This window comes from Capra hircus, chromosome 5 (genome assembly GCF_001704415.2).
Source record: "Capra hircus breed San Clemente chromosome 5, ASM170441v1, whole genome shotgun sequence".
Taxonomy (NCBI): domain Eukaryota; kingdom Metazoa; phylum Chordata; class Mammalia; order Artiodactyla; family Bovidae; genus Capra; species Capra hircus.
Genome location: NC_030812.1, coordinates 98,596,727 through 98,668,815, shown reverse-complemented (window position 1 = coordinate 98,668,815; position 72,089 = coordinate 98,596,727). Strand labels below are relative to the sequence as shown.

The 72,089-nt window shown below is 39.8% G+C and overlaps 2 protein-coding genes and 1 pseudogene across 2 annotated transcripts; 2 read left to right on the top strand and 1 right to left on the bottom strand.

The window, feature by feature from the left end:
* Positions 1,257-11,502, top strand: KLRF1 (killer cell lectin like receptor F1). The gene is made up of 6 exons (XM_005680867.2): positions 1,257-1,448; positions 3,626-3,724; positions 5,014-5,169; positions 7,580-7,719; positions 8,501-8,613; positions 11,109-11,502. The coding sequence occupies exons 1-6, from the start codon at positions 1,364-1,366 to the stop codon at positions 11,215-11,217; spliced, it is 702 nt and encodes a 233-aa protein (XP_005680924.1). The 5' UTR covers positions 1,257-1,363; the 3' UTR covers positions 11,218-11,502.
* Positions 31,027-50,082, bottom strand: LOC102189932 (C-type lectin domain family 2 member H). Its single transcript, XM_013964213.2, has 6 exons — positions 49,994-50,082; positions 48,749-48,876; positions 39,508-39,636; positions 36,343-36,518; positions 35,644-35,750; positions 31,027-34,169 (listed from the first exon to the last, which is right to left on the bottom strand). Exons 2-6 carry the CDS (start codon positions 48,798-48,800, stop codon positions 34,037-34,039), a joined length of 597 nt encoding a protein of 198 aa, XP_013819667.1. The 5' UTR covers positions 48,801-48,876; positions 49,994-50,082; the 3' UTR covers positions 31,027-34,036.
* Positions 50,300-51,854, top strand: LOC102173537 (annotated as a pseudogene).

Below are 72,089 nucleotides of genomic sequence, written 5' to 3'. Positions count from 1 at the left end.
ATAAGTTTCTGGTTGACTGACTGTTATCAGAAAGAAAGGATCATAAAATGTTAGTAGACCCCCTGGCCAGAAGATGATGTAAAACCCCTAAGACCTTTTTGTATACATTTATATGAAGCACCTGATTTCCACGTGACTTTAAAATTTCCATTTGTCTCTATGTGTAACAAAAGGTATATAAGCAAACCTGAAAATAAAGAAAACGGATCAGTTTCTGGAAAGACTGATTCCCCCGTGTCATTCTTTCTTGTTCTCCGTTTTCCTGGCTGAAATCCCATCTGGAGTGTGGGTACTCGCCAAGCCTGCTAAGTTTGCCCTGGCTTCTAAGATCCACGCAAGAGGGAGCCCAAGGCAGGGCACCCTCCACTATTCAAGTGGGCACCTGTAGCCTAAGTAGGTGGTGCAAATCTCTCATCTTGAGATTTTATTAGTATCCCATGTAAACCAGGTTATTCAGCCTCTTTTTCATTTCACTAATTTTCCTACTACACTATTCTTTTCTAATTTCTCTTTATCTTCTAATTAAATAGGTTTTTCCTAGGATGACAACTCCGTCCCTGCTTCAAATTACCATGGATCCACCGGGGCTGGACCCCAGCAGCCAGTGTTTTTTTTTTTTCTTTATATTATGCTATTAAATTACTGGTATAATTTATAATCAATGTTGTTTTAGGATCAGGAAAGAATTTAACTGTTGAGTAATTGCAAGCTATTATAATAAATCAAACATCCATCTACTTGGGAATATAATTGAAAATTCACCCTTTTAAGCTAATGTAAAAGACCAACTAGCTATTATTATTTTTTTAAATTATTACTAGTAGTAGTACTTTACAATATTGTATTGGTTTTGCCATACCTCAGCATGAATCTGCCACAGGTGTACATGTGTTCCCAATCCTGAACCCCCTCCCACCTCCTTCCCAATACCATCCCTCTGGGTTATCCCAGTGCACCAGCCCCAAGCATCGTGTATCCTGCATCCAGCACTGTTTATAACAGCCAGAACATGGAAGCAACCAACTAGCTATTATTAACTCGGCTCTAAGAAGGGTACAATTTTCATTTCCCTGACCTTACAAATTTATCAGGAGGAAGTTTTAAAAGAAAAAAGAAACATTATATTAAGTTCAATGTGTGGTGGACGGTTGAGAAATTATGTGTTATCTTTGCTCAGAAATTAAAAATAGCATTTCCTTTGAGGTTTTCACCAGTGGATGAAACTGTGAACCTGTTGTATGTTCCTTGAGTGGACCATTTGAGGACAGTCTCTGATTAGGAGTGGGTTTATTATTCTTCTCTTATTGCATATTTAAAAAAGCAAAACATACACTTTTACATACACATTCACCCACATTTGAAGATGCAAGATGAAGAAACATACATGACCTTGAATATACAGTCGAAGAAAAGGAGTTCTATCCGAACATTTCAATTTAAATGTCAAGGTATGGAATTCAAGTGTTTTTTTTTAATTGTTGTGGATTAATATGCATGAGGATTTACTATGAGTTGATATTCATATGCCCCTTCTTGGATCACTGCCTTGTCATGGTGAAGGGGTTTGAGAAACTTCATAAATCTATGACCCCTGCCATAGACATGAACTTTAGCAAATTCTGGAAGATGGTGTGAGACAGTGCATTCCATGGGGTTGCAATGAGTTGGACGTGCCTTGGAGATTGAACAATAATATTCATATGAATATTAATGTGGATAGAAGTTTCCATTATTCTGTTTTTTTTTTTTTCTATTCTTGGACTGTTTCATTTTTGCGATATTTCCCATTCTCTGTCTCTGCGTCTATCTTTTCTCTCTTTCTCTTTATCAATATGGGACTAACAGCTATTTGCTTTGAAGTAATATTTTGTCTCATATTATTAAGGATATACCTAGGAAATATACACATCTAGTTAAAATTAATAATTAAAAAGTGAATCTTTGGTGCTGGTCATTCACCTTTTTACCATTTATAAAATAATGACATTTTAAAATATCAACTTTCAATTCAGCATGTCAAAAATTTTAAAATATGTTTTTCATCAGGTAAAAAAACTTGTTTTGACAATAGAGATATTAACATAAAAGACCACAAAATGTAGGGGCTTTTCTGTGAAAACTTTTCTCACATTCAGTTTGTAGGTGTCATCTGTAAACCAAAATGTGTCTTAGCACAGAAAAAGAGGTCAGGAAAGTGTAAAATAATAAACTTGCAACTCCTAGTATTTTAAGTGGCACATGCTAATAATCATTATTTACTAATATGTTTTGCTGGTATTTAGTAAATTTTGCTAACATTTTGTAAAGTTGCGACTTAGACATATGACATTTTAATCTAATCAACAATTTTATATTTCCATCTTTTTCAGTGTTTACCCAAGTATTCTTACTTGTTTATTCTTCTGAATAATTTTATAATACATTTTGCAGACACTTTCATTAGAAACAACAAAATAAAAAACAAAGAGATGTAGTTTTATGGTATATTAAATGCTTCCTAATTTATCAATCAACTTAAGGAACATTTATCTCTGACATTTAGCCTTCAAAGCACTCATGGCTGAATTTCCACTTGTTCAAGTCTGTATTCCTGATATACTGATTTTTTGTTTGTTTGCTTTTTATTTTGGTGATGTGTCTCTATTAAGTATGATATTAGCTTCCTTAGGCAAAGAACTGTTCTCTTGAAAAAGTGCCCATCGATTTCAGCTTTAATTTTTAGCATAAGTGATGGATATTATCATTTTTTTTTTACTTCTGTAAGATGATGACATATTTTCCCCAAGCTTTATGAATATGAGATGAACGGATCTCTTACTATTGAACAGCTCTTGTATTCCTAGAATAAATTCAACATGATCATGGTATGGTTTGACTACTACTAACATATTTAAGATTTTTGTGTGAACACTCTTAAAGGTCATTGGTTTTTGCTTGTTTAAAATACATTTATTTTTGATGGTAAAGTGCTTGTGTTCTAAGCTTCTAAGTTAAATTATACCACTTCTCAAGGTAATGAAAATGTTAGTTTCTTCATAATGCTGAATTTAACATGCCTCAAATTCATATTTTGAAAGTTATCCCATGATACATATGAGAAATAATTAAGTCTGAATTGAATTTGAATAGGCTTCCCCACTCTTTATCATAACATTTTCTGATAATCATTTGTTTGATTTTTAATATAATGGCATTTTTTTACATTGAAATTTATTGACTATCATTAGTACTATATCAAAATATCCAAAAGCAATCTGGAAAATGTAAAATATTCCTTAATTGAACTCTGATAAAACTTATTTTACTATTTTGGTTAGTATTACTATAAGAGAAAAAGTGTGCAGTAGTTCCCTGAGATACTGTTCTGTGGTTTATTACACTCGTTCTTGACTGGGATTGGCAACTTCAAAGGTAGCTTTTCTCTTCCCACCATTCTGATCATCCAGAGTAGTATCATTGCTAAATAACATAAATATGTATTTTTCTGTTTCCTCAGGTTTTATGTTTCTATTCCCTAACATTCTATGATATTCAAAATCTATATTGTGTACTACCTTGTTATTACAATTGCCATCACTTCACAAGAATATACTTTCCAAGCTAATTTATGTGATTAATCTGTTAGACTGTTCTGTGATGTCACACCGATATAAAATCTTATTGGGGATATCTGGAGGACTAAATGGTATTCTAGTTTTGGCTTTGATCACCCTGAGTCTGTTAGGTAAGTTAAAAGATCTTAATTAAAATATGAAAAATGTTTGCTTATTTCTTATTACTCTTTTCATATTCATTCATTCTTATTTACACTAACAAAGATTTAATGAGATTAAATTTAAAGATTTAATGATTTAACTATGTATAAAGCAATATATTATGCCAACAGTAACATATTGATGAAGTATTCGAATCAGGTACATATCTTGTATTCAACTGGCATACAGTTTATGAGGAGAAAAGTGTATGTAAGTGTGTGTGTATGTAATGTATTTGAAATCATACTTCAGGATTTCTTAGATATCTGTGAATAGATTGAATTACATTATTTTTCTTAAAAAATCATATATTATTATTTAAAGTTGAATTCAGTTTACTATTGATTTTGTCCAAATATTTGCTGAGCAATCTTTAGACTCCAAACATTGCTACAAATCCTTTAAAAAAAAAAAAAAAGGAATAGTCATGTTGAGAAATCTCATATTTTAGTGGAAAAAACATTAAAAAATTTAGGGTAGACTGGGCTAAATACAACATATAGAGTGAAGTAAGTCAGAAAAAGAAACACAAATTTTGTATATTAATATATATATGAATTCTAGAAAAATGGTACTGATGAACCTATTTGCAAAGCAGGAATAGAGATGCAGATGTAGAGAATGGACTTGTGGACACAGAGTGGGAAGAGAGGGTGTGACGCATTGAGAGAGTAGCGCTGGCATATGTACATGACCATGTGTGAAATAGACAGCTAGTGGAGACAGCACAGGGAGCTCAGCTCGGTGCTCTGGGATGACCTAGAAGGGTGAGATGGCTGTGGAGAGGCTCAAGAGAGAGAGGATATATGTATATATATAGCTAATTCACTATGCTGTACAACAGAAGCTAACACAACATTTGTAAAGCAACCATATTCCAATAATTAAATAAAAAAGGAATGAAAATGCACCTGTTGGTGCACTTTAAAAAATGCATGGAAGAAAAAAAAAAAAGGAAGCATGGAAAGAGCATGCATAACCCCTAGAACTAGAACTTTGCTTTATTTATTATTGTATGACAAGTTCTTAGGACAATGCCTGGCACAGAATAGATCCTAAGCAAATACACGTGCTATACTTGAATTCATTGTGTAATAATTTAATTCATTTTTCGTTAAACACAAACATGTTTTAGAAGAAAATTTATCATTATCCCTTATTTCTTGTTCCAACCACCTGAATTGTTCTGAAGAATTTGTCTCTGAGACATTGCCTAGAGAAGATGTTTTCCCAACCTTAAAATAATCCTATTTTCAAGTTTCTCAGGAAGTGCTGCCAAAATGCCTAAAAGAATATGATTCAAACATCACCCAGCATGATGATACTGGATACTCGGAAGTCAATAGTGACAGAAGAGGCAATATACATAAGAAAGATGCAGGCCACTGTGTTTCAAGAGCTACAGGTCATAAAGGTATCTCTCAAGGCTTTGGCCTCTATCACTTTTAATCATTTGGATTTTCTAAGTTTGAAAAAAAATCCCATTGAACAGGAATGTAGTAGACAAAATTAACGAAGATTTTATATAAATCTACTTTTTACTCAAAACTTGATTCACATATTTTTAATTTTTTGTCGTTGTGGGAGGAGGTCTGTAAAACAACATAAAAAGGCCCTTCCCTCTAGGAATTTAAAATTATATTGAGATATATAAACATGGAAAATTAATTTTGATCATAAGGAATGATGTAAATAACTTTTTTTGCCTCATTTATCCTTTTTTCAAATACAAAATGGATAAAAGTAATTATATCTAACAGGCTATCTGTTATGATTTTAAAGTTAGAACTTCCGACCGTCCAGAATTTTAGGAACCTGTTCTTCCTACTTTCAACTTTTCTTTTAGTTTAAATTTTTAACACTTATTCTTTGAATCTTTGACTTTTATTTCATAGCTTGATATATGAAAAAGGTACAGTTGATTTATTTTATAATTACTTGTCAAATAATTTTCTGAAATCCACTAGTTTACAGTTTCCTTATCTCATGTAAAAATGTCATATGTATTATATTTACTTATTAACACTCTTTTCTTTCAGATTACCTGTCTGTTTACATGTACAAGTCCTTATCCAATTGAAATATTATAATTTTACCACTTTTTTATATTCTGGCTATCTAATTTCTCATTATGTAATAAAAGTTTTTCAAAAATAAGAAAGCTTTGATGGGTAAACATAGGATCAAATAGACGCCATTAAGCATTCATTAAAGTCAGTCTAAATACTGCATAATTAACTATAAAAAATTAATTTCCTGTTAATTTTCTTACTGAGGTAATGTTAACAAATATAATTATTTAAAAGTAAACATCAATGGTGTTATGACATTCAAATGTGCAACTATCATATCTATCTACTTCCAAAATATTTCCATCACCCTAAAGAGAAATCCCACACTCCTCTTTTCATTTTGGGGTGAGAAAATTATTTTGGAGTTAGATAGGTGTGCATCATGTTTGCACACTTTTTGGATGTTCTAAAACCCATGGCTTTTGTACTTTAAAATGGCTAGCATTATGAACTTTATGCTACATAAATTTTGTCTCAGAAAATAAAGAGATTGTAAAGGCCAGAAGTTTGAATAGTTATGTTGATCTGTGCTTATATTTTTATATTATACTGCATTTTTCTTCATTGTTATTCTGAAAGTCTGTTTCGATTTGAGAATGCCTTAACTTAAACTTAAGAAAGTCAAAAGACCTGTAATTATAAAGAGGATAAAAAATTGTTATTCGTCTCAATATTACTTAATATCAGAAAGGAGATATTAAAAACAATTTACACACATAAAGCAATGAGAAAGATTTCTAAAACTTTGTGTGGGTAAATGCTAAGCAAATGGTATAGATAATAGCTAATCTCTCATAGCGTTGCTGCTGCTCCTAAGTCGCTTCAGTCCTATCCGATCTGTGTGACCCCATAGGCGGCAGCCCACCAGGCTCCCCCGTCCCTGGGATTCTCCAGGCAAGAACACTGGAGTGGGTTGCCGTTTCCTTCTCCAATGCATGGAAGTGAAAAGTGAAAGTGAAGTCGCTCAGTCGTGTCTGACTCTTAGCAACCCCATGGACTGCAGCCTATCAGGTTCCTCCCTCCATGGGACCTTCCAGGCAAGAGTGCTGGAGTCGGGTGTCATTGCCTTCTCCGTTAATGCTATGTATATCTTGACTGGTACATATTATTTTAGTAATCATATTAGATTATGACATGAAAAAAAAAATCCCTTTATATATGTCTAGGTTTTGCTTCAGACTTCCCACGTGGCAATAGTGGTAAAAATCTACCAACAATGCAGGAGGCATAAGAGATGCAGGTTCTATCCCTGGGTGGGGAAGATCTCCTGGAGGAGGGCATGACCACTCACTCCAGCGTTCTTGCCTGAAGAATCCCATGATGGCAAAGAGTCAGACACAACTGAAGTGACTTAGCACACACACACAGGTTTTGCTTCATCTCATGAAATTAATTTTCTTGGGACTTCCCCTGATGGTTCAGTGGTTAGGAATCTAAGTTCCAATGCAGGTGACCTGGTTTAGATCCTTGGTAGAGGAACTAGGACCCCAGATGCCCCAGGGCAACTAGCCCAGCATGCTGTAACTACTGAGCTTGCATGATACAACTAGAGAGAAGCTTGCATGCTGCAATGAAGAGCTAAGACAGACAAAAATATAAAAGACATATTTTAAAATAAATCAGTTTTCTTAATTTTCATGGACTCTCATTTGTATTTTGGATAACTTGTCTGAGTCTGAACACTGTTATGATTTTATCATAGCTCTACTCTTTTTCATACAATATGCAAGTATTTTCACTGTCAATTTGTAGGAATGTGCTCATCAGAATGGCTGAACTATCAAGAAAAGTGCTATTGGTTCTCTAATGAGATGAAAAGTTGGAGTGACAGTTATAGATATTGTTTGGGGGAAAAATCTCATCTACTAATTATTCAGAACCAACTTGAACTGGTAAGTGGTTTAGTATCAGGCTTATGATACTTGCTGCTTTGCATTAAAAATGGCTTATCTCAAATTTCTTCCCACCTTTTCATTAAATTATCTGTTATCTTGGCTACTGAACTTTTGGTGCCCTTTTAAATTCTGAGCTGGAATCCAGTGCTTCCCTTGACTTGGGGTAATTATGGTCTGAATATTGATGTTAAATTTGCAAGTAGTGGCAGCTCAGCTGATAAAGAATCTGCCTGCAATGCAGGAGACCTTGGTTCAATTGCTGGGTTGGGAAGATCCCCTGGAGAAGGGACAGGTACCCACTCCAGTATCTTTGCCTGGAAAATTCCATGGGCATAGGAGCCTGGTGGGCTACATGGGGTGGCAAAGGGTCAACCAGGACTGAGCCACTTTCACTTTCACTTCACAGTGTATGTCCTGGTAAATGATATACAGTGAAAGCTGCTCGGTTGTGTCCAACTTTTTGCAACTCCATGGACTATACAGCCCATGAAATTTTCTAGGCCAAAATACTGGAGTGGGTAGCCTGTTGCCTTCTCCAGGAGATCTTTCCAACCTAGGGATCAAACCCAGGTCTCCTACATTGCAGGAGGATTCTTTACCAGATGAGCCACCAGGGAAGTCCATATGATATATAATGTATGTGTAAATAAGATGATTGACTAGGATAAGAGTCTTCATGTACAGTGTGAGTTGTCCAGTAGAATTCTAAAATCTTACTTAGTATGTCTAAATCATTAAGCTATCCTGTTTATTTAATTACTCATCACCCACTTTTTAGGCTTTTATACAGAAAACTCTAAAACAATCAAACTATGTGTGGATTGGGCTTAACTTTACTTCCCTGAAAAGAACATGGACCTGGGTGGATGATTCTCCTTTGGATTCAAAGATGTGAGTCTTTCCCAAAAGGCAATATGATCTATTGTCTATCAGAAAATGTATCTCCTTAAAGCATCTATAAACAAATCAAAAAGAACTCAAATAGTTCTTGGTACTAAAGAATTTGAAAGGATGAAAATGAATGTTGGCTGGAGTAATGACAGATTTTGGCTTGGTTATTAAAGGAAAAGGACTTGAAAACAATAATGATTGTTCACTTACTGATTTTAAAAACTACTCACACTTTATCATGGAAAGGTACATTGAAACAATGTAGTTTTCTGCTTTCAAAGTTCTCAATATTTTTAAAATTTTTATTTTTAAAATTAATTTTATTGGGCTATATTTACTTTACAATAGTGTGTTAGTTCCTATTGTACACCTAAGTGAATCAGCTGTACATCCTTGTTTTTGGAGTTTCTTCCCATTTAAGTCACCTCAGAACTCTGAGTAGAGTTCCTGGAGCTATACAGTAGCTTCTCATTAGCTACCTATTTTATACATTTTATCCATGGTATCAATAGTATATGTATGTCAGTCCCAATCTCCCAATATCATGCTCTCCCTTTTACCCTTGGTTCCTTCCCTGGTATCAATGCTTCTTTTGGTTATTTTTAGTAATTAAAAAAAAATTACATGATTTTTTTGTATTGTAAGATCATCACAATGCTAAACAACAAATAAGAAATACAAGACAGAACAAAATAATCCTAAATGCTCTTAGCAGCTGCAGGAGATTATTGGGATTTTGAAATTTTTATGAATGCTTTTGTACACTTGTAGTAATTTATAAAATTATATTATACTATAGTAGGACCAGTAAGCTCATATATTATCCCTATGTTGGTAGGCAAAGTAATGGTGCCCCTAAATGTTCTAATCCCCAAATTTTGTGAATGTTACCTTAAGTCTAAAAGGGAGCTCATGAGTGTGATTCAATTAATAATCTTGAGATAGAAGTGTTATGCTGGATTATTCAGGTGGGCCCAGTGTAATCATAAGTCCTTATGAGAAGGAGAAAGTAGGGGCAGGCTCGGAGGAGATTTGAAGATAAATGCAGAGGTCCAAGTTGTCTGATAGCCAAGGAGTGCAGGCAACCCCTAGTACCTGCAAAAGGCAATGAACAAGTTTTTCCCCAGTGCCTGCAGCAGACAGCTCCAAAGACACCTGATTCTAGTTCTTTAAGACCAGCTTTGAGCTTCTGATATCTAGAACAGTAAGATAAAGAATTTGTGCTGCTTTAAGCCACCAAATTTTTGATAATTTATTACAGCAGTGATAAGAAACATTCACTATGGTAACCAATACTATTGGTTAATGAATACTATTGTGTTATTGTCCCTTCACTCCTGTTTCATTATTAAATATTACTTATTTTCTATCTCTGGAGAAGGGAAAAGCAGCCTACTCCAGTATTCTTGACTGGAGAATTCCATGGACAGAGGAGCCTGGTGAGATACAGTCCATGTGGTCGCAAAGAGTTGAACACGACTGAACGACACACACATTTTCTATCTCACTGCACTAAATTAATAAATCTAAGGAAGTCAACTGAAGACATTATTTAAAATGGAGAATAAAATTATGGGTGAGATCTAAGTTGTATCACTGGACATGACCTGACTGGCTAGTTATGAAGATGCTAACTTAGGTTTCTTCCTCATCTCAAATCTACTAAACACTACCTTTAGGATTGAGTTTTAACTCTGGACTATGCCTAGGGATTTTTGTTCAAAAACATTCAATACAAAATTCAAGCATAAACATATATAAATCCAAATGTAGGTGTATTTTCCAATATGAAAATCCAACACTTACTTTTCCACTATTATTCTGGAAGCTTTGAAAATCATGTATATCTTTTCTGTGACCCCTTCTTAAACCTTTTTTCTAAGTTTAAATAAATTCTTAACAGAATAAATCACTAACAGTACAATATTTTATATATAACTTCATTACTGTATTCAACACATCACTTTATGGATAAGTATTACAATAAGTGTATAATTTATTTCGGGCTTACATGGATCAGTTTGTGGCAGGTGAGAATTCTACCATTGAACCACCAATGCAAGTAGGTCAATTTGTGTACTAAGTTATTTACAAACATCTAGTCATTTAACCTCTGTAACAACATAATGAGGTAAATATTTATATCACTGTTGTACAAATGGATAAGAAAAACCAAGAAAGATTTAATGAGCTACCCATGTGACTTACTCCCAGTTTTTAATCTAAATGGATGACATGGAACAATGGAAAGAATACTAGGATAGAAATGTGAGCACAGACTTCTTAGCTCTGTCATTTACAAACAGACTTTGGAATTCTCTATCACAGACAGTAATACTAAATTACAGAGGTATTGAAATGTTTCATGACTCTAAGTATTTGAAAATGCCTTAAATATTTGAATTATCTTTTAATTAAGGGAGGTTTTTAACTGAGAACAGAATGGATGTCTTCAGCAATGATGATGAATAATATCTTTATCTTCTCCTTTTCAGATTTTTCATAAAAGGACCGGCTCAAGAAAATAGCTGTGCTGCCATCAAGGAAAACGGAATTTACTCTGAAACTTGCAACAGTGTTTTCAAATGGATTTGCCAATATTAAAATTTTAAAAGTGACAGTGAGTTATCAAGGATCAAAGTTTTGATCTAACATGAATCTTTAGGAATAAGAATTTAAAATTGCAATTAAACACCAACCTGGCTTCTCTATTTTCCCTCAGTCATGTTCATGGGTCCTAGTCACAGAGTAACTCATGTTAACAGTCTAAAATATACCCTCTGATTCTTTGTGTGATAATATAATCTAAAGTGAACCTGTACATTTATATTCATGATGTAATTCACCTTTTCTTTTACAACAAATGTGAACAAATTATATCTGCTTTTCTGTTATTTTGCTTTTTCTTATTGTTAACAGTATCCTATGAAAATTTCATATAGTTCTGAGTCATATCATAGTGTGACTTCCTATGGGGCTTCCCAGGTGGCACTAGTGGTAAAGAACGTGTGTGCCAATGTAAGAGAAGATGTAAGAGACACAGGTTCAATCTCTGGGTCTGGAAGATCCCCTAGTGCGGGGGCGCTCCGCAGAAAGAGAGAGGCATTGGAACTTCCCTCAGCAAAGCTGAGGGTTCCCGAGGAGAGGTGAGCCTGCTGTCCCCCAACCCAGCCCCTCGGCGAGCGAGAGACAATCAGACGCGACAGGGTTTCCATCTGAGCAGTTCCGCTTTATTGCCACAAACTCTTGGTTTATTTAGGCAAGCAAGGAGGATCTGCGAGGGACCTCCCATAGTTGCATCAATCACGTTAAAGGTCAAATTATAATATGCCATAGTTACACCAATCACGTTAAAGGTCAAATTATAATACGCCATAGTTGCACCAATCACGTTAAAGGTCAAATTATAATATGCATATAAGGTCAAGCCATCATGAGCTTAACAGGAGTCTATGGTAATCACACACTGTCCACGTGTATGGAACTCAAGAGAGCCAATCAAAAACTTTAACATTAGACCACGCCCCTATCTCTTTCTGCGGGACACCATCTTGGCTTCCAACTGCAAAAGCTAGCCCCCCTTTTTTTTTAAGGTTTCCTACGTAGGGCCCCCACACCCTAGAGGAGGGCATGGCAACCCACTTCAGTGTTTTTGTCTGGAGAATTCCACGGAAAGAGGAGCCTGGCAGTCTGTGGTCCATAGGGTCGCACAGAGTCAGATACAACTGAAGGGACTTAGCATGCATGCACATGGCTTTATATTTTACACTCCTTTATTGATGAACATTAACTTTTTTTTTCAGATTTTTGTTTCTATAAACTATGCTGCAGCATTCTGAGTATCTTTTTAAATGGTAGCATTTTTATTATATGATATAAACTTTAAAACTGGATATTCCAGGTAAAAACGTGTTAATTTTTTTGGTTTGCTGCTGACTTTATGCAATTTTAATCTAAATTTAGAAACTTTCACAAACTTATAAAAAGATTATATGTACAGGGGAAAAAACTTACTTTTTCCCCAAACCTTTGGAGAATTAGTTGCCAATTTGATGAATTTCATTATAAAATTTCAAGTATCATTGGATATTTCTATATGTATTTCCTACAAAAAACATAACCTACTTAATTAAAATACAATTATCAATCAACAAATTAATACTGGCACAGTACTACCATCTCTAAGTCTCTATAACATTTTCCAGTTGTCAAATAATGTTCTTTTGAGCTAAATATCCAGATCAGAAATATTTTCTGCATTTAGTTACTTTGTCTAATCTCCTAACATCTAGAAGACTTCCTTAACCTTTGACATTCATAAGCTGATGCTTTTAAATATTACAAGCTGGATATTCTGTAAAATGTTCTTCAATTTAAATTTGTTTGATTATTTCTCATAGTTATATTCAAGTTATGTCTCCTTGGCAGGAATAGCAGAGCAATAATGTAGTGAAGCTTTGTTCATTCTTTCAGAGGATGCAGTTTTTTGTTCCATTGTTATGATGCTTACTTTGTTCACATGGTTAATGTGGTGCCTATTAATGGCAACCCACTCAGGTACTCTTGCCTGGAGAATTCCATGGACAGAGGAGCCTGGCAGGTTACCCTCCATAAGATCACCAAATTCAGACATGACTGAGCGACTTTCACTTTCATTTTATCAGACTCCATTGTAAAGTTTCTCTTTTATCTTTGTAATCAATTAATATTTTGTTGTGTTCTACCATTCCGCCACTTCTTATTTATCCTAGCACCCATGGCCAGACCTCTAGAAATTCTGAGGGCCTGGATTATTACTAAAGCGCCTTTCCTTGTTGGAGATTGAACTTTTTCTCCTCAATGCTACATGACTCTCAAAACACTACTCTGCTTTTCACATTTTTCTTGTTAGCCTCTTTCCCTGTGAAGTTTAGTAATTTGGCAAGCAGCTTGAAGGAAAAATATTAAGCTAAATATCTTTGGCCCTCTTTTGACTTCAGGATTTTTTCAAGTGGATTGACAGAAATTTTTACCTCAACTAGGACAGTGTCTGCTGGCCATGGCCTTCTGCCCAGATTTTGAGCAGATGACTCTTCACCAAGATATGGCTAGGAGAAGAGTAACTCCCAAATTATTTTTTTATGTCTTGGAATCTTTCCTGTTTCTTCATTTACCTTGAAAACTTTCCAATGCTTTAAAAAAATTTTGTTTGTTTGGATCCTGCTCTTCTAATTTTTCTCAGCATCAGCTGGTCTCTATCAACCTGCATTATTACAGAAGGAAGTACATAAGAACTTTCAAGTTTATCCTTTTTACATCATTTCAAGATTTTGTTGTCAAAGAGAAAAGGAAGTAAACCTTAATAAATTTCATTTTACTGGAATTCTCAAACAGTTGACAGAGCTCATAATTATCATTATTATCATGGTGGGATAACAAAAAGCTAGTTTATTATCACTTGCCATGATCCAGAAACATTGATAAAAGATTTAAATGTGTCTCAATTAATTGGCCCAACTACATAATGAAGCTGTTATTATTACTTTTATTTTAAGATGAGCTTTTTGATTGAGAGACCAAGTAAATTTGTTCTCAAATTGGTGACAGAATGCATGATTAAATGATCTCATTTGAAAGTTAGTTTGAAATTAAGGCAGCAAATAAATGTTAGTGTTGACTCATGGCATTTCTGGGTTAGTCACAGAGTCTATGAATATAAAGTCCCTCAATTTCACATTGCTGTAACCACTCCTGATTCTTAGGAAAGTCATTAAAAAGTAATAGTCCATATCATCGATATGGTTATTCACTTGCCTATTAGAACATATTTTTGAAGTTTAATATCTTTGTGTTACTGGGCTTCATGGTGTGTTCTGAGTGTATAATAATGAAGAGATGTGATTCCTTCATTTGAGCAACTTAATAGAAAACTGAAACGTTTACTGGGTATATAAAATCACAAATTTTATATACAAATTACAAAAGGCAGTGGAGTAAGTTATTATGAGAGAACTTAGTGTGATATCTAACTCAAGGAGATTTTCCCAAGGAAATGTCAAATAAATGTGCAGACTGAAGACTTGAGTATACATTGGCTAAACAAAAAAGTAAGGCATTGAGTTTGAAGGGAGAAATGTTTCAGTTGAAGGGAACTGCAAAAGAGAAGAGAACATGTATAGCAGTTGAGTAATCCTTTGAAATTTAAGATGGCTTAAGCAAAAATTGCTTTCCTGGTGGCTCAGAGGGTAAAGAATCTACCTGCAATGCAGGAGACCCAGGTTCAATCTCTGAGTCGGGAAGATCCCCTGGAGAAGCGAATGGCTACCCACTTCAGTATTTTTTTTTTTTTTTTTACTTTATTTTACTTTGCCTGGAGAACTCCATGGACAGAGGAGCCTGGCAGGCTGCAGTCCATAAGGTCTCAAAGAGCTGGACATGACTGAGTGACTAACACTTTCACTTTTGAGCACAAATGATGAAAGAGGAAGTATGAGAAAATAACTCTCTTTAACACAAAAATCTCTTTTTTAAACTATGAATTTTGTAATTCCTAAACTTTATCGTCCTGTTTACTTTCTTATGAAACCCTATGTGAAGTGAAGTGAAAGTCGCTCAGTCATGTCTGACTCTTTGGAACCCTATGGGCTATAGCCTGCCACACTCCTCTGTCCGTGGAATTCTCCAGGCCAAAATACTGGAGTGGGTAGCCATTCCCCTCTTCAGGGTATCTTCCCAACCCAGGTCTCCCATACTGCAGGTGGATTCTATGCCATCTGAGCACCAGGAAAGCCTCAGTTAGTAAAGAATCTGCCAGCAATGCAGGAGACAGGGTTCAGTTCTTGAACTGGGAAGATCCTCTGGAGAAGGAAATGGCAACCCTCTCCAGTATTCTTACCTGGAGAATCCCATGGACAGAGGAGCCTCGTCAGCTACAGTCCATGGGGTCCTAAGAGTCAGACACGACATAGCGACTAAACCACCATGAAACCCTATACCTGATACCATACATAAGATACAGTGATGTTTTTTACATGGTTCCTGGGGAGCTGCAGTGTAAGGGGAGAAAGTACACAGTTGTTTTAATTTCACTGAGGAAAGAAGTTTTTCTGCAGGTACCAGACAAGGAGTTCAGGACAGCTAGTGCTCAAAAACTCTAACTCCTCAATGGGTTTCAAGAAAGCATTTGTAAAGGCATGCTGAGGGAGGGGAGTGAGGGTGTGTGATCCTCTCAGGGTGTGTGATCCTCTCATTTCTCTGATTGTCTGATGGTGACGAACCAGGGTGACATCACAGGGGTTGACATTATCATTCCTTGGGCTGCAGTGGCTCTGAGGGCCACTGTTTATGGGCATCATGCAGTTAACTTCTTCCATTTGGTAGAGGTTTAAGCATCTGTAAAACAACTCTGAAAATGTGTGTCAGATACTACTATCCTGGTAATTCAGAGAGGGGGTAAAGATTCTTTGACTGCCATATGGCTGATTACTGTAAAACTGTTATCAGTTCTCCTGGCCCCAGTTATTTTTGTCACTACATGTTTACAACTTTTCAATCATTAAGTCTTTTCTTTCTTTAAAAAAAAAAAAAGCTTTTTTTTATTTTGGGGTGGAGTGTAGAGAATTAACAATGTTGTGATGGTTTCTGGTAAACACTAAAGGGATTCAGGCATACATATATATGTATCCATCCTCCCCTAAACTCCCCTCCTATTCAGCCTGCCATGTAACATAGAGCAGAGTTCCCTGCGTTGTATAGTAAGTATTTGTTGTTTATTTATTTTAAGCATAGCAGTGTGTACATGTCCATCCCAACTCTCTATGTAACAGCCAGATGCTCCAGGAAGCAAACTCACTCAGAAGGACAATGTGGATAGTGGAGTGCAGTTTATTACACTGGCAGGTCCAAGGCAGAGTTTCCCCTTTAGTCAGGGACCCCGCCCAATTTCTGTGAAAGCCTTATATACCCTAATTGTACGGGAATAAGGCCACATCACCAAATTCCTCAGTCCTATTCTGGAAAATGTCAAAGGGAGATACAATCAGGTTACAGCCATGATTCATAATCAGAAGGGTCAGCTAGTTATACATTGTAGCCTACACCAATGGGTAGCATGAAGATTACAATGGTGACTGACTACATAGGGGATTATTACATTCTTTCTGGCAATGGGAAATCTTGGTATGGAATCGTGTTTATCAGTCCAGGAGGCCTGTTAGGCTGTAGGTACGTTATCTCCATGGCTATAACATAGTCCAAAGTTTCACTGAGAAGGTAAGATGAAGTTTCCTTCTTTTCCAAGTTGGAGTCAGCTCAGCATGTTCCTTTCCTCCTTCATTCCCCTCTCTTGATGCTCTCAGCTTCCAGTGTGAACATCACTCATCAGGATATACTGCATTTTAGGTTTCCTGGTATATATTTGGGTAAATGAAGTTAGCCTCTGTGATACAAAGTTAACAACACATTGGAGAATACAAGGTCCACATAATAGAATCAACAGAGCAACTATAACAATGGCTCATATAGTTTTCCACCAAACACCCTTCACCTGTGAGAGAACAGAAGTCCAAAAGGGAAGATTATCATCAGACATAGCTTTTACTTGACCTTCCATGTCATCTAGAGTGGCTGATATATTGTCAGATAAATCAGGAATATATACACAACATTCAGCTTTGATTATAGCACAGGGCCCTCCTTGAGCAGCTGTAAGTATGTCTAAAGCCATTCTACTTTGAATTACCGCTTTCCTCGTTTGTTTTTGTTCAGTATTTAGTGCTTGAATCACTCTCAGGTTGTCATTTAGGGCTCTTTGGGTGAAATTAGTTAGAATTTCAACTCTGATCATTATGTCCGTAGTGCCCAATTAAGGAACAAATATAGCAGACAAATAATCATACCAATGGAAAACTGATCATGATCATCTAGCCCACAGGAGGGTAGATTTAAAGGCTCTTGTATTGCTGACATGATGTTTCCATGGGCAAAGGCTAGACCCAAGGTACACCTCCCTATCCATCCTTGGGACAGCCAAGGCCATAAGTTAGTTCCACATAACCAGTGGGTGGTGATTACAGTTTCCATACTCGATTTTTATTGTTTTGCCTGATGCAAAAAATCACATAAGCTAGGCATATCACCCCTCTGTAGAGGTGATACCCACCATGGGAGTCCATCCATGACAGACATGGGCATGGCTCCACACACCCAGCAGTTAAATTTTTTTATGAAAGTCAGCATAGGAATGTGCCCATGAAATGAAAACATTGTCCTGTGCAGAAACTATGGCTAGTCTCAAGATGATACCAGAAAGTCCGGGTAGCAGGAGTTGGTTGTAGAGTTTCATCTCTTTTTCTTCCATCTCAAGATGATCTTGGTTTCACATGGCTCAGCGGGGTCCTTCTGTGCAGTCCACTCGGTGTTCTCCAGGTCTGTGTGGTATGCTCTCTTCACCCTCGTGCGGTGAATCCAGGGAGTGACACCTGCAACTTTAACTGCCATAGCGGTGGTTAGAACAACAGTATATGGACTCTTCCAACGTGGGGCCAAGGAGTCATGTTTCCAGTCCTTGACCCACACCTGATCACTGGGTACAAATTCGTGAATCTGTTCCCCATGAGGGAATGGCACCCTTTCTTGTACAAACTTAGTTATTTGATGTATTACCTTACCCAATTATTCTATCTGCTGTGAAATCCCATCCTCTTTTACCTGTAGCAAGTTTGTTGACACCTGTCTCACTATGGGAGGGGGTCTCCCATAGATAATTTCATAAGGAGGATAACTGTGAGAACACGGGGTCACCCTTAATTTGAGCAAGGCCACCAGAAGCAAGTCCATCCACAAACAGTCAGTCTCTATAATCCCTTTGGTGTTTCTTTAAGAGATCAGCTGGTTCTTTCTACCATTCCAGAACTCTGGGACCTGTATACTGTATGCAATTTCCATTTGAAATGTAGAGCTTTGCATACCTGTTGAATTAAGTCGGCTATGAAGGCAGAGCTGTTGTCTGATCCTGTGCTGGCTGGGAACCCAAATCTGGGGATTATTCCTTGAAGCAGACAGTGAGCCACTTTGTTTGCTTTTCAGTTCGGGTAGGGAAGGCCTCCATCTATCCTGAGAAGGTACATACCATGACCAGTAAATAGTGACCGTGTTGGCAGGGTTTCATTTCAGTAAAGTCCACTTCTAAATGTTCAAAAGGTAGAGTGCCTTTTAATTGTATCCCTGGGGACTTTTGTTTATGTCCAAGGGCAGCATTGACCTTCGAGCAAGCAGAACAGTTCTGGGATTCCATTCTACACAAGGAGGAAAGTCATGGAATTAGGAAATATTTTCGAATTAATTCTTCTATTTTGTCATGTCCTAAGTGAGTTATCTGGTGAACCTGAGATCCCAGTGTGGGGGCTAATGCCGCGGGTACCTGTAATCTGCCATCTGGCAGTTCCCACCAACCTTTTTCATTTTTGGTGGCCCTTTCTGTTTCAGCCAGCTGGTCTTGGGCTGGGGTATACTGTGGGAGAGTCAAAGTTAACAAAGATTCTGATAGATCCCCCACCAGCATCCCCAAATTCCTCAGCCACATGTTTTGTGACTTTATCTGCTAGTTGGTTCCCCCGTGCTTGTGGAGTGTCTTCCTTTTGGTGACCGCAACAATGCATCACCACTACCTTTTCAGGTTCCCATACAGCATTTAATAGAGTCAAGATTTCTTCCTTGTTTTTAATATCCTTTCAGTTGACAGTCAGAAGACCTCTCTCCTTAAATAAAGCCCCATGCACATGTAAGATAGCAAAAGCATACTTGCTGCTGCTGCTAAGTTGCTTCAGTCGTGTCCAACTCTGTGCGACCCCATAGAAGGTAGCCTGCCAGGCTCCCCCATCCCTGGGATTCTCCAGGCCAGAACACTGGAGTGGGTTGCCATTTCCTTCTCCAATGCATGAGGGCAAAAAGTGAAATTGAAGTTGCTCAGTCATGTCCGACTCTTCGCAACCCCATGGACTGTAGCATACCAATCTCCTCTGTCCATGGGATTTTCCAGGCAAGAGTACTGGAGTGGGGTGCCATAAAACCATACCTAGAGTCAGTGTAAATGTTTGTCTTCTTACCTTTTGACAGCTGGAGGGCCCGGATTAGAGGATGTAGTTTGGCCCGTTGAGCAGACCAGTGTAATGGCAGTGAGCCGGCCTCGACAATGATTTCTTCTGTGACTACTGCATATCCCAATGGTTGTCCTTGTTTCACCAGGCTGGTGCCATCAGTGTACAGGACTCAATCTGGTTCCAGGATTGGTAGTCTCTCATGTCAGGTCTGCTAGCATAAACTTCCTCTAGGATTTCTTTGCAGTCATGTGAGGGCCCACCTTCTGCTTGACAAGGCTCAATAGTGACATGGGGGTTCTCACATAAAAGTCCCTGGTATTGAGTAATCCAAGATGTTTACAGCCATTTGTGGGGTCCCCTTGTAGGAGAGTGTTGACCTCATGGGGGACTTTTATGGTTAAGTCCTGGCCCAATGTCAGCTTGGTTGCCTCTTGGACTAGTAAGACAAATGCAGCCATCACCTGGAAGCATCCTGGCCACCTGGTGGCAACATTGTGCAGTCGTTTCAAGAGATAAGCCATGGGTCTGTCCCATGTCCCCGTAGTCTGCGTCAACACTCCCATAGCCACCTTGTCTTTTCCAGTTATGTAAAGAGTAAACAGTTTGGTAAGGTCTGGGAGGCCCAAGGCGGTTGCTGATGTAATTGCCAGTTTTCATTCCTCAAAGGCCTGCTGCTGTCTCTTGGTCCAATTCAGTGACTTTCCTTCTGGTCCAGTTAAGAGTTCATATAATGGCTGGGCCATCTGGGAATAACCCAGAATCCAAATCCTACAAAACCCAGTAGCTCCCAAGAACTCTCGGAACTGTCGTCTGGTTTTTTGTTGTGCGATTCTCAAAATGACATCTTTTCTGGACTGGTCGAACAGGCTCGTGCCTCCTCTCAACAAACCCCAAATACCTTATCTCCTCCTTGCAGATCTGTGCCTTCTTCTTCAAAACTCAGTAGCCAGACTCCATCAACAGCTCCAGTAAAGCTTTGATCCCTTCCCAGCAGTCCTCTTTGTTCTTGGCAATCAAAAGCAAGTCGTCCACATATTGTAGCAATCTGCATCTGAACCTCTCTGGCTGGAATGAGTCCAGGTCAGAAGCCAAGGCTTCCCCAAAGACGGTTGGGGAATTTTTAAACCCTTGTGGGAGGCAAGTCCATGTGAGCTGTTGTTTGGTGCCCCCTGCTGAGTCTTCCCTTTCAAAAGCAAAAATGGTTTGAGACACCAGGCCAAGGCATATACAGAAGGCATCCTTGAGATCTAAACAAGTATAGATCTTAGCACTCAGTGGGAGGAGGCTAAGTAAAGTATAGGGGTTAGGAACGGTGGGATGTAGGGTCACAGTGGCTTGGTTGACCAGTCTAAGGTCCTGCACAGGCCTGCAGTCTAGTTCCCTCTTCTTAACAGGAAAGTTGGTGTGTTCCAGGCTGACTGGCATTCAATCAGGGTGCTCACCTTTGGTAACCTATTTATATGTGGCAAAATGCCAACCCGCTTCAGTGGTAGCAGGTGCTGACGTTTCCTGACTGTTATGGCACTGGGTTTGAGTTCTATTACCACCGGAGCTTGATATTTGGCAAGCCAGAAGAAGGGAGGTTATCTTCCACCCAAACCTCAGGGAACTGTTGGATCAGCTCTCTTTCTCGATTATTTAACTCATCTGACTTCTCTCCTGGAGGGTCATATAACCTCCGTGTCTCTATTCCTGAATACCTTATCAGTGATTTCAATCAACTGTGAGTTAGTCATGGCCAATAGACCTACCTTTTGAGGCTTGAGTCTGATATCGGGGTAGGCTTGAGACACAAAGCCTGTGTTTACCATCATCTGAAATCCAGCACCCTCCAGATCTATAGGCGTATAGAGACTATACTCCTCGCACAGTCTTTTTTTTTTAATATAAATTTATTTATTTCAATTGGAGGTTAATTACAATATTGTATTGGTTTTGCCATACATCAACATGAATCTGCCACAGGTATACACGTGTTCCCCATCCTGAACCCCCCTCCCTCCTCCCTCCCCGTACCATCCCTCTGGGTTGTCCCAGTGCACCAGCCCCAAGCATCCAGTATCATGCATCGAACCTGGACTGGCTATTCATTTCATATATGATATTATGCATGTTTCAATGCCATTCTCCCAAATCATGCCACGCTCGCCCTCTCCCACCATCTTGTAGAACTCAGAGGGTGATTCAGTTTCTTTTTTAATTATTTCGATGGGCGTTGCCATACTCATGGGCTTTTGGGCTCCGCTCTTGAGTCCTTGTAAAATAGCCAGCCGATATCTCTCCAGGTGGCCCCTCCCTTCCTCTGTGTTATGGTCCCAATTGGGCCTCTCATCGGGGATGGCTAGTTCTGTCCACCACTGCAGGTTTGTGGTACCCTCAGGTGCCGTTTCTCTTAGCCATTTTTTGGCCTCAGTTAGGATCCTGTGTCTTTCCTCAGTGCTGAAAAGGGAGACTAGTAGTTGGATTATGTCATCCCATGTAGAGCAGTGGGTTCGAAAAATAGTCTCCAACAGCCTGATCATGCCTTGTGGCTCCTCCGAGTACGATGGAGTGTGTTTCTGCCAATATAATATGTCCATTGAGGAAAACGGCTTGTAATAATAGGTTATCGGAGGCTGGTGGTAATGTCTGTCTGCTCCCTGAACTGGGGGCTGTTGAAGCTATCTCAGGGGCATTTGTAGTGGAGCCATTTCCCCCCGCCTCCTTGGTGGAGTGCACCCTCTGTTTAATTCCAGTGTCTCCTTCCCCCTTCCCATCAGTACTCACTGGGAAGTGTGGGTATAGCTTAGGATGTTCCGCAGGGGCTGAATCCTGTAGGCATTGACTAGAGGCTCCTTCCCCCAGGGATCAGAGCCTGCCGAGGTGGTAGCTCTACCTTCTCCAGGGGAGCTGGTGGGAGGGCAGCTTCAGGAGCCCCAGCAGGCCCTGGATTGGGTAAGGCAGCCTCCGGTCCAGGTGGAGAATTAGATGGCAGGCGTGTCACCCAGTATGGGGGAAGGGGCAAATCGTCCCTGTCCAGACTCTGCAGAAATTCTTTTTTGTTATCAGTCAATTTTGGTACCATTATTTTCCCTTTCCCTTTCTGAATGAAAGCCTTGCCCAAGGGGGAGGATCTTGAGCCAACCATAGCCATAAATCAGTATATGGATATTAACCTGGGTGTCCCGGCTCTCCTGTGACTATTGTATAGACAGCTTCCACTATTTTTAAGGTCCGTGGTGCCCTCTGGTGGCCATCCTACTCCCACAGAGGGCCGTTCGACCTCATAGCATATGCGGAGGCAGTTACGCATCCTCTTCACCCCATAGTCTCCTCCTAATCCCTTTTTAAAATTTTTAATCATGCACTCCAATACAGTTGCCTTAGATTCATTTCCCCCTATCTTGCTTGCCTTCTTGGACCTTCTTCTTCCTTTCCTTTTCTTTCTGTCTATGAAGTTCTCGGTCCCCTATGTACTTCTGATATTTCCACTCAGTGACACTTAAATTGCCATTCCACCTCCTTCCTAATTGGGGTGAGAAGAGCGTTACCTGCCAGATCCCAGAGGGAGAAGGGGGATCAGTATGGCTTCACCTGCCACTCGGCACAGCTGAACCAGAACACCACATGGACCAAGACTGATTCTCCCTTGACTTTTAAAGTTCATTCTGCCTTGGTGGGCTTGATCAGATGCGGATGAAAACACAGATGGGTTAAATATCCCATGTCCCAGGCCATCTCCGGAAAAGCCAATTCGTACTCACTTATGTATCCCCCTCCTTCTAGCCTGACGGTTCTGAAGGGTTCAAGAATTTCACAGCAGATAGGACACCTCCTTGGGGAGGGCAAAATACATGTGCACAAAGGCCAAGTTTCTTCCCTTAGAAGCCCCTTCACAATTGCCCAGTAATAGTTTACCCCCAGATGGTGTGAACACCATCTCTTCTGTGACATTCACAGCCCTGCTTTCCCCAAAACTTTCTCGCATTTGTCCAGTAGCAATCTATCCCAGAACAATGTGGAGCATTTAGTGACACCTCTTTGTGACAGTTGCGGTCCATGTGCTCCCTAGTCCCTCACAGGGATTTGATCAGGCCCCCTCTTCCACCCTGCTAGGTGGGAACCTCCTTACCTTGAGTGCTCAGTTCCCCTGCTGCTGTCCACTATCCACCAATGTGAAAGGTCCAGGCATTGAGAAACGGAATCTTTCCAGAAGGGTGAGACGCCTTCCCCGCTCTAGAAGATCCAAGCCACAAGGACTCAGGGTAGCCCCAAGCGAGACTTGTCTCGTCAAAGTGAGAAGCTTCCCAGCCAAAGCACCAAATGTTGTAGCCAAACGCTTCGGGAAGCAAACTCACTCAGAAGGACACCGTGGATAGTGGAGTGCAGTTTATTACACTGGTGGGTCCGAGGCAGTTTCCTCTTTAGCCAGAGACCCCAATCCATTTCTGTGAAAACCTTATATAGCTTAAGTGTATGTGCACAAGGCCACATCCCCAAATTCCTCAGTCCTACTCTGGAAGATGTCAAAGGGAGATAACAATCAGGTCACAGCCATGATTCATAATCAGAAGGGTCAGCTGGTTATGTATTATACCAATGGGTGCCATAAAAATTATAATGGTGACTGACTACCTAGGGGATTATTACATTCTTTCTGGTGATGGGAAATACTGGTATGGAATCTGGTGTATATCAGTCTGCGAGTCCTGTTCGCGATAGGTACGTTATCTCCATTGCTACCAGCCACATAGTCCAAAGCTCACTGCGAATGTAAGATGGAGTTTCCTTCTTTTCCAAGATGGAGTCAGCTCAGCCTGTTCCTTTCCTTCTTCACCTAATTACCCCTGCCATCTTTCCCCTAAATTTTTGAAGCAGGCTTTTGTGACTCTGGAGGTGCCTGGGAAATAATACCTTTTCTGCAAGCAGGAGACAGGGAGAGGACATGGGAGGAGGTGTCCATCCCAAGAAGGCCCCATAGAGTCCTGCTTAGTCACAGTTATTCGTAAGGAAATAGTATGAACTTTATTTTCTAATATCTCCCCAGTGAAGCTTTGGTCTAGAGAATACTTACAATCTTTTCTTCAGGGCTCAGATTGTTGTAGCCACGTGTTCTGGGAAACAAACTCACTCAGAAGGACAATGAAAATAGTGAAGTGCAGTTTATTACACCGGCGGGCCCAAGGCAGAGTCTCCTCTTAGCCAAGGACCCTGACCAGCATTTGTGAAAATCTTTTATACCCCATGTGTACGTGTCTGAACCCACCACTCCAAATTCCTTGAGACTTACATAAACCAAAGAAAATACAATCCCAATGACCCCATCATTCACGTGTTATGTGCTCAAACAGTCAAACAATTAGCCAATAATCAATAAACCCGAGGTTACACTCCTATAGAGACAGAAAAGTTCATGGCCTGTCTGGAGGAAGGGGTGATTAGTGTACGTTTTCTCTTAGGTGATGAGTAACCTAGATACAATCTTCAAGGTTCCCCTGTCTGGAGGGGGTCTTATCCTTTGGTTGTCATTTTCATACGCACTAAACACAGAGTTCAGAGTCCATTGGAAAGGTGGCCAAGCATGATCAGCATGAACAGGCCTAAGATGGAGTCCAGGCCCTATGAATTCCTCCTTCAAGATAAAACTGTAAGCCTCAAGTATAGAATACTGACCATTGACTCTTCTAATTGGCCAGTGCCTGAGTTTAAATATTCTGAATGTTAGTGTTTCTTCAGTGGTAGGATAAAAGTATATTTCGTCCTCGTGCATCGCGAAAAATATCTGAGAGAAATGAGTGAAACCCAATAATCAAAGCAACTCCTGTTAGGTAGCTAACAGGAGAGGAACGTACTCTCTTCAAGAAGCAAGAATACAGAGTGTGCACAGTCAATGGTGAATGGTAACTAAAAATGATTCTGTGTGCACCATCAGCTACGTGGACATGCAGACCATCTGGGAGCTCACTTTTCCAGACTGAAAAGGGGCTTCATACTTGACTTAATGCCCTACCATTGATATCTTAAAATTATTAACAAATTTAAATAAAGCACTCCACCCTTTTTATTTTGCACTTGACTGTGCAAATGATGTAGTGGATTCTAACTCCATGTGCATGGAAGGGATGAATTGGTTTTTTTCCTTCATCTAATCTAGCTTGTCAGAGAAGGCAATGGCACCCCACTCCAGTACTCTTGCCTGGAAAATCCCATGGATGGAGGAGCCTGGTGGGCTGCAGTCCATGGGGTCGCGAAGAGTCGGGCAAGACTGAGTGACGTCACTTTCACTTTTCACTTTCATGCGTTGGAGAAGAAAATGGCAACCCACTCCAGTGTTCTTGCCTGGAGAATCCCAGGGACGAGGGAGCCTGGTGGGCTGCTGTCTGTGGGGTCACACAGAGATGGACACGACTGAAGCAGCAGCAACAGCAATCTAGCTTTTATTGTTAGCAGCTTTTGGCAGTAAAGAGTTCTTCGCAGGAAAGAGCTCTCTCCAAGTTACCAATTGAACTGGGCCCAGCTGCTCATGGCTTACCAAATCAAACTTATGAACATTTGTGGAAGGACAAGCTGTCTTTAATCAGAAAGCTGGCAATTTGAGAAGATGTCCCCCCAGAACCACCTCTGAAGATTCTTCTCGGCCCTGAAAGTTGTAAAGAAAAGGGAGGAAGTGATCTAACTTCCTTGTTGAGACGGGGGATGCCACCCCCCACTGCATGCAGGCTTGTGGTCTCCTGGCAGTCTTCCTCTAGACTCGTTCCTCTATCTTGTTCACATGGTTTATTTGGGAGACTGAAACTCTTGGGTGGCATTTTGGGAGGAGGGGTGCTCTGAAGAACTCTGTTTATTTATGTCTAGGCACAGAAAAAATTCAGCGAGAGGCAAAGCGATAGATAAGAGGTGATTTCTTAGAACAGGACATTTGTGAGACTTAGAAACAGGTGGGTGAGAGGATTCTGCACCAAGAATTAAATCAGCTACAGTTTTATAATCAAAGGAAAAGTGGGGAGGGGCAAAATCACTTTCTTCCTCATTTCTGAGTAGACATCATCTTTCCATCATCAGCATCTCCTTCAGGTTGGTCTGGGGAGTTTTCTTGTCCTTAAATGATCAAACCAGGATTGTCATGGCACTAAGGAAATATTTCAGGTCTCAATACAATTTGCTTTGAAATGTCACCTTTCCATAAATTATTGTTTTGTTTAGTTTTTTTTTTTTTTTTAATGTGTGTAGAAAGCATATTCTAGGGGTCATTAACTTAAGGAGCTCACTGGGCAGGATGTGGGTTTCATGCCACCATTCTTTTATTGTTTTGGAGCATACCTCGTGGTTTTGTTGCTAAGCAAACCTGCTGGTTTTCTGGCTAAGCAAATCTATTTTCTTAAGTGATCCTTAACTTACAGCGGTCTCTCATACTTTTTTTTTTTTAATTTATAATCCCCTAGTGGGATTAGCTATTTACTCTGTCCCCATCAAGATCACTGAAGAGGAAGCTAAGAATGAGATCTGATCATCTGTTTATTACTTATTCTCCATTCCTACTTCTTTGATCTATGGAAAGAACTGGCAAGTTAGCCAAGTTGCTGTATGATTAAAACATTTGTAAGGTATGCTCAAGGGTCAGAGATGAGTAGAGCATGGGGGTATCTGATTAAAAGTCATTTACAATATAGTTTTTCTAATGACAAGGAAAAGAGCCTCCTGCTGTCAACTTTAAAATATATTCACAACCTAAAAGTTGAGAGCTGTGTTTTATTTGATGGGAATTTTTAGGACTTTAGGCCTGGGAGGCAATTTCTCAAGTAGCCTTGAGAGAACTTCTCTGAGGAGGTGAAAGGGAAGAACCAGGTTATATAGAAGGTTTGCAACAAAGAGCAGGTAGTCTGAAATCAAAAGATTTTATTGTTCATTAAAGAAAGACAGATATTCGATGTTAAGGGATTTAGCACTTTTCTACATATTGAAAGATGCAAGAGTTGGGCTCACTGAAATCATTCCTTTCCTATCCACCTCACCTCTCTGGGGCCAATATTCTGTGTTTTCACATCTAAAGTTTCCTCAGGGCTCACCATAGGGTAGTGGCTGTGGTCTGATGGTTGATAGATAGCAGATATTTTTCTCCTTCTTGTGTTCCCCTAGGTCTCACAGGCTAACATCAGAGGGCTGCAATTACTGATGTCTGTGAGATCCTTGTTTACTGGTATGGCAGGAAATACTCCATTTCTCACTGCTGGGATCTGTTTTCTGCAAAGAGCACCTTGCATGTCTGAGGCCCCCTAGTTTTGTCTCTGTCTTCAAACCATTAGCTTCCAGTTAACAGATGATCTTTTCTCTTTCCCTAGTTTCTGTAATCTCATGAAGAGTGTAAACAAGATATCTTAGAAAGAAAGGTCACAAGAAGTCAACAAGCCCACACACTGTAGGACAGTGATGACTCTGACCCCTTATTTCAAGGATTAACTGACATTACTTCCCTTTTCCCTTTAAAGTCTTTCAGGGCTGAGCAGAATCTTGGAGGTGGTTCTCGGGGACACTGAGTCCACCATCTCTTCAGATTTCCAGCAATCTGTTTAAAAGCAAATTTCCTTTCTACCAGTATTTGCTTCCCTCGAGTATTGATTTTTGGAGCAGTGTGCTGTTGAACCTCAATTGTTTTTTATTATACCTACATTATTTTTTAATTAAACTTCAAAAAAAAAACTTTTCAGATCATTACAGACTCACACTCAGTTGTAAGAAATATTACAGAAAATATTAGGTCCCTTTTACCTAGTGGACCCCATGGTAACATCTTAAAAACTAAAGTGTGAAATCACAACTAATGTGGACACTGATGTGGTGGAGATACAGAATTACTCCATCACCACATAGATACAGCCTGTAGCTCTTTCATAGCCACACTCTTCTTTCCTCTCTCATGATTGTCCTTAGCTGCTGTTTTTTATCTCTATAATTTTGTCATTGTAATAAAGTTATAAAGAATGGAATCAAACAATATGTAAAATTGTGTGACTAGCTTTTTTATTTTTTTCATTGCTTCCATCAAATTGTTCCATGTACCAACTGTCCATTTCTCTTGATTGCTGAGTTGTAAGGCTTTGTATGGTGTTACAATGTTTGTTTACACCCATTTTATGAGATCTGGTTTTTTATAGGTTTGACTATTACAGAGATGCATGCTTAGCATTAAAAGACACTGTGACTAACACAACTTGATGGCAAAATAGGTTCTGGACTGTTGTTCCTACCAAAATACACAAGTTCAACAGTCACACATGGCTGAATTCTGTGAGAAATCTAGAAACTGTTCAAGAGGCAGAGTAATTGTGAAACTAACCACATCAAAACTAGTAGGAAAAGCTGACAACACTTTTCCACCACACTCCCCATCCCCTGAACCTCAACACATGAGGAGCAGAAAGTTTGGACTCCATATCTAGTATTTCAGTTTTTCCAGGTGCTACGTGAGGGGCTAGGCATACCTCATTCCCTGAGGACTACAAAGAATAACGGGCCTTTTTTTTTTTTTTTTTGAATTGAAGTATAGTTGGTTTACAATGTTGTGTTTTGTTTTGTTTTGTTTTGTTTTTGAGGTATAGTTGATTTACAATGCTGTGTGTGTACAGCATAGTGATTCAGTTTTATATATATATACATATCTAGTATACATATGCATATATATATTTTTTAGATCCTTTTCTGTCTTATCACAAAATATTAAGCACAGTTTCCTGTGCTATACAGTAGGCCCTTGATCATTATTTTATATTGAGTAATATGCATATATTAATCCCAATCTCTTAATTTATCCCTCCTCTAACCTCCCCTTTTGATAACCATGTTTGTTTTCTGTGTCTATGGATCTATTTCTCTTTTGTACAATATAAATTTATTATTTTTTTTTAGATTCTACATGTAAGTGATATCATATATTCGTTTCTCTCTGTCTGACTTACTTCACCTTGTATGACAGTCTCTAAGTCCATCTGTTAGGTAGTTAGAATAGGAAAAAGGAGTCCAGAATGGAGGTGGCTAAAAGACAAGAAAGGGAAAAACCCTCAAAAATAGAACAAAGGAAGGTCCAAAGACCAGAGTGAGGACATCAAGTAGAACAAACCACACTCCTGGCTAGCCCAATTTACATAGGGCAGACCCAGGGTGGAGAGGGGTAGGAAAAACATATGAAAAAGAGGAGCCAAAGGGCACGGTGTCCCTCACTCTCTTCTCTTTGCATCTGTTGTGTCAGCATGCCCTCACACCTCGAGGATGTATTTTTCTTTTATTTTCTAAATAAAACTGAGCTGTAACATGGAGCTGTAACACTGATTTGTCCAAGAGCTGTGACATGGTCTGTCTGAGGGCTTTAACATCCATCGCTTCAAATTTTTGTTGTGATCAGACAGAACCAAGGAAATTACACACTCCCATGACACACCCATGTTGCTGCAAAGGGCGTTATTTCATTCTTTTTTATGGCTGAGTAATATTCCACTGTTAAGTATGAACCACATCTTCTTAATCCATTCATCTGTGGCTGGACATTTAGATTGCTTCCATATTTTGAGTATTGTAAATAGTGCTGCTATGAACACTGGGGTGCAAGTATCTTTTCAAATTACTGCTTTATTTGAACATATGCCCAGGAGAGGGATCACTGGCTCATATGGCAAAGGGGTGGTTTTAAATGAGCACTTTGAAAGCACTTTATATCGCTCCTTCCTTCATCTCAGAGCAGAATGAAGAGATGATCCACCTCCAGCTTCTCATTAGAAGAAGTTGGACCACACAACTTGCACCACTAGTTTTTTGTCTGTTACCCAGGAATCTGGCTTCTAATTTGCCTGTCTCAGAGAACAAAGGAGGCCCAGCATATGATAATTCTGATTGGACCTAGCATCCTTTAAACTTCTGGGGGCCACTAAGAACAAAGACAAAGGTTTTAATGAACAAAAGCTTAAAACACTGTGCATGCATACAATGGAATATTGATGTTCAGTTACGTGGGTGTTTTCTCAGCAGAAGCTCCTATATATTCTAGCTCCTGCTTTACAACTTACCCCTTGGGAACAGTCCCCTCAGATATCTAAGTGGACGATAATCATGGGCTGTAGTCCTCAGTAAGTCTTTTGAATAAAACATAATTCTCAACTCATAGGTTGTGCATATTTTCAGTCCCCAATAGTTTATGCTACTATGAGGGTAGTCATACCAGAAAGACCAACCATGCGAGCACATGCGAGTAGAGGGTCATGACTTTGAGTTGCATTTGAGACTGAGTAGCTTTCTGTCCAAGAATGTAAAGAGAATATCCCAGTCAGTTGCCTTCTATGACACCAACAATGGCAAGCAAAATGTGGAATTCAGAACAAAATACCATTTATTTTGAACTCTTAGGTACAAGTCCAACGAAATGTGTACAAGTTCCATATGAGGAAAAGTACAGAACTCAGGTAAACATAATCAAATAATTTAAATCAACTAATACTCCATGTTTATAGGTAGAAAAACAGAATATTTTCAAGATGTCAGTTCTTTACAACATCATCTATAGGTTCAATATACTCACAATAAAAATGCAGCAAGTCATTTTATAGATTTGCAAAATAATTCCAAAGTTTATATGAAGAGTCATAATACCCAGAATAGCCAACCCAATATTGAAGAAGAAAATTGGGGAACAGACCCTATTCAATGTCAAGCCTTACTATCTAGCTACAGTAAGCAAGTTAGTGTGCTGAAAGATCAATGGGACAAAATAGAGAGACCAGAAATAGACCCTCGTAAATGCAGTTGACTGAAATTGGACCAACCAGCAAAGGCAATATGAAGGAGGAAACAGAACAGGCTCCATCTTGAAAGCAGGACTACATCTTGGGCTGGACTGTGGACTTTGAGCTATATGCCCAGTATCTATGGAAATGACATACCAATGGAAAACCAGACCCCGATGAAGGAGCCTCAGGACTTGTACCTAGACTCTCCATTGCCTAAAAGATTATGTTAATTATCTCTGTAACAGAACAAAGTCATAAATACTATTACGCTTATTGGGGTATGACCACAGGCTTATTGATAAATGTTCACTGTTTAACTATCTAGGCTTATGACACATCAACCATGGGTTAACTTTGATCTTATCTCTCTTTTATCTTGTCCAGACTAGCTTCAAGGAATTTGGGGAGGTGGGTTTGAGCACGTACACTTAGGGTATATAAGGTTTTCACAAAAACTGGTCAGGGTCCCTGGCTAAGAGGAGACTCTGCCTTGGGCCCACCAGTGTATATAAACTGCACTCCACTATCTGCATTGTACTTCTGAGTGAATTTGTTTCCCAGAACATGTGGGTACAACAAATACAACGGAGAAAAAGTCTTTTCAACAAATGACACTTGAACAGTTAATCATACACACACATACACCCAAATTAGATGCTGATCTAACACCCACCACAAAAAAATAACACAAAATGTTATTGGCACTATTTTTACTTTTATTTCCATAAGCAATGATGAAAGAAAAACTATGTGTTAAATATTTAGAGTCAAATAGAGTAACAAGAGAATTTCATCAGTTACCTCATTTGAATCTTTCAACTAGCCAGTGAAACTGGTGATCTATTTATTTTTCATGTGAAGTACCTCTGCTTTGAAGTAATTTATAAAGGTCACAATGAGAGGGTAACAGGCAGGAAGGCCAGGGGTCTCCAAATGGAGGAAATAGGCTGCAAGTGTCAGACATTTTTTATCTCTCTCTTAAGCAGCAGGAGGAAACAAACAAGTGTTAGATTTCTTCCCTTTCTCTATATAAATTTAAAAGGAGGTTTTTCTTAAAATTCTGTGTTGCCATGACAACACCTGGCTCCACCTGAACTTAACTTTTCTCAAACCTTGAGCTAACCAATGCATTTTTCTTACAGAAATGTTTGCCTTAAGCTATGTTAGTGTATTATGTGCATTCTGTTTCTAAAACTCAATCGCACATAAACATTTGTGAGATTGGGTATCACTCGGTAATGAGTGGAGGTAATTCACTATTTGTGATTTAAATGGTGTGAAAGCAGGATTTTAAAAATCCAATAAAGTGTAAAAAACAGGTAGGTATTTGTTTATAGGTATAATATTTGCTCAGCACACTGTAATTTAAAACAGAAACGCTGAGAATTAAAGTGAAAAGGCACCTTTACAGTATTTCTAATGCCTTAAAATACAAAGTTTAAAGTAAAATTAGTCAGTAATTTTTAAATTTTTTTGGCTGCCCCAGATCTTAGTTGCAGCATGTGGGATCTTTGATATTCCTTTCAGCATGTAAAATCTAGTTGTTGTGTTTTTTTTTCCCCAATTTTATGATTTCTTTCATTTCTTACTTATTGTGGTAAATGGATAATTTATTATTATTGGAGCAAAATCCCACATGCCACAACTAAAGATTCCACATGAGGTACATCTGATTCACTTTGTTGTACAGCATGTGGAATCTTTAGTTGCCGCAAGTGGGACCTCTTGTTTGCGGGATGCAAGTTCTGGTTTCCTGGCCAGGGATCCAACAGTCCCCTTGCACTGGCAGCAGAGTCTCAGCCACTGGACCACCAGGGAAGTCCCTAGTCTTAGTAGTGTTAGAAACTTCTCTATAGATGTGTTTGCTTAATGTAATTAGTTAATTATAATTTTTGGCTGCACTGGGCTGTCGCTGCAGTGTGTGGGTTTCTTGTGATGATGTCCCCTGCAGTGGAGCACAGGCTCTAGGCTGAGGCTTCAGTAGTTGCAGCCCTCGGGCTCCTAGTTGTAGCTCACGGGCTCTGGAGAGCGGGCTCAGTAGTTGTGGCACAAGAGCCTAGCTGCTGTGTGGGGAATAGAATATTTCTGGACCAGGGTTGGAGCCCATGTCCGCTGCATTGGCAGGCAGATTTTTATCCACTGTGCCACCAGGGAAGTCCAAAAACAGTGACCATGTACATTTGGAACTGACAGTAAGGGAATTTTGAATGTGTTAACCAATTGTAACATTTCTCATTGGTTATTAAAATAATTGTGCATAGTTTTAGCTATCATAGTTATTTTTATGGTCCCAAGTGTGCAAATAAAGTGCTGTTTGTATGGAAAAAAGGGAATTCTTTCATATTTATGGGTTCAAACATAAACGTCAACTCATATTATTTAACACCTGCTTAATTTAGAATCTCACTTCCAAATCCCTATCTCATTCAAGTATAGCTTGCTTCTATGCGGTTAACAAACACTATAAATAAATATTGATATTTTTGGCAGAGCAAGCAATAGAGCAACTGTTTACAATGTATATATAAACATTTATAAAATGTTTATATAAAAACAATTTTTAATGCATCTCTTACGGATGGTGTGTGAAATTCCCTAATAAGGCCTTGAAGAATTTAAGGACATGATTTGTTTGCTGCAAATCCATTTTCTATCTGTATAACTTCTGGCACTGCTAACTCCAAGGTCATTTAGGTAGCCACGTTCCCCATCGCCTGTGATGACGAACCTAAAACCGAACATGAAAATGTTAAAAAAGCACTAGCTGGACATCTACATTTGTTCTTCCTCTATAATCTTCAGCACCTCCACTCCAGGTATTTTTAATGTGGACAAGAGAAAAATGAAAATCTGTTGTTCATAAGGCTTCGGAGTAAGTATACACCATTTCTGTATTCAGTTCGTTTGTATTCTCAAAGCCCCTGCTGGAAAACTGGAAGTTTATCATCATCCATCCCAAAGTCAGTTATGTTGTTGACTAGGTATTTAACTGGGGCTCGCTGATGTAGCCAAGTGAACTGCTGCCATGGGTGGTGATAAAAGAAATTGTCACATATTGAAATATCGGTAAGTCATTCTGGCTTATACATGTCTTAACTTGACTTTTACGCTACAAAATACTCTCTCTGTGCCATAATAAGCATCCACTGTACATCTGCTTTAATTATTAAACAAAAGGGCACACTGACCAGAAGTGAAGAATGTCCAAATTAAAAATAAAGTTGAAATGTCCCTCTTCTTGAGACACCAACTCTGGTCCTGCTTCGATGATAAGACTCCCTTCCCAGGTGCCAATGCCATATTGATCCACCGTGTGCTTGCTGGTCTATTCTTTTTTATTTTTTTATTAAAGCAAAACCTTGAAGGAATGTAACTCTGACTTGTTTAATGTTCTCTTTTCTGACAAGATATAAAACAGGGCCAGAAACCCTGTTTCTCTGAAGCAGTTTCTCAGAGTAAATCTGCAAAGTAGGCTTCTGGGCTAGTCCTCAACTTGGCTCAAATAAAACTCTTTTCTATTCTTATTTTTGATCATTTACTGATTATTTTAATTAGCTTTCAGGGAACATGATTTTCAGTGTTCTCCTGACCTGTTTCATACATGTGTGAAAATAAACATATGTGCTTACTAGAAAATTCTTAAATGGGCTTAGCTTTGATTGAGGGAAGTGATTGCCCCTTATATTCTATATGCTCCAAAATGGTTACATTTAAAACATTCCCACTGAAGTGTTCACAACCTAAGATGTGTTACTAAATTCCTTCCAGGGATAAATTATCACAGGAGGGATTCCCACTGGTTCTCTGATGACCTTCCCTTTAGGAATGGACAGGGCAGCGAGCAGAGTGGACTGAGGGTCTGTGGATACCAATTCTTCAGTGGCTTTCCAAGACGGTAGGATCCCAGAGTACCTCAGCTGTTCTCTCTACATTCTAAATATGGATTTCAGCACAGTTTAAGTCAGTGGGTGAAAGCGGATGAATATGTCCAATGTCATCATCATGCTGAAGATTTCAATTAAAAACATGATACGTGAAGTTTTCTCAAAGGCACAGATAATAAACAGAAGAGCATACAAAGGATTTCTATTTTATACCTCATAGTGCAGCAAACTTTCCATGATATTTAATTTACATTCCCCAAAATACAATTCACACCCAAACTACATATAAATAGAATAGAAGACAGTCTAAAAACTTACGAGGCATTATATTTAGAGTTGTCTGTCCACTTCCAAGCATGATGTGATGATTCTCTGCTAAGGCCAATCCAATAGTCAGAAGGGCCTTTGTATCTTTTCAGAAAGTTCTATTATAAAACACCAAAAGCAAAAACACATGTCTCCTTCATTTTACCCTTGAGTCCTCTTCCCCCCAGCCTTCTCTCTTTGCATGACAGCCTGGTAAGGTTGAGAAGCTTAGACATTGAAGGGAGAAGAGTAGTCCCCAGTTCTCAGCTTAAGTTACTCAAATGTCTTTGATCCTAAATTACGTTAAAGTGATCACACATATCAATTTGACCGGGAAAGTCCCAGGTTATGCCTATGGTTCCAACATAATATTGTCACTTCCAATATACTATGGTCACTTTCACTCCCCAAAATGTCCCAACTTGGATGATAAATTACATGATTAGCATACTTCTTTTTACAATGGGAACAATATATCTAATTTGAAGATTAACTATGAGGATTACATGAGAGAATGTGTCCAAATTGTCTCACATGGGTTCCAGGCAGAGAACATAACCAAGAAATGCCAGGCACTAATATGCACTCCAAGCCCCCAAGTCTGCCTGGAATGGGAGCCTTCCTCTTCTTTCAGCTGTCACCCTGTGTGGCCTATAGCCTTCTCAGGGGCTAAGTATTTAACAAAGAACATGATCCAAAAATATTCCTTACCAGCTCCTCCTCCATTTCAAACTGAGCAAGAACAGCTTCCATTTTAGTACAGGATGTCTGACTGAATGTCCAATTCTTTGATTCTTCAGAAAAATAAAAACACTTACTCCCAAATCCAATCCATCCTTCTGGGCAGGTGACATACAGAACTTTTAAGTCTGGCTTTCTGCTTCTCGCTAAAAGTTGGACAGACACAGTGAAGCATAACAAACAAATTTCCCATTCATGTTATCTATTTTTCCACTTAACATCCTGAGTTATACATATATACAGATCTAGTTATACATATATACATGTGTGTACATGTATATGTAGGTACAGTATAACTAAATTCCAAAATGAGAGCTTTGAAGAAAAGCATGCCAAAGAACAGCTAGAGTCTTGTATTTTTATGGCCTTGGCTAATAGCGTTTTGTTTTCCTCAAAATCTGAACATGGGTTACTTTCTATAGGCAGACAGATTCTTAGAAATGTCTTCCCAGTCCAAACTCCCACTTTTTTCCCAAAGAATAGTTTTTCTTTATATGTATGTTGGCACCATTTTTTATATATAGATTTGTGGAACCAGCTCTCTGTTCTCACTAAAAGTTGGACAGACACAGTGAAGCATAAGAAAGAAATTTTCTGATCCCTTTTACCTATTACTCCACTTACCATCTTGAGGTTGATCTTTATATATATATATATATCACATATGTATGTATGTACATATATACACACGTATTCATATATGTAAATACAGCAAAACTAAATTCCAAAATGAGGAGTTTGAAGAAAAATATGGCCAAATATAAACTAGACTCTTGTACTTTTATGGCTGTGCAAACAGCATTTTGTTTTTCTTAAAATCTGACCAAGACCTACTTTTCATAGGCAGACAGATTGTTAGAAACATCTTCCATGCCCAATGCGTTTGTTTATCAGAATGCACAGTTTTACTTTATATGTATTTTGGCACCATTCTACATAATTTCATATTATTTTGCTTCCAGAGTCATATTCTTAGGTGCTTGTCTATGTACTAAACACTCTCTATGGATGCCACCCAACTTTGGGTTATATGCAGAATTGCCGAGCTGTAATGAACATTACTTTGCCAACAAAGGTCCATCTAGTCAAGGCTATGATTTTTCCAGTGGTCATGTATGGATGTGAGAGTTGGACTGTGAAGAAAGCTGAGTGCCAAAGAATTGATGCTTTTGAACTGTGGTGTTGGAGAAGACTCTTGAGAGTCCCTTGGACTGCAAGGAGATCCAACCAGTCCATTCTAAAGGAGGTCATTCTTGGGTGTTCTTTGGAAGGAATGATGCTAAAGCTGAAACTCCAGTAGTTTGGCCACCTCATGAGAAGAGTTGACTCATTGGAAAAGACTCTGATGCTGGGAAGGATTGGGGGCGGGGGAGAAGGGGACGACAGAGGATGAGATGGCTGGATGGCATCACTGACTCAATGGACGTGAGTTTGAGTGAACTCTGAGAGTTGGTGATGGACAGGGAGGCCTGGCGTGCTGCAATTCACGGAGTCACAAAGAGTTGGACACAACTGAGCGACTGAACTGAACTGAATGAACTTCCAACTAATATTTCTAATGCCTTGTGAAATGCTACCAGCTTTAACCATTCATAAAACACCAACTGCTACTTAGTGTGTGGAAAAGTGATTGTACTTTGCTGCTTGCCAAAACAGTAGACTTCTCCAAGATCTATGTTCTTTTTTTGGTTTTTGGAAAATGTAATATCGAGATCTGTGGTCACTTGCTGAGAGCAAGCTAGTGATAGTTGTTTTTCCTAAATGATTTTATTAGATTGAGAATTTGCCTTGGAAAGAATGTTCTCTGAAAACTAACATATGAATATACATATATATATATTTTATCTGGTGACTTTTTCCCCCGAGGTCAGTCTTGAAGTACACATTGTACATTTGATTGTTGCCTCCCAGAGTCATCACTAACAGTCTTATCTCAGGCACAAAAGCCATCAATCCACTGAACTTCAAGCAGAGAATCTGTGCATCTCACTTCTCAGGGGTCCATGGACACTAATGGTTTTAAGGAAATCAATTTCTGTAGCATTTAATTCCTGTAGTACTCTTTCCTAGCATCATACGGATTTCCCTTTCCCCACATCTTCCCTAGTATCAGTCCTTCTTACTCTTGACAAAAGAAACGCAAACTCCTTACCTTTCCTAGATTTTACTATGCTACATTTCTTAGGGGTATAAAACCTTCTAGTAGACAAAACGTGGCATAGTTCAATTATTGATTTTAGTACCAAAAATACAATGTAGTATTTCCAGTGTTTCTGGAAATGCTATTTTATATGTATTTCTGTTAAATATGTATAAAAATATTTGGGCCCTTGTTAGATGCTCTGAACCAGCAAGATATCAGAGTATAGGCAATGGGAAGAATAAATGTTTTTCCTTCATAACCTCACTTTTTCCTCCCTTATCCAATCTGATAGGAAATACTGTTGGTTCAACTTTCAAGATAGATTCTGACAACAGGTCCCACCTCCACTGTTATCACCAGGGCCAAACCATGGTCCCCTCTGGTGTGGATTTCTATAAGGTTACCCTAGTAGGTGTTTCCGAAGTCTAACTTTTCTTCCAACAGTCAAAATGGTTTTATTCTAATGAAATTTAGATCATGGCATTCTTCTCCTACAATTTCCCTTTACCTATACCCCCCATTGCGCTCAGATTAAAAGCTGAAGTCTTTACCTGACTCATTAGGCTGTGACCTCCCTGACCCCCAGCCTGTTACTCTTCCTCATTCTCACCTTGCTTCAGCTGTAGAAGCCTCCATGCTGTTCCCCAAACCTACCAGGAGATTCTTCCTTTCATTCTACTTGTTCCTGCCATCTGGAGTGCTTTCCCCACATAGCCACATGGCTCCTTCATCTCCTTCAAGTTTGCGGAAAAGTCATCTCAAGGAGGCTGGCCCTGGACACTTATATTCATCTCAATCTGTTATCCTATATTATAATATCTGTATCTTTCTGTTATTGATAGAATAAGAGTTCCCTGGGAATTTTTTGTGTTTTGTTCACTGGTATACCTCAAACATTTCACACACCCTGGCACATATGGAGCTCAATAAATATTTATTGACAATGTGAATGTGCAAAGAACATGGTACGGTTTGGAGAACAGGTAACTCACCTGCCACAAGAGCGGAAAGCGTCACCACATTTAGAGCCACAAGTATAAAGATAATCAGGATGCAGGAGCAAAGCTTGGCAGGTGTAACAGGAGATATAATTGCTAGGCATTTCTCTTGGAGATCTTTACCTATAAATAGAAATGTCATAATCTCAATCTGATGGAAGCATTACAAGAAAAACTTCAATTTATCACAGAATCAACATGCAAAGTCAGCTCTACCTCACCTCCCCTACTGCCAACTCTCTCACAAAAGGTCCATGTCCAGGAGAGATGGCCACGGCCCAAAAGCGACCCAGAGATAAGAGAAACAGTATGTTTCCCCTGGAGAGTCTTCCAGTTATTGTAAGAAGAGCTAATAAGGGAGTAAGAGACAGACAGACTAGAAATCAGAATGAAAACAAAACATGCAAACAATCCAGATTTACCTCCACAAATAACAAATTTGGTTAGAAGTTCTAAGAGGAGCTTTAGAAAACTAATCAATATAATTCATCACATTAACAGAATAAGAGAAGAGAAAGGATATGACCATCGATATGGACATAAAAGGAGAAGGAAATGGCAATCCATTCCAGTATTCTTGCTTAAAGAATCCCATGGACAGAGGAGCCTCTGGGCTGCTGTCCATAAGGTCACCCACAGTCGGACATGACTGAAGTGACTTAGCATGCATGCATGCATGCATAGACATAAAATGTGGAAAACGTTAAGAGTCATCCCAAATAACAAAGCCCAACAAATTATGACCTGAACTTTCACTTTTCATAGAAAATAGTATAGCAAACATGATACTTATTGGTGAAAAAGTGAAAGCCTTCCTCTAAAGGTCAGGAACAAGGCAAGGATGCCTGTTCTCACCGATCCAATTTAACATTTTACTAGAGGTTCTATCAGTGCCAATAAGGAAAGAAAAGTAAATAAAAGACATATAGAGATTAGGAAGAAGTGAAAGTGTTTCTAGATGTGGTATCCACTCGCCTCCCACTAGAAATATTAATTTGAAAATTATCTGCACATGAAAATCCCTTCCCAAGGGTCAAGGATTCCAGGCACAGCCACTCCCTGCCTCATCCCAGCTCCTTGCACTCCAGCAATTCTGGCAGATAATGCAGTCTCAGACAGCTTCCACCCTGGGCTTCCTGTGGGCTCCTAGGAGCCCTGTTTCCCACTGCACCTGCCAATTCCAGCAGCTCCAGGTGGGGCTCCTGTGACGCTTGGCTCCTGGTGAACTCCTGGGGACCAGGCCCCCCAAACCCTTCCCTCAGGACTCAGCAGTTCAGCAGAGAGAGAAAGACCCTCTCCCTGTGGGAAAAGGAGAGTAAAGCGGTGCTTGACTTCCCTACAGATTTCAGGTCTACCTGCTCTAGCATCACATCAGTCTGACTCCTGCAGTCCTGGGTGACACCCTGCAGACTCACTAACCGAGGCCACCCTCTCCCCAGTGCCTGCCAACTCCAGTGAGCCAAGTGACTCCTGTGACATTAGGCTCCTGGCAGGCTCCTGGTAACCCAGGCCACCTTTCACCCTCGGGACTGTGGACTCCCGTGGCCACTGGCAGCTCCTATCACTCCTGCTGGCTCCCATGAATCAAGAAACCAACATAACCAGTCATTGCTGTTTAGTTTCTAAACCTTGTCTGACTGTTTTGCGACCCCATAGACTGTAGCCTGCCAGGCTCCTCTGTCGATAGAATTTGGCTCCTATGTCCATGGGATTTCCCAAGCAAGAATTCTGGAATGGTTTGCCATTTCCTTCTTTAGGGCATCTTCCCAATCCAGGGATCAAACCTATGTCTCCTGCTTGGCAGGGGGATTCTTTATACCACTGAGCCACCTGGAAAGCTCCAACCAGTCACTAGGGAAACATAAAATACAGTGAGCTGTCACAAGATGTGTATCAGAGTGGCAAATAAAATAACAAAACTAAATGATGGTGAAGAAATGATAGAAAAGGAATTCTCATAAACTATTGAAAATGCAACAGTCAGCCACTTTGGAGAACAGCTTGGCAGTGAGGTGTGGCAAACATAAGACCACCACATGCCCTAGCAATGCCATCCCTAGGTATCTATGCAAGAGGAATGGAAATTTCCATTTACACACAAAACCCATACTTGAACATTTATAATAACTTTATTTATTGTCACCAAAAACTGGCAACAATTCAAATATCCTTCAGCTGGGAAAAAGTTAAAAAAAGACCACTTTGTACTAAGAAAAAAGAAAAACTTGACCCCATGCTCACAATTGCTCATTTATTATTTTGCTTTGACTCAGTAAATTTTACTGAAACTTTCTCCTCCCCAAAGACTCCGAAAACTCTGGATTGCCTGAAAATGTAAAAAGGCAATAAAGAAAGCAGTGAGATGCTTCCCAACTCAAGTGTGATCATGACCTCGTGTCCCTAGAACACGTGAGAAGGGTGACTTTGGAAATGCCACCTGCTCTTCCACCTCGCTCTCCCTTCCCAACAAAGTGTTCTGTTCCCCTTCTTGCCTACTTAAAAGTGAGAACCTTTTTCAGAGAGTGTTTCCTATTGTGAAAGTCCTTGTGAATAATGTCTCTCTTTATTAAGTGTACACTATTGATATACAGTACAATATAAATGAATTTCAAATGCATCATGCTGGTGAAAAAAGCCTGACTCTGTAGGCATTCTTATAAAGCAAGAGTATTAAAATAGAAAACAAATCATTGGTTGCCAAATGATGAGGAGACAGGAAAGAAATACATACAGAGAGCATGTGTGTGTGTGTTGGGGGGTGTTGGGGGGTATTCTTAGTGTGTTGTTGCCACACAATTATATGTATTTGTCAAAACTCATAGAAATGTACAGCAAAAGGTGAATTTTACTGAATGTTAATTATAATTTTTAAAAGTTCCTGCTAACTTTAACTGCTACATTTCACTCATTGCAACTGTATCTCCGAGAATGTTCAGGAGCGTCAGTTTAAATGCTAGGCAGGCGGGAAAAATATAGGAATGACTTCTTTAAATGCTATACAATGGCATTTGGATTTTGGCTACATATAAAACTTTCCATCTTCATTCTTTCTGGTTCTGCATTAAAGCAAAATTGTCTCAGAAATTCCATATGTTATGATTTCTGAGAAATGGAAGATTTCCGGCCATAACAGTAAGCAAAGGATGCCACAGTAATTAGCAATCGCAGCCAGCACAGAATGGTGAGCTGGTGAGCCCTGAGGGAACTCAGGAAGGGGAGAAATCCCTCCTTCTAGTAGCCCTCAGACTGCAGCCACTCCCTATGCTGAGCCCTGAAGGAACTCAGGATATGAAAACTCAGGATAATGGCCCCAGATAGTTGAGGTGCATATCAAAAGAATGATTTCAGTGAGACCAGACTCTTGCATCTTCCCATACATAGAAAAGTGCTAAATTCCTTAACCTGGGATATCTGGTTTTCTTAATTTACAAAAAAAATCTTTTGATATTCAAAGGCTACATGCTGTTTGTTGCAAAGTTTCTATACTACCTGGCTCCCCTCTTGCCTCGTTGGAGCAGTTCTCTCAGGGTTATTTGAGATGCTGTCTCCCTGGCTTGAGTTCTAAAGTTCCCACTGAATAAAACATAACTCTTGTAACCAGGAAGGATTAATTTTGACTCCATACAGGATCTGTTTCTGTGACTTTAACTCTCATTTCACGGCTTTTGTTATTACAGGCATACATAATGGCCTGACTCAGGGAGCCCTGTCTGCCACACTTCTGCCTGCCTCTTGGGCTAGGGTGCCTTTGTTTGGCTCACAGGGAGAGAGCCTGACTCCTCTCACCTGTGAAAGGCTATGACATTCCTGTTCTTTGTATGGGAAATGGCACCCCTCCTCTGCTGATTACCAGACTGACAGAAATTCATATTTGGCGGCCAGAACTGCAGAGAGCTGTTTCATCTTTGTTTATTGACATCACAGCAAATATTTCATGTCACACCACCCATGATTGACGTAAAGTGAAACTAACAAATCCCTCGGCATGAGGCTTGCTATTCTAAGAGATGCCGACAAAAAAAGTTATTTTCTTTGTACTTTGATTTCTCACCTCCCCCCACCTGATCCATAAAATAACCTGGCATCCAGACCCCGACATGATGGTTAATTCGAGATGTTAGTCAGCCATCTTCTTGGTCAGCCAGCTCTCTGAATAAAGTCCTATTCCTTGCCTTAACACCTTATCTCTCAGATTCATTAGCCTATTGTCAGGGGTGAGCAGAGTGAACTTGGGTAATACTCAACTTTTAGGTTGTGAACACTTTTTAAAGTTACACTTCCACGATTTTTGTTCATTTTAGAAGAGTAAGATGTGAATCTCCTCTTACCTCTCTCCAAAGAATCTCCTATTTGCTCCTTACTAATATTCTAAAAGGGGCTTCCCTGGTAGCTCACCTGGTAAAGAATGTGCCTGCAATGTAAGAGACCTGGGTGTGATCCCTGGGTTGGGAAGATCCCCTGGAGGAGGTCATGGTATTCTTGCCTGGAGAATCCCCATGGACACAGGAGCCTGGTGGGCTACAGTCCACGGGGTCGCAAAGAGGCAGACATGACTGAGTGACTAAGTACAGAATTCTAAAAGTCCTCCCTTTTTCTTCTTCATTTCTCTATATCTTTCTCCTAACACCCTCCTTTGTTTCATGTTTCATTTCTCTTTCTTGCTTACTTACTTCTGTTCTGTTTTTTCATATGGAAATAAAATTTGCCACCCCCAAAATGTCTCTTCAGCATGTAGATTATTCAACCTGGAAATCAGCAAGGCACCCAAAATCCAGGAAGAATCTTTGATCTTCTCCCTATCTGTCTAAAAAAATTTAAATCGAGGGGTTGTTTAAAAGAGAGCTATTACCAGAAATATCTACAAGAATATGGGCCTGAGTGTGGTGGGGGAGACTGGGCAGGACCTAGAGATCAGAGTCTGTCATGGCCCTAAAGATCTTTGTCTCTGCACAGCCCTGCAAACATTCATTCACCAAACTTTTGCTTTTCCATTTCCATTTCCTTCTCTCTGAAGTACCAAACCACTACCCTCAACATCTTTTGTCTTTAGCTGAAGATGCTATTGAAGGTGAAGCTATTGGCCATTTCGGTGAGTTACTCAGTTTTCCTGGGTCTGTCTCATGTATACATATGATTCAACTTGAGATGTGGAATTTCTTGCCATATCAATAAACAAGGATGTCACAGCCATCAGCAGTTTTGACCCTCCAAATGTGAAATTCTGAGCCTTGAGTGTGCTTAGGAAGGAGAATGATGCTTGCTATTTGGCAGTCATTAAGCTGCAGCCACTCCCTGCTGTGAGCACTAAGGAAAAGTATAGGAGACCAGCCCTAGACGGCTGAGGTACATCTCAAGGGAATGATTTCAGTGAGCCCACACTCTTGCATCTTCTAGTACAAAGAAATCACTACATTCCTTAACTTGAGATATCTGGTTTTCTTTAAATCACAATGATCTTTGGATGTTCAGATTACCTGCCCCTTGTTCCAAACTTCTACATAACCTGACTTCTCCCCTCTCTCCTCCAAGCAGTTTTTATGGGGTTACATGAGACATTGTCTTCCAGGCTTGAAGACCTAAAAATTCTCATTGAATAAAAGGTAACTCTCAACATTAAGGTGCATATATTTTATCAGTCTGCAAACTCTTTTGTGATTTTGGATATCTATCTCATGCCAATTTAATTCTTAAACCAGAAGAGCAGAGGAACTGCTCTTACACTCTCCTGTGGTGTGTCCTCTTCCTGTTTCCCTTTAAATTCATATGGCTTTTATATTACACTCTGAACACAATAACCTTCAAATTTCTAGTTTGAAAAAATGGTTTTAGAAATTATCTCACAGAAGAACAGAGAGGAGCTGATGATGGAAGTATGACATGTAGTCAGGAAAAACAAAGAAGGTCTTCTCCACCACCTACTTTTCCTTTGACTGTAGCCCAGTAAGTTCTGCAGTGCAGGAGGACACTGCCCACCCACTCGAAAGCCTCACAAGTGTTCTATTCTAATAAATCACTTCTTATCTATCACCAGGGCTTCCCAAGTGACTAAGATGGTAAAGAATCTGCATGCAGTATGGAAGACTTGGGTTTGATTCCTGGTTTGGGAAGATCTTCTGGAGAAGAGATAGGCTACCTACTCTAGTATTCCAGTCTGGAGAATTCTATGGACAGAGGAGCCTGGCAGGTTACTGTCCATGGGGTCGCAAAGAGTCGGACACAACTGAGCGACTTTCACTTTCACTTATTCATCACTTTGCCTCTCAATGAATTCTTTCTGTGCTCACAGATAAAGAACTGTGGTACCAGAGCTCTTTGGAGCTCCTGTAATGACACCAAACCCTTTCACCAATAGCCCTAGTTTTTGCAGTTAACCTTTTTTTTGTCAATAATTAGTCATGGCTTTATTAAACAAAAGTTCTTAGAGAACAGTAAGATATTAACTCTCAGCTGACATCAGGGGAAAGTGACAAGAGGATACAATTTTTTTTTAATGCAGTTTTGTTGATAATAACATTAGCCAGATAGGTACTATATTTCAACAAATTCTTTTAATAATCACTATGTTACATTAACACTCTGACACTCTCATTAAATCAAATTTGTTTAACTAAAATGGTTATATTTAAAAGATGCTCTTATTTTTATATCACTACTGACAATGTCTGTTAAGATATTATATAGACTACTTTGTCATGTACTCTAAAAAGGATGATATAAAGCTTAGCCATTTAAGATCCATTATGATCAAAGGACCAGAGAACAAAATTGCAGTAAACTATAGTATGTAAACTATGATAGTATATATAATCTATAGAATCCTAGGGACGGCAGAGCCTGGGGGGCTGCCGTCTAAGTGGTCGCACAGAGTCGGACATTACTGAAGTGACTTAGCAGCAACAGCATGAGCAGCCTATATACTACATATGTATGACTGTACACATATGTATACATATATGTATACATATATGTATGTGTCGCACACACGTGTGTAATACATGTACCTGTATGTGTGTACATGTATGTATGTCTTTGTGTATACATGTACATGTACGTATATGAATGTATGTATATACATGCATATATACATGTATCTATGCATATGCATATATGTGCATGTATATATACATATATGTATGCAGCATACTATACTATATATACTATTTAGTATGCATATATAGTATATATACATATACGTACAGTACGTATAGTGTGTATACATATATACATACATATATACATGTATGTATACATATATATGTATACAAATATGTATAGTATATATACATACATATGTATATAAACATACCTATATATCTATATACGTACCATACATAGTATATATAGAGAAGTATAATATATAAACTATTGTATAAAGTATAGTATAGAATATAGCATATTTTACAGTATATAAACTATTATAGTATATATATTAGTATATATACTATATATATATATGTGTGTATATATATAGTGTACTTCTGTTATTATATCTCTCTCTTATTTTCATTCTCTGGTCCTTTGATCATAGTGGACCTTAAATGGCTAATGCTTTTTCCAGTAGTCTTGTATGGATGTGAGAGCTGGACTATAAGAAGAGCTGAGCACAGAAGTTTCCCTTTGGAATTAAGGGTAAATGTGATTTTCAGTAGTATCATTAAGTGTTTCAGCTGAAATCTACTGAGGCTCATTTATGTGTCCGAATAGTTTTCTTTGTCTTTCCCTCTGTCTCTTTCCCTCTTTATGTCTCTTTCTCTCTCTCACGAGTTCTTGTTGCTTTTGAACTGTGGTGTTGGAGAAGACCTTGAGAATCCCTTGTACTGCAAGGAGATCCAACCAGCCCATCCTAAAGAGATCAGTCCTGGGTGTGCACTGGAAGGACTGATGCTGAAGCTGAAACTCCAATACTTTGGCTACCTGATGAGAAGAGCTGACTCATTTGAAAAGACCCTGACAGTGGGAAAGATTGAGGGCAGGAGGAGAAGGGGACAACAGAGGATGAGATGGCTGGGTGGCATCACCAACCCAATGGACATGAGTTTGGGTAAACTCGGGGAGTTGGTGATGGACAGGGAGGCCTGGTGAGGTGCGGTTCATGGGGTCTCAAAGAGTCAGACACAACTGAGTGACTGAACTGAACTGATATATAGAAATAACACAATATATAAATATAGAAGTATACCAGACCTCGTGAGAGAGAGAAAGAGACATAAAGAGGGAGAGAGACAGAGGGAAAGACAAAGAGAATTATTTGTTCACATAAATGAGCCTCAGTAGATTTTAGCTGAAACACATAATGATATTACTGAAAATCACATTTACCCTTAATTCCAAAAGGAAACGTTGCAGGGCACTTTTGTGCCCAATGGAATAAAAACAGTTTTGCACTTACTTAAAATTTTAAAAAAAAGAAAGAAGTTGTGATTTTTACTCCTATTCCTCCAGAAAATGTGATGCCATCATTCAAGGCCCAAGTCAAAAGTAATTTCAGAAGCAGCAGCCATCACCAACTCGCTAGGTTTCATTAAATGCACTGTAGCACAGATCACATCAAATGATAGTGAATCCATTTGTCTGTCCCTGAGATGATGAAGTCCTGAAAGCAGGGTCTAAATACAATCTGTCTTTGTAGCAAATAACAAATAACAGGTTCTAAATATCTCACTACTACATTCAATCAGACTACAGAATACGTGTCATGGTTAATTTTTTAAACATATAAATGAATCTATTCTTATTCAAATTCTTCTCCTATTTAGTTGGTTACATAAGACTGAGCAGAGTACCCTGTGCTACACAGTAGGTATGGGCAACTTTTATTAGGATATGTATTACATAATTGTTGGTATCTGTTTGCCATCACCTCTGGAATATAATCCTCTGTTATTTAATATCATAATGTGACTTGCCAGAGTGAAAATTGCCCACAACCTGGGGAAAATATGAGAACTAATAAAATAAATCCAGAGAACATTTTTCTCTTAAAATTCTGTAACCTAAATCTGTTCAGAAATATTTAAGTAACATGCCAGTAACAAAACACCTGATGTGACAATTACACACCTGTCCTCTCACCCACCTCTAGACCCTCAAAACATATCTCCTCCTATGGAAGTTAACTGTGAAGTACTGATAGTCCTGAAGTGCGATTTCTATCCTGTCAGTGGCTGGTGGTATTAGAGTTCCCCCTCCCTCAACCCTCATTTTGTTTTGTCAAAGTTTATCAATTTTCACTTACCAGATCCCCCCTCTTCCACACTTTCTTCCGAGGTAGAGTTTCCCTGCAACATTTTCAACTTCTCTGTCAGAGTTATGTTTCTACTTAAGAGTATCCGACAATTTTTCACCGGGTTGCCAAAACAGGAACTGAGAAGTAAAGCAGGAAACTCTCATTCAATGAGTAAGCAGCAACAAGATAAGTGAAATTGACAAGACCTTTAAATTTATTGTTGACCAGACCTTAAATTTAAAATGCAAAGTGCTTTTAACTTAGAAAGATCTACTCCACAGACTTTTGTTCCCTATCACAATGGAGTAACAGGGACCAGATTTACTTCCCTGTCTGAATCAACTAAAAAAAAAAAAACTAGAAATAAGAAAAATGTTAGAAAACATCCTTTTCAATCACTGGGCACCTTTCAATGAAGGACAGTGAGCCTTACACTTGCCCCAGCTTATAGCCCATAGACAACTTTGTAGGGGTGGGTTTTTGTTGTTCAGATGCTAAGTTGTCAGACGTTTTGCAACCCCATAATAGTAGCGCCGCAAACTTCCCTGTCCTTCGCTATCTCCTGGAATTTGCTCAAACTCAAGTCCATTGGTGATGCCATCCAACCATTTCACCCTGTGTCCTTACCTTCTCCTGTTGCCCTCAATCCTTCCCAGTATCAGGGTCTTTTCCAAAGCAGAGGGAAACCAACAAAATGCCAAGAGATTCGCTGAGGTGAACAGGAGAAGTGACGGGGTAAGACTAAAGAATATCAGAAGAGAGAGAGAGATGCACCGGGAGAGAACTGGAGCGAGGTACAGTGTTCCCTTTGGGTATCCAGCAGCTTACTGATCACTTGTATACAAGGATGGAGGGAAAAACAAACAAGCAAAAACAAAAACAAAAACACTCTGTCAACTACAAATTGGCACTCGCCATGGGCATCTGCCAATGGCAACCCACTCCAATATTCTTGCCTGGAAAATCCCATGGACGGAGGAGCCTCCTAGGCTACAGTCTATGGGGTCGCAAAGAGTCGGACAGGACTGAGCAACTTCACTTCTACAAGGATTAAATCGTGTGCCCTGCCTTTCAGGCGCAGCTGCCTCTGCTGGTGCCCATGACCCCAGGGCAGACTCGGAGCTGAGAACCAAGCCAGGGAGGCTGCTTGAAGCCCGAGGACAGCCTGCCACGCCTGGCTTCAGGCTGCTCCAAAGACTGGGCAGCTAGGCCAGCGACCCTGGGAAGCCCCCCGCCCGCCTGACCCCCACAAACCTAGCCTGGTGTGGCTGCCTGCTCCCGGGCCAGCTGCGGTCCTCCTCCTCTGGCAGCGAAGTCGAACTGCCTCTCCGGCTCACTCCGCCGCTGCCTAGGCCTCAGCTTCCGCCAGGCCGCTTCCGCCAGCCTGCCTCCGCCCACCGGCCTCCGCCTCCGCCCGCCTGGCCAGCCACCCTTGGCACCCCACTCATCCCCTCCCTGTCCCCATCTCCGCCTGCCCGGGCTGGCGAATCTAAGTTGAAACAGCCTGAGCAGCAGCGAGTACAGGGGCTATGACGTAGAGGGCCTTCCTGCAGGGGCTAGGAAGTACAGCAGCACTTAGTGTGCCCAGATAATCAAGATGATTACCAGCTGGTTCCCTTGGACAGCAAGGAGACCTAACCAGTCAATCCTAAACTTAGGAAATTGATCCTGAATATTTATAGGAAGGACTATGCTGAAGCTGAAGCTCCAATAATTTGGCCACCAGATGGAAAGAACTGACTCACTCCCTGATAAGACTGAAGGCGGGAGGAGAAGGGAGTGGCAGAGGATGAGATGGTTGGATGGCATCATTGACTGGACGGACAGGAGTGTGAGCAAACTGGCAGATGGTGAAGAGCAGGGAAGCCTGGCGTGCTGCAGTTCATGGGGGTCACAAAGAGTCCGACACGACCAAGCAGCTAATCAACAAAAACCAGCTGGTTGGAAAACTTGGGTCGGGGAAATTATAGTGAAGTATTTGAGGTTGTTAACATCACCAACAGTGACAGAGTGGTTGTAAAAATTCTCAAGCCAGGGAAGAAAAAAGTGATAAAATCAGAAGTCAATCATTCTGGAGCACTCTCCTGGTGGAACAACTATCATTTAGCTGATTAACACCGTGAAGGACTCTGTGTTGGAGAGACCAGCTCTGGTATTTGAATATATCAATAATACAGATTTTAAGATCCATCTCATATCCTGACAGATTTTGATATCCGGTTTTACATGTCCTTAATTTAAAAATATCCTTATTTTATAACTACTTAAAGCTCTGAATTACTTGCCACATCAAGGGAATATGCACAGGAATATGAAACCTCATGATGTCATGAAACAGCACCACAGAAAACTGTGACTGATATACTGGAGTCTGGAGGGGAACTTTACCATCCTGCCCAGGACTACAATGTCCAAGTGACATCCAGGTACTTCATGGAACCAGAGCACTTTGTGGACTAGCAGATGTATGAGTATAGCTTGGATATGTAGAGTTTGGGCTGTATGTTAGCAAGCATGATCTTTCGAAAGGAGCCCTTCTTTCAGGTGGCGCTAATGGTAAAGAACCTGCCTGCCAATGTAAGAGATATAAGAGACTCAGGTTTGATCTCTGGGTCAGGAAGGTCCCCTGGAGGGGCGCATGGCAACCTGCACCAGTATTCTTGCCTGGGAGAATCCCATGGACAGAGGAGCCTGGTGGACTACCGTCCATGGGGCTGCAAAGAGTCAGACATGACTGAAGTGACTTAGCATGCATGCACTTCTTTCGTGGACAGGATGACTATGACCAGCTTGTTCACATTGCCAAGGTTCTGGGTACAGAGGAGCTACATGGGAATCTGAATAAGTATCACAAAGACCTAGATCTACACTTCAACAATATTGTGGACAACATTCATGGAAACGCTGGAAAAATTTTACCCATAGTGAGAACAGATGCTTTATCAGCCCTGAGGCCCTAGATCTTCTGAACAAACTTCTGTGATATGACCAACAACAGAGACTGACTGAAAAAGAGGCCATGGAGCACCCACACTTCTACCCCGTGGTGAAGAAGCAGTCCCAGCCTTGTGCAGATAATGCTGTGCGTCCCAGCGGTCTCACGGCAGCCAGATGAAGATTGGCAAATGATGGCCTCTCAAAGAAAGCTTAATTTCCCAGCACATCTCTCTGTACACATGTATTTTAATGCACATCTCTGGATCAAAAACATTTTATTCACAACCATAACTAAAGGTGGAAAGTTAGTTTTCAGAGAGAGAGGGGAAAAAAAAAAAGGATGTAATATTAGAATTTATTCAGGAAGGACAAATTGGATGGAGGGGAAAGAAAGTTCTTCCCTCCCACCCTTTACCTCTTTTTATCCCCATGAGAAACAATTTCTCTCTATTAGGGTAATCTACATTTTTGAGATCTGATAGGTATACATGGGGGCTTTCCCGGTAGCTCAGCTGGTAAAGAATCTGCCTGCAATGCAGGAGACCCCAGTTCGATTCCTGCGTTGGAAAGATTCCTGGAGAAGGGATAGTCTACCTACTCCAGTATTCTTGGGCTTCCCTGGCAGCTCAGCTGGTAAAGAATCAACCTGCAATGCAGGAGACCTTGGTTCAATCCCAGGATAGAGAAGACCCTCTGGAGGAGGGCATGGAAACTGACTCCAGTATTCTTGCCTGGAAAATCCACATGGACTGAGGAGCCTGGCAGGCTACAGTCCATGGGGTGGCAAAGAGTCAGATAACACTGAGTGACTAAGCACAGCACACAGCAGAAAGAAAGAATGTGAAGTATACACAGCAGAGATATACATGAATGTGTTGGCAAAGAAAAGTCTTTCTTGTGTGCAGGGACTGGCATTGTGTGGACTCCTACCTTCAAGACCCTCCTAGAACTTACTCTGTATAATCTATACATCTGGTGGTTTGTCTGTATCCTTTATCACACCCTTTTATAAACTGGTAAGTGCAAGTGTTCCCCTGGGCTCTATGAGCCACTCTGGCAAATTAATCAAAATCGAGGAGGGGTCATACTCTCTTTGATTTGTAGTCAAATTGAACAGAGGTTGTTGTAACCTGGGTCCTGTCATTTGCATTGGCATCTTGAAGTAGGGGTGGGGGGCAGTTTTGTGGAGCTGAGCTCTTAGCCTGTGGGATCTGATGCTATCTCCAGGTTGGTAGTGTTAGAAGTGAGCTCAACTATGGGACGCCAGGCTAGTGTCACAGAGAGTCATTTGTTTAGTAGGAATGTCTTGTGCACTTGGTGTCCACCAATGTCAGAAGTGAAGAGGCCTGTGTGCACAATAACAGAGATTCACAGGAAAGAAAAACCAGTGACGAAGAACTGTAGATTTTTCCTTTACACAAATCTTAAAAGGAAGACTGAAAAGGATAGAACTGCTTTCAAATAATTTAACATCATTTGGAACAAACTCAAGAATATTTAGAGAAAGGCAAAAATATCCAGCATCCAAAGGTAAAAACTCACAATCTCTGGAGTGCAAAGATTACACAGAAGCAGAGAAGTATGGCCCCTGACGTGGAAAAAGTGAGCAAAAAAAAAAAAAAAAAAAAAAACCAGACCCAGGAATGAAACCGAGCAGGACCCTGTAGGGCTCCTGGGTAGGGAAGTCTTTCTGTCCCCCATTTCTTGTTTGTAGGTTATAGACTCCAGTCCTAAGATCTTCCTTGTGTTCTTTTTTTTTTTAATAGTTTTTTACATTTTCCTATGGTATTTCTTTTTATTATTTATTTTTAATTGGAGGATACTTGTTTTATCATGTTGTGTTGGTTTCTGCCATACAAGAATGGGAATCAGACATAGCTATATATATACATATCCACTCTCTCTTGAGCATCTCTCCTCGCCTCCCCACGTTACACCCCTCTAGGTCATTACAGAGCAAGAAGCTAGTCTCCCTGTTTTATATAGCAGATTCCCACTAGCTATCTATTTTACACGTTACTTTCTAAATTGTTCCCTTGAGTTCTAAAGAGCAGATTAGAACAGGTGCTAATCAGGGAAGAAAAGGGACACAAGACAAGGGAGGAGGAGCAGCCAAGAAACAATAGAGCAGGCTTGGGGCAGGATCCTGGTTCTACCTCGAGCTATATATATATATATATATATATACACACACATACATACATACATGACACAATATCTTTCAGTTCTTTATAGAACTAAATCCCAAACAGATGGAAGATCCCCAATAGAATGAAGATTCTTCATTCCAAATTAAAGGAACCAGAGAAACTCCTCTAGAAGATCACCTCAGGCCAGTTTAACAGAACCAGGCTCACAACACATAACACTTAACCAAGCTCACTTAAGCTGTATGACACCAAGAAGGGAACTTCTTTTAAAACACATTTATTTTGCCAGAGAGACCTTGAGGACATTCAAACCAAACTTAAAGAGAAGTCTCCCTGAGAACATTGGACATTTGTGTTCCTGGAAAAGAGGGGGATTCAGGCCAGTTCCAGAGAGATCTCTAGTTTCCAATTAAGATGCCATTCCTGGGGGGCAGGGTATATTGAGAAAAAAGGGGGGGCAATATTCTGAACCAGCTCACTAGGAAAACTGGCCACCCTCTCCCAGCTTTCCAAAGCTCTTAATCCCCAGACCACACAGCCTGTCCTAAGGAATCTCCCAGTCACCTGCTAATGTTCTGCAAACTCCCATGAAGAGGGCAGCTTAGGGGCACAGTTATCTGTGGAGAAATCAGGTTATATTTTTCCAAATCTCCTCTCCAGGCCAGATACTCATACCTGCATAAGAGATAAGTAAATACATAGTGTGCTATCAATGAAATTTAGGAGGTTATTTATTGCAGTAGCTGTGTTACATACCTAGTTAGTTACTAGGTAACGAGTTCAGATACTAGTTACTAGTTCAGATACTAACATTGAAAACAAAGCCCTGGAGAGGTCATGTTGCCAAAACTTGGCCTCTGTTCACTGATGCCAAGTAGAAACATGGAGACCGTGTTGGGTGAAGTACAAAAGAATAGCCGTTAATTTCTTTTCCAGGCAAAGGGGGCCAGAGCAGGCCAATGCCCTCAAGACTGTGGTCACGAGGAGTTTGACAGTGTTCAAGGAGCAGGGCGAGGACAATTCTCAGATTGGTTGGCATCAAGATGAAATTTTAAGTATCTTCAGTCTTCTGGTCTCAACCAGTCTAGGATCAATGTTCTGATGGTCAGCAGTTTTCATCTGGAGAGGATCCACTTTCTATAAAAACAGCTTAGGAATGTGTGTCAGGCCTTTGTCTATATCTTTCAGGGAGCTTGGAGTTCAGTGATTCAGCCATATGGCAGAATTATAATCTAAACTACTACCGATTCCCCAGCCCAACAACTCGTCTCTGTTTCTGCATCTTCATATTTCCTGATGACCGACTCTTGAGCTGGCATTCTACTTCAAAAGACAAGAACACAGGCACTTGTATGTGGGTTCAGTCATGGCCGAGTGAAACCAGGGAAGGCAGTTTCTTCATCCTCTCCTTGGCTCTCCCGGTGGCAGTTCCTCTTCACTGTGAGCTGCCGCTGGCCAATGGGGTTGGCTGGCCTCAGGACCGCAAACACTGCTGCTACTGCCACGCCCTCCTGTCTCCTGGGTCCTCATACACACCCACCACCCACGGCCTCTGTTGGATGGTCTCTCACTTCCAGGCCTCAGTCTTCCTCCCAGACTTGGGGGGGGGGGGCGTCGGATGGCAGGGGGTACACAAGATGCAGGGGCCAGAAATCAAGCACTGACGGTAGACCAGATGACACTAGGTACCCCTCAGTCTGGATGTCACATACTGGCTTTGTTTTATTTCTTGATTTTTTTTTACTGGCTTTGTTTTAACCCAGTTCTGCTTCCTGTGATTTGTTTCTCAGGGCTTCAAGGCAGAAGAGGAAGTCAGAACAGGAGTAAAGAGAACGCCTCAAGTTTGCTGGTCTTTGGCTCCTCTTCAAACTGCCAAATGCCTGACGGGGGCTGTTGGACTAATGGCGGATCTAAGAAAACGAACCTCTGCTCAGGCTGTCTGCCACTCTGGGTGCCTTCTTGGCAGAGCAAAAGAAAGTCTGCAGAAGGTGTCACAGCCTGGAAATCACCTTGGCCTAGCAGAGATGCGGACAAGGCTTTGTCTCTTGGAGGTTCAATCTGAGGTAGCCAAGACTTCTTGGTTTTTCTGTCCTGAGGTGACCAGGGCGGAAACTCTGGTCGAGGACACACATCCATACTCAGAAGGCCTTGATTTCTGGCTTGTTAGGAGTGTTATCTCTCAGGAGCCACAGATCAAAATCACTGAAACTACCCCTGGATTACAAAATAGGGGAAATTTATAAAAACCCAAACTACAATGTTACATAAATTGTCAAGAATTAGGATTGGAGTTGGCAAGAAATAAAGGTGCTTCCTTAAGAAAGAATATATTGGAGGTCAAAATGGTTACATAGTTGCAGGTAGGGGAAGTGGGTACTTTGAAACTATGTTTGCAGCCGGCCTGCAGCTTGCAGATTTTGTTCTGAGAATGGTTGGGATCTTTGCTGGTGGTCCACTGGTTACGATTCAAAGCTTCTACTTCATGGGGCACACCTTCCGTCTGCATGCTGCAGGGCATGTCCAAAAAAAAAAAAAAAAATGCTGGTGGTATTCTTGAGTTTGATATAGTCCCTAAAGTTCAAGTTCTCAGAGATTTAAGAACATGTGTGACACCACATCCATGGATGGCTACCCAGCTCCATTTTGAATGTGTGAGCCATAGATATTTCATTTTAATTTTTAAATGATCTCGAATATGTCATCACCTGTTTTCATCACCCTTTTTTTGGGTGATCAAATACCAAAGCTAAGGATCTGTCCACAGTGAGATTGGTTCAGTTGGAATAGAGTTTACGAACATATTCTTAAAACAAGACAGTAACTGCAGAAAGTGGTCTTCGAAGAATTTTTTTTTTTCTAGTGAATTACTTTAGTCTTTGAAATGATTTAGGATCACACCAAGTAGTGATAATAAAAAGCAGATGACTCTAGAAGACAGTTTGACAGTTTCTTAAGGCATTACTCTACTCATCATCCAAAAATCTCACTTTTTGATCATATACTCATCATATGATACAAAAACTACACAAATAATTTGAAAACTAATGTTTTTGCAAAATATGCACAGGTATGTTTATAGCAGTTGTATTCATGATTGCCAAAACTTGGAAGCAGCCAAGATGCCTGTCAATATGTAAATGACTAAACACACTTTAGACTCTCCAAACAACGGCACAATATTCTAGGACTTAACAAAGAAGCAATTAAGGAAGAGAAACATGAAAGAACATTTAATGCAGGTTACTAGGTGAAAGAAGTCAATCTGAAAAGGCTACATACTGTAAATTTCAACAACTTATCTTTCCAAATTCAAGAAAAGGCAAAACTATGGAGACAGTGAAAAGATCTGTCTGAAGGGCCAAAGTGGAGAGGTTGAGAGGGATGAAAAGGTGGAGTCCAGGGGACTGTTAAGGCAGTGAAACTATGCTATATGATACTGCAATGATGGATTCAAGTCATTATACATTTTTCAAGATCTGTAGCTTACACAACACAAAGAGTGAACCCTAGACTATAGACTTCAGATAATAATAATGTAGCAAAGAGCTAACATCCATCCTTCTCAAACTCTTCCAAAAAATTGCGGAGGGGGGAACACTCTCAAGCTCATGCTAAGAAACCACCATCATCATGATGCCAAAACCAGACAAAGGTATTCCAAAAAAGAAAATTATAGGCCAATAACACTGATGAACATAGAGGCTAAAATCCTCCACAAAATACTAGCAAACTGATTCCAGCAATGCACTAAAAGGATAATACACCATGATCAAGTAGGATTTAGCTCAGGGAGGCAAGGGTTCTTCAATATATGCAAATCAATTAATGTGATACATCATATTAACAAATTGAAGGATAAAAACCTATGATCATCTCAAAAGATGCAGGACAAGCTTTTGACAAAATTTAATACCCATTTATGATTAAAGAAACTCTCCAGAAGATGGGCAGAGGAAACCTACCTCAATATAATAAACGTCATATACAACAAACCGACAGCAAACGTCATTCTCAATAGTGAAAAACTGAAAGCCTTTCCTGTAAGATCAGGAACAAGACAAGGTATCCTAACTGAAAGAGAAAGACAACAGTCACTGTTTGCAGATGACATGATAGAAAATCCTAAAGATGCCACCAGAAAACCACTAGTGGTAATCAATGAATTTAGTAATGTTTCAGGATACATAATTAATACACAGAAATCTCTTGCATTCATTTACACTAACAACATAAGATTATGAAAGAAAAATCCAAGAAATAATTCCATTTACCGTTGCAGCAAAAAGAATAAAATACCTAGGAATAAATCTACCTAAGAGGCAAAAGCCCTGTCCTCAGAAAACTAAAAGATACTAATGAAAGTAATCAAAGATGACACAAACAGATGAAGAGATATAACATGTCCTTGGACTGGAAGAATCAATATTGTGAAAATGACAATACTACCCTAAACAGACTACAGATTTCATGTAATCATTATCAAATTACCAAGGGCATTTTTCACAGAATTAGAACAAAAATTTTTACAATTTGCATGGAAACACAAAAGACCCTGAATAGTCAATCTTGAGGAAAAACAAAACAAAACAAAACAAAACAGAGCTGGAAGAATCAGTCTCCTTAACCACAGACAATAGGGCAAAGTTATAGTCTTCAAAACAGTGTGATAGTGGCACAAAAACAGACCTACAGATTAATGGAAGAGGATAGAAAGCCCACAAATAAACCCACCCACCTATGGTCAATTAATCTATGACAAAAGAGCCAAGCCTACACAATGGTGGAAAGACAGTATCTTCAACTGTTGAAAACATTGGGCAGCAACATGTAAAAAAATGAAAGTAGATTTTGCTCTAACACAATACACAAAAATAACCTCAAAGTGGATCAAAGACCTAATTGTGAAATGGGAAGCAATAAAACTCTTAGAGGAAAACATAGGCAGAGCATTCTCTGACATAAATTGCAGCAATATCTCTTTCAACCCATCTTGCAGAATAATGGAAGCTAAAACCAAAATAAACAAATAATACCTCATTAAGCTCAAAAGCTTTTGCACAGCAAAGAAAACCATAGACAAAATTTAGAAAGACTAAGAGAACACACAGATTGGGAGAAAATATTCCCAGTGATATGCCTGACAAGGAATTAAGTCTCCAAAAATTGCAAACAGCTTAATTTCATCAAAACAACCTAATAAAAAAATCAGCAGAAGACCTAAATAGATATTTCTCCAAAGAGACACACAGATAGCCAAGAGACACATGAAAAGATGTTCAACATCTCTAATTATAAGAGAAATGTAAAGCAAACTATAATGAGATATCACCTCATACCAGTGAAAATGGCTATCATCAAAAACTCCAAACAATAAACACTAGAGAGTGTATGGAGAGAAGGGAATCCACCTACACTGTTGGTGAAAATGTAAATTGGTATAGCCATTAAGGAGAACAGTATGGAGAGGCCTTAAAAACTAAAAATAGAACTATCATATGATTCTGCAATTCCAGTCCTGGCCATGTATCCTGAGAAAACCATGATCTTAAAAGATGCATGGATCCCAATGTTCACTGCAGCACTGTTAACAATAGCCAAGACAAGGAAGCAACACAAATGTACACTGACAGAGGAATGGATAAGGAGGATGCAGTACATATACATGGTGGAATGTTACTTACTGTTAAAAAGAACAAGACACCATTTGCAGCAAAATGGATGGACCAAGAGATTGTCACACTGAGTGAAGTAAGTCAGACAGAGAAGGAGAAATATTGGTTGGCATCCCTTATATACAGAATCTAAAAAGAAATGATATGAATGTACTTATTTACAAAACAGACCCACAGACCTAGAGAATAAATATATGGTTGCCATGGGGAATGATGTGGGGAAGGATAGTTAGGGAGTTTGGGATAGACATGTACACACTGTTATTTTTAAAATGGATAACTGACAAGGACTTACTGTATAGCACAGTAAACTTTGTTCAATGTTATATGGTAGCCTGGAAGGGAGGGGAGTTTGGAGGGAAATGGATACATGTATGTGTATGGCTGAGTCCCTTTGCTGTGCATCTGAAACTATCAAAACATGATCAGTTGGTTATACTCCAATATAAAATTTAAAAAAAAACATTGTAGATCTTTATAGCAATATTTGTAGCACTACATTATTGTTTTTAATATCTGTATTGTTTTCTGTAGTATTGTTTAATAGCCCCCCAGGCTCCTCTGTCCATGGGATTTTTCAGGTAAGAATACTGGACTGGGTCGCTGTTTCCTTCTCTAAGTGTATAGTATAAATGTACCATAATTTAACCTAGCTCATATTTATAGACATTAAAGTTGTTTATAATAATTTTACTATTTTAAATATTTTTGAAATAAGTGTCATATATGAATCCATTTATTTCCTTATGATAAATTCTTTGAAGGAGATTTGCTTGGTCCAAAATTTCTTGATACATTAAAGATTTTAAAATATTATTAAAAAGGTTTCTATATCAATAAAATGCATACCTATACTGAAATAGAGGAAAGTAGTAGAATGGGAAAGACTAAAAATCTCTTCAAGAAGATTGGAGCTTTCAGGGGAACATTGCATGCAAGAATGGTCATGATAAAGGACACAAACGGCAAGGACCTAACAGAAACAGAAGAGATTAAGAAGAGGTGGCAAGAATACACAGAAGAAATGTACAAAAAAGTCTTAATGACCTGAATAACCACAATGATGTGGTCAGTCACCTAAAGCCAGGCATTCTGGAGTGTGAAGTGAAGTGGGCCTTAGGAAGCCCAAAACAAAGGTAGTGAAGGTGACAGAATTCCAGTTGAGTTATTTCAAATCCTAAAAGATAATGCTGTTAAACTGCTTCACTCACTGTCAGCAGAAAACTCAGCAGTGGCCACAGACAGGACTGGAAAAGGTCAGTTTTCATTCCACTCCCAAAGAAGGGCAGTGTCAAAGAATGCTCAAACTACTGTACAATAGAGCTCATTTCACATGCTAGCAAGGTAATGCTCAAAATTTTTCAAGCTAGGCTTCAGTAGTACATGAACAGAAAACTGCCAGATGTTCAAACTAGGTTTTGAAGAGGTAGAGGAAGACATGAAATTTCCAGTATCTGTTAGATCATGAAGAAAGCAAGGGAGTTCCAGGAAAACGTCGACTTCTGCTTCATTGCCTATGCTAAAGCCTTTGACTGTTTGAATCAAAACCAACTATGGAAAATTCTTAAAGAGATGGGAGTACCAGACCACCTTATCTGCCTCCTGAGAAACTGGTCAAGAAGTAACAGTTAGAACTGGACATGAAATAATGGACTGGTTCAAAACTGGAAAAGGAATATGTCAAGGCTGTATGTTGACATGAGCTTTTTAACTTACATGCAGAGTACATCATGCAAAACAATGGGCTGGATGGATACATATATATAATATGTTATTAATAAAATTGAAGATGCCTTACCACAAGCTCTATTGTGATGCAGTCAAGACAGACATCGTTATTTCCACTTTATATTTGACTTCAAAAGGTTCAGTTCAGTTCAATCACTCAGTCGTGTCCGATTCTTTGAGGCCTCACAAACCGCAGCACGCCAGGCCTCCCTGTCCATCACCAACTCGCAGAGTCCACCCAAACCCATATCCATTGAGTCGGTGATGCCATCTCATCCTCTGTCATCCCCTTCTCCTCCTGCCTTCAGTCTTTCCCAGCATCACGGTCTTTTCAAATGAGTCATCTCTTCGCATCAGGTGGCCAAAATATTGGAGTTTCAGCTTCAACCTCAGTCCTTCCAATAAACATCCAGGACTGATCTCCTTTAGGATGGACTGGTTGGATCTCCTTGCAGTCCAAGGGACTCTCAAGAGTCTTCTCCAACACCACAGTTCAAAAGCATCAATTCTGTGCTCAGCTTTCTTTATAGTCCAACTCTCACACCCACAGATGACTACTGGAAAAACCATAGCCTTGACTAGACGGGCCTTTGTTGACAAAGTAATGTCTCTGCTTTTGAATATGCTGTCTAGATTGGTCATAACTTTCCTTCCAAGGAGTAAGTGTCTTTTAATTTCATGGCTGCAATCACCATCTGCAGTGATTTTGGATCCCCCTAAAATAAAGTCAGCCACTGTTTCCCTGTCTATTTGCCATGAAGTGATGGGACTGGATGCCATGATCTTAGTTTTCTGAATGTTGAGCTTTAAAAAGGTTACCATATCTGGAAGAAAAAAAAAAAAAAAAAAAAACACACGAACACATTACCGTATCTGGTTGAATTCACAGAATCACTGAATAAAATAGCTGAGATTGGTACACAAATTTGTTTCTGTGCTAAAAAGTGAAAGAAAGTGAAAGTAAAGTCGCTCAGTCATGTCTGACTCTTTGCCACCCCATGGACTGTAGCCCACCGGGCTCCTCCGTCCATGGGATTCCTCAGGCAAGAATACTGTTTCTGTGCTAAAGTGTTGTTTAATCTAGTGTTATACTGCCTCCCAGTGGTAGAAACTTATATTCACAGGCACCTGTAAATCAATAGTTATATATTTTCATTCTTATGCCTTTGGAAATACTGGAGATCTATTTACTTGTTTACTAGCAAAGTAATTTTTCCTGCATACCAAGGATGCTCTTTCTTAAATATTTACATCTCTTGAATCTGTATAATTCTATGTTTAAGACACACAACAAGCAGTTAATTATATGAAATTTAACATATATAGCATATATATTGTCCAAGTCATTGTATCTTAAGTTATTAAACTATTATTATTATTCATTTTACTTTAGTAGTAAAATAAATGAATCTCACAGAGTCTATGTAACTTGCCAGTATCACACAGCTACCAGTGGCCAACCAATACTCTTACTCTCTTGTTCATTCTCAAAGCCCAGTCTTGTAACCATGAATTACACTTCTACCATAGTTTTCTCCCAGTTAGAATTTTTGTCGAGGCTTTAATCTTGCACTGCATGTTTATGGCTTTTCCAACATAATATCTTCTCCATGACCACAAGCATCACATCTTTTGGAATCAATCCTTGAGTAATACCTTGTTCAGGTACTCTAAACACAACAACTAAATATCTGATCATTGTCTACCATCTATAACTGTACACTTTTTCACAAGATGTAAACAAGAATTTGCGTTCAAATATGCGTTGATTTTGCTACTCCACTCCTGACATTGGCGGTAAAAAAAAACAGTGGTACAATATTGTAAAGTAATTAGCCTCCAATTTGGAAAAAAAAAAAAAACGGTGGTGAAAAAATTCTTCTCTAAGTGCTTTAAGGTCTAAATCCAAACCATGCCTTTAGAAGTGAAGTGAAGTGAAAGTCACTCTATAGTGTCCTACTCTTCGTGGCCCCATGGACTAGTCCATGGAATTCTCTAGGCCAGAATACTGTAATGGGTTGACTCTCCCTTCTCCAGGGCTCTTCCCAACCCAGGGGTTGAATCCAGGTCTCCCGCATTGCAGGCAGATTCTTTACCAGCTGAGCCACAAGGGAAGCCTTTAGAACTGCTGTGCAATAGGATAGTCAGTAATCACACTAGTGTATTGAAATTTAAATCAATTATAATTAAATAAAAATTTAAAATCTAGCCATATTTCAAGTGCTCACCAGCTCCATGTAGCTAGTGGCTACAATTGTGGTTGCACTGATGTGGAATATTTCCACCACTGTAGAAAGTTGATTCCAAAGTGCTGATCTAGAATAAAAATAATAGTTTTCTTCCAGATGTTGAGCAAAAGGAACTCCAGCTAACTTGCTTTTAAACAATGAACCATATATAGCTCAATCCATTTTATAGTAATTAGAAACATTAGCCTTCTTCAGTATGCGTGCTTGTGAAATATATAGACGTTAAGATCCAAGTGAAGCAAAACTGTACAGTGACCTTGTAGGATTAGGAATTTTCAGAATTTTCTTTCACTATTTTTGATATCCAAAGATTCTGTAGTATTTCCCCTTTTTTATTTCTAATATTATTGATTTGTGTCTTCTCTCTGTTTTCCTCAGTTCGCTTGAGGTTTATCAATTTTATTTATTTCTTCTAAAGAACCAGCTTTGTTTTATGGAGGCTTATCAACTTTATTGATCGTTTTGAAGGAGCCACCTTTTGATTTCATTGATCGTGTCTATTGATATCTACTGTTCAATTTCATTTCTTTCCACTTTGCATTTCCCTTCTTTTTCTAGTTTACTATGGCTAAAGCTTAAATGTTTGTTTTTAGATATTTATTCTTTTTGAATATATGCATTCAATGTAGTAAACTTTCCTCTAAACATTTATTTTACTCTATGTCACAAATTCTGAAGTTATATTTTCATTTAGTTAAAAATATTTTAAAATGTTTATTGAAATGTCTTCTTTGACTCATGTATTGTTTAGAAATATGTTGTTAAATCTCCTGTATTTAGGATTTCCTAGTTATATTTCTATGTAGCCATCTGGTTCTAGTTTAATTTCACTATGGCCTGAGCATGTACATTATATGATTTCTTTTAATTTTTTAAGCTATAATTTTTCTGAATGTGGTCTAACATGGCAAATATTCAACATAACCTCAAGACAAATGTATATTCTGCTGTCGTTAAATAAAGTAGCTTATAAATGTTAATTATTTTATATACAGTTGGTTGATGGTGCTGTTAGTACAACTGTGTTGTGATTTTCTGCTGGATGGGTCTGCCCGTTTCTAACAGAGGGTTACAGAAGTCTTCAGCCATAATAGTGAATTCACCTGTCTCTCCTAGTAGTTCTATCAGGTTCTACCTTACATCTTGACACTGTTGTTAGGTTCATATACAGAAGAACTGTCTTCTTGGAGAATTAATTGTTTTATGGTTATGTAATATTCTTCTTTCACCCTGATAAGTTTTCTTGTTTAGAAGTTGCTCTGCGTGAAATTAATACAATGATACTCCACTCCAGTACTCTTGCCTGGGAAATCCCATGGACGGAGGAGCCTCGTAGGCTACAGTCCATGGGGTCGCTAAAAGTTGGACACGACTGAGTGACTTCACTTTCACTTTCATACATTGGAGAAGGAAATGGCAACCCACTCCAGTGTTCTTGCCTGGAGAATCCTAGGGACAGAGGAGCCTGGTAGGCTTCCATCTATGGAGTCGCACAGAGTCAGACACGACTGACGCGACTTAGCAGCAGCAGCAGCAGCAGCTACTCCAGCTTTCTTTTGATTAGTATTCACAAGGAATATCTTTCTCCATCCGTTTCCTTTTTTTTTTTTTTGACTACATATGTATTCATCTTTAAAGTGGATTTTTTATAGAAAATACAAAATTGCATCTTGTTTTTGTTTCACTCTGACGATTTCTTTTAGCTGATATATTTAAACCATTGATATGAAGATGATTATTTAAACAGATGAATTAATATCTGACATGTATGTAAATGTTTTCTATTTGTTGCTATTGTTCTTTGTTTCCATTTTCTCTTCTACTTCTTCAGCCTTATGTAGTTTTAGCTGGGCAGCTTAGATTATTGCATTTTCTCTCCTATCTTGTATCCATTGCACTTCTTTCTTTAAAAAAAAAAATCTTTTTCGTGATTGCCCTGATGCTTGTAACACAAAATTACAACTAGCTCAAATATGCTTTCAATTAATATTGTAAACCTCAAAAGACTAGTGCAATATCTTATAATAACAAAATAATCCTAATTATACTCTTGTCCCTTACATCGTTACTGCCATTCATTCCACTTATGCATAAACTACAAGAAACTAATACAGTCATTATTTTGAACAAGCTGTTACCAGTGTGATCAATTAAGAATAGGAAAGATACATTTTAAATTTTCTCATTTATTCCTCAAAGTAGATCCTAGTTTCTGACTTGGATCGCTTTCCTTACCTCTTTCTTTTCCTTCCTTATTTTAACATTCTTACAAGGAAGGTCTCCTGGCTACAAATTCCCTGAAGGTTGTTTTTTGTTTTCTTTTTTTTTTTTTTTTCTGGAAAAAAATCTTTATTTCCCCTTCATTTTGAAGGGGATTTCATAGAACATAGAATTCTAGGTTGGTAATTTTTTTTCCTCTCAACAATTTGAACATTTCACTCCACTCTCCATGTTTACCTGGCTTCTTAGGTAACAAAAGGTGGCAAGGTAATTTTTTTCTTCTTGCTTCTTTCCAAATTTTTCTCAATTTTTGTTTGACTTTCTGCAATTTGACTATGATATACCCAGATGTATTTGATGGAGGTGTGTGTGCATGTGTGTGTGTGCGCAGATTTATGCTGCTTGATTTTCTCCAAGCTTCCTAGATCTGTGCTTTAGTGTCTGATATTAATTTGGAGGTAAATTCTCAGTCACCATTTCTTAAAATACTGCTTCTACTTCTTTGTTCTCCTTTTGGTGTCCCTGTGAGAGGGTAACAGGCAGGAAGGCCAGGGGTCTTCAAACGGAGAAAATAGCCTGCAAGTGTCAGACATTTTTATCTCTCTTAAAAGGCAGGAAGAAACCAAACTAGTGATATTTTTTCCTTCTCTATACAAATTTAAAAGGAAGTTTCTCTTAAAATTCTGTGTTGCCATAATGACACCTGGTTTCACTTGAAGTTAACCATTGCCTTTTTCTTATGGAAATGTTTATCTTAAGCTATGCTAAGGTACTATGCATTTACCCCAAACTGAGTCTTCAAGTCGGTTCCACCTTTTGGGCTCAGACCCTACTATAACCAGTATGTTATACTCCGATATTGTTCCTCTAATCTATGTTCAGTTCAGATCAGTTCAATTCAGTCGCTCAGTCATGTCTGACTCTTTGTGACCCCATGAATCGCAGCACGCCAGGCCTCCCTATCCATCACCATCTCCCAGAGTTCACTCAGACTCACGTCCATCGAGTCCGTGATGCCATCCAGCCATCTCATCCTCAGTCGTCCCCTTCTCCTCCTGCCCCCAGTCCCTCCCAGCATCAGAGTCTTTTCCAATGAGTCAACTCTTCACATGAGGTGGCCAACGTACTGGAGTTTCAGCTTTAGCATCATTCCTTCCAAAAGAAATCACAGGGCTGATCTCCTTCAGAATGGACTGGTTGGATCTTGCAGTCCAAGGGATTCTCAAGAGTCTTCTCCAACACCACAGTTCAAATGCATCAATTCTTTGGCGCTCAGCCTTCTTCACAGTCCAACTCTTACATCCATACATGACCACAGGAAAACCATAGCCTTGACTAGATGGACCTTAGTTGGCAAAGTAATGTCTCTGCTTTTGAATATGCTAATCTATGTAAATGACACTATTTGTATGATGCTCTGCCCTTCTTCAAGACTCAATTTAATCCTTTTATGGCCCAAGATAAAGCATTTGGAGCCAAGATTATCCCAAAATACATCTTATGGGTGAGAGGCCTGGTGCCATTCTGAGTTTTGAGACATTCCTTTCTTTCATTAACAGACTGCTGGTGACTATATAACATCCAGCTGAAGGTTAGCAGGGGGGTACTCTTTCTGCCCCCTTCTGATGCCTATGTCAGAAGCTTTCTCTATCTCCTTTATACTTTAATAAAACTTCATTACACAAAAGCTCTGAACAATCAAGCCTCGTCTCTGGCCCCGGATTGAATTCTTCTCCTCTGGGGGCCAACAATCCCAGCATCGTAATTCAACAGCAACCTTTCATCTTGAGGACTCGTCCGGGATCCTTCAGGACAAGATAAGGATGCTTGGAGTGCTAGTTCTTTTTTCTCTTAGCGAACACGTTTTCTGCTGTGCTTTACTAACTCTACGGTGTGCTTGTGTGAATGAATGACATGCCTTGCGTGAAGCAAATGAGGAGCCCTGCTTTGCAGTTCTACAATGATCTCATACGGCTTATGGCAGAAACCTGTCGGGGGTTTATATCGACATGCCAATGCCAAGAGGCACCCAATGACTCCTTTGGGAACCGACCAGAAATGGGCAAAGCCTGTGGACTGAACTCTCCTTTCTTGGTCAAACTTTTTGGTCTCTTTGACCATTTCATAACTCCTTGGGAATTAGAAGTACTAACCTAATCTATTGGAACATAGACTTTCAAGGGACTTGTGATCTATACTTTTACTGTGTACTGTGACTTAGGCCCCAAACTTGGATTGGTAGTCAAGAAAGTGCCTAGCCTTGCTAGGAATCAAAAGTTCAGAAGCTAGATGGAGCTCTAGCCCCAAGAACATCTCAGAGGTTACAGGTTACTCAGATTGGGACTGCAATGGGGTTTTTCCTTTGGTAACACTGGCTCTTAGTGGACCAGAGGAGGCTCGCATACTGGTGAGGTGATGCTTGAAAAGAACATCTCAGCTTTATGTTCATATCGGTCTTACTATGGTCAGAAATATACACAGGGTCATGCACAGGCACTAAGGTGATGAATGTTTCCCCCAGCGTTCTTAGCTTGGGAGGCATTCCAGAAGGTTACTCTGATTGCACCCCGGGTGACATCAGAGGCAAGCAAGGTTAAAGGTGAAGAGCTGGATGTCAGGTAGAGATGCTATCAGGTCTACTCCTGGTACATCCCCACTCCATCTTGGTGGTAGAACCGAGAGGGTCGAAGACAGCGCCTGCATCAGTAAGGGACCGACTAAGTCCAACCAGGAAGGAAAAGGTTTTGGTGTAAAGTCTGTCTATACCCCCATCTAGAGCAGGGAGGGAATCCTCCGGTAAAAAAACGGAGCTGGTCGCTTTTTTTCCTCTCTTACAGATGGGAGCTAACAATTCCAGCCTCACTCCTTTGAACTGTATCCTGAAAAACTGGGACAGATTTGGTCCCCAGGGCTTAAAGAAGACACACCTGGTCTTCCTATGCGATACCGCATGGCCACGGTATCCATTGGAGGATGGCGAATGGTGGCCAGTTGGAGGGTCTCTTAAGTATAATACTGTTTTACCATTAGACCGGTTCTGTAAGGAACAAGGGAAATGGGTAGAAGTAGCATATGTGTTGCCCTTTTTCTCTCTGCGAAATATGCCAGACTTATGTCCTAAGGGTATAGATTTGGGCATGAAACCTTCAGCTCCCTCCTGTCCTCCTACTTATTGCCCCCGTACCCGGGGCTCCAAGCTGAACAAACTGAAAGCCAGAGAACCCCCCTCAGAACGGCTGCTTTGGTCTCAGTGGAAACCCAAACTGAGATTCAAACTGCTCACGTGGAGGTCCAAACAACTCCTGTCTCAGTACGACCTCAGACTATTCTGGTTTCAGTAGAAACTCAGACCATCGAAGTAAGAGATGAGATGGAGGACAGGAGACAAAGAGAAAAAGAAAAACAGGTTTCTCCAGTCTATCCCTGGGATCATATGCACAGAACAGCCAGAGAGACTGAGGAACAGCCACACAAACTGTTGCCTTTTTATGAAAAACCCACCGGGAGTTCAGTCTATGAGAGTTAATAAGCCTTTTTCTTATCAAGAAATACAAAGAATCAAGGAGGACCTGGGAGACTATTTAGAGAACCCAGAAAAATATATTAGAGCTTTTAAAGGTGTTACTCTGCTTTATGACCTTACTTGGAAAGATGTGATGTATATCTTGGGACAAACACTGACTCCCGACTCAAAGACTCGAGTTTTGGGAAAAGCGGTTGCTTATGGAGATGAATGGCTTGGTAATGAATCAGTAGGGAAGAGGGAGGATGAGATAGCGGCCCTCCCCACTGGGAATCAGGCCGTCCCAACTATAGAACCAGACTGGGACTACAACACAGCTAAAGGAAGATGGGATCAGAGTCATTTTGTCAGATGTATTCTTGAAGGACTCAGGCAGGCACGTTCCAAGCCTTTAAACTGTAGCAAATTGGCAGACATAGAACAAGAGGAGAAGGAAGCTCCTGGTAAATTCCTAAACTAAGAGAAGCTCTTCGCAGATTCAATGAGATTGATCCCGAAAGTGAAGAAGGAGAAGAAATCTTAAAAGATCACTCAGTCAGCTCCAGATATCTGCCATAAGCTACAAAAACGGGTGTATGGACCAAATCAGTCTTTAGATACTCTGTTACAACTGGCTCAGACAGTTTATTATGGTAGGGAATTTGAGGAAAAGAAAGAAAGACAAAGGAAAAGGTGGAAGCCTTCGCAATGGCTATGAAAAACTTTCTTAAACAGCCGGAGAAAAGTGCCCAGAGGGACCCAGGTGAAAAGGGATGGGCTTGCTATTCCTATGGAAAGGAGGGGCACCTCAAGCGGGATTGCCCTCAGGCATCTAAGCCACCCCTGGCTCCATGTCCGGTCTGCAAAGGACCACATTGGAAGAGAGACTGCCCTCAGAGGCGTAGGTCTCCGGGGTCGGACTCTCAAGACAATCAGGACTGAAGGTACCAAGGGGTCCCCACACAAGCTCCCATCCTAATTACACCTGAGGAACCTCAGGTATTAATAATTGTGGGGGGCCAATCCATCGATTTCCTTTTAGGTACTGGAGCAACTTACTCTGTGCTTACTGAAGCCCCTGGTCCACTTTCTTCCCGATCTGCTTCCTTAATGGGACTATCTGGACGAGCCAAAAGGTATAATTTCAGTTATTCTTTATCTTGTAACCAGGATTCTGTGCTATTATCACACGAGTTTCTGATTGTGCCAGAATCTCCCTCACCCCTTTTGGGGAGGGATATACTGAGCAAGGTCCATGCCTCTGTTTTTATGAATATGGAGCCCTCCCTTTCTCTTCCTCTAGTTGAACAAAATGTAAATCCTAGAGTATGGGCTGATGGAAAATCTGTGGGTCGAGCACAAATACTATTCCTGTAGTTGTCAAGCTCAAAGACCCACACTTATTTCCACATAAGAGACAGTATCCTCTGAAACCTGAGGTTAAGGAAGGGTTAAAACCCATCATCGAAAATTGAAAGGAACAGGGACTATTAATTCCCTGTAACAGCCCTTGCAACACTATTTTGGGTATAAAGAAATCAAATGGTAAATGGAGACTAGTTCAAGATTTACGTATAATAAATGAGGCTGTAGTTCCTTTGCACCCCATGGTGCCTAATCCTTATACTCTATTGTCTGAAATTCCTGAACAAGCCAAATATTTCTCAGTAATTGATTTAAAAGATGCCTTCTATTCAGTGCCTTTGGTAGAGGAAAGTCAATTTCTATTTGCCTTTGAAGACCCTACGCAGCCAGCTTCTCAGTTAACCTGGACAGTTTTGCCCCAGGGATTTCATGACAGTCCTCACTTATTTGGACAAAGTTTATCACGGGATCTACAAAACTTTAATAGCTCTGAAGAGGTGGTGTTTACAATATGTAGATGATATTTTGCTCTGTGCTGAGACAGGAAGCTTGTTCGCAAGTCTCAGAAGATTTCTTAAACTTTCTGGCAGGCTGTAGTTACAAGGCATCCAGAGAAAAGGCTCAGCTTTGTCAACAATCAGTTAGATATCAGGGCCTAATCATATCAGAAGGGACTAGGGCCATAGGCCCTGAGAGAATTAAACCTACACTAAATCATCCCCTACCTATGACTTTAAGACAATTGAGAGGATTTTTGGGAATCATAAGTTACTGTGATTTGGATTCCGGGTTATGGAGAACTTGCCCGGCCTTTATACAAACTTATAGCTGAAACTCAGCAGGCCCAAACTGACAAACTCCAGAAACTCAAAAGGCTTTTAAGGTTCTTCAGACTGCTCTCCTGCAAGCTCCAGCTCTGAGCTTGCCCACAGGGTCAGAATTTAATTTGTTTGTCACTAAAAGAAAAGGTATGGCCTTGGGAGTTTTGACACAACCCCGAGGGCCTCACCAGCAACCTATTGCTTATCCAAGCAGAGAATTAGATGTAATTTCATGTGGGTGGCCCCACTGCCTAAGAGTAATTGAGACAGGGGCTTTATTAGCACCTGAAGCTTTAAAAATCATTAATGGATGAAACCTTGCTTTACTGACTTCTCATGATGTGAGTGGAATCTTAAATTCTATGGTTAATATTTGGATGACAAACAGTAGGCTTCTTAAATATCAGTCATTGTTGTTAGAAGGATCAGTAACTAATCTCAAAGTTTGTGGAAATTTAAATCCTGCCACTTTCCTTTCTGAGAAGGAAAATGAAACACCTGATCACGATTGTTCTCAATTCCTAACTTTAAACTATGCAGCTCGGGAAGATCTAATGGATACCCCATTTGACAATCCTGACCTGGAAATATTTACAGATGGCAGTTCTTTTGTTTGGGATGGAAAGCGTAAAGCAGGTTATGCCATGGTGACTGCTGAACAGGTTTTGGAAGCAAAATCTCTCCCCCAGGGAACCAGTGCTCAGTT

Bases quoted from the DNA above. Each gene is read 5' to 3' on its own strand.
- KLRF1 (XM_005680867.2), top strand. From the start codon at position 1,364: ATGCAAGATGAAGAAACATACATGACCTTGAATATACAGTCGAAGAAA. The intron at 3,725-5,013 runs GTAAGTTAAAAG...CCTATTTTCAAG, and splicing joins GATCACCCTGAGTCTGTTAG to TTTCTCAGGAAGTGCTGCCA. The intron at 8,614-11,108 runs GTGAGTCTTTCC...TCTCCTTTTCAG, and splicing joins TCTCCTTTGGATTCAAAGAT to ATTTTTCATAAAAGGACCGG.
- LOC102189932 (XM_013964213.2), bottom strand. From the start codon at position 48,800: ATGTTGCAGGGAAACTCTACCTCGGAAGAAAGTGTGGAAGAGGGGGGA. The intron at 35,751-36,342 runs GTAAGGAATATT...GTTTTATAATAG, and splicing joins TTGAAATGGAGGAGGAGCTG to AACTTTCTGAAAAGATACAA. The intron at 34,170-35,643 runs GTAAGTTTTTAG...GTTCGGTTTTAG, and splicing joins AACTCTAAATATAATGCCTC to GTTCGTCATCACAGGCGATG.